The 72,089-nt window shown below is 42.4% G+C and overlaps 2 protein-coding genes across 3 annotated transcripts; one reads left to right on the plus strand and one right to left on the minus strand.

Annotated features, from left to right (window-relative positions):
* Positions 1 to 11,944: 11,944 nt before the first annotated feature.
* Positions 11,945 to 54,633, plus strand: LOC147423963 (uncharacterized). 2 transcript variants are annotated; one of them, XM_086501128.1, is made up of 3 exons: positions 11,945 to 13,398; positions 13,469 to 14,002; positions 54,193 to 54,632. In XM_086501128.1, the coding sequence occupies exons 1-3, from the start codon at positions 12,421 to 12,423 to the stop codon at positions 54,313 to 54,315; spliced, it is 1,635 nt and encodes a 544-aa protein (XP_086357254.1). In that variant the 5' UTR covers positions 11,945 to 12,420; the 3' UTR covers positions 54,316 to 54,632. The 2 variants fall into 2 exon arrangements, with proteins under 2 accessions (XP_086357254.1, XP_086357255.1); XM_086501129.1 differs by lacking the exons at positions 11,945 to 13,398; positions 13,469 to 14,002 and adding exons at positions 45,214 to 46,163; positions 46,237 to 46,779 and having other exon boundaries at positions 54,193 to 54,633.
* An 8,267-nt stretch (positions 54,634 to 62,900) lies between these two features.
* Positions 62,901 to 63,374, minus strand: LOC147423964 (uncharacterized). The gene has a single exon (XM_086501533.1). It carries the CDS (start codon positions 63,372 to 63,374, stop codon positions 62,901 to 62,903), a length of 474 nt encoding a protein of 157 aa, XP_086357659.1.
* Positions 63,375 to 72,089: the final 8,715 nt, after the last annotated feature.

Here is a 72,089-nt window from a genome sequence, read left to right on the forward strand (position 1 = left end):
ACAATGAAGTTAGTAAAGCCACAAAGAAGGATATGACAAAAGCCTTTGGGCCATCTCAAGGTGATAGGCACTACTGCCAGCTATCAGGCGACATGAAAAATCAGGTCAGACAGCAACAGGTCAGATGGCTTATTGAAAGGGTGTTTTTGTTGGTCAAATTAGAATACATAAGTAGGGAAAACTATGGAATACTGCTGGCAACTGAAGGTGGCAGACAAATTGGATGGGCCAATATGCTCTTTGACATAATCAAATTTGAGATTTACATCAAGCAAAGAAGAAAAGACAAAACAACCAAAGTGGGTCCATATTTGGCAGCAATTTTTTAATATGTGAACAACAAAAGCATCTTGCAGGGGAAGAGCTTTCTAGCACTAGGAAAAATGATTGAAGACTTAGAAAATACAAAAACTGCAACATAAACGGAAGCCCTTGCAGATGACAAAGGATGTGGATACACTAATGGTTGCAGTATTATTCAACAAAAGAATCTTTAGATCAAGAATTTGGGGATTGTTTCTTGAGTCTACAGTTCAAGAGCGTTGTGCAGACCTGCAGTCCCTGTGTCAGTGAAAACAGGTATCAAACTCAAAAAATTGCAGGGGAAACTTACGGGGGAAGTGTCTGTACTTGCAGTTGGGGAATCTACAGCTCAAAAGACTGACATGTCTAAAGAAAGTTTTCCAAATGTATCTTTAAATGAGGTGCAAACTGCATTGGGTGTAGTCAAGGAGTATGTTGAACAACAAATAATGGATCTTACCTTGTTGAGCACGGAGAATGAGGGATTGCACAATGAGTTGAAGCAGATCAAAGAGGGTGCACTAAAGGAAAAGAAGACTCAGTCTGAAGTGGGAATTTTATAGAAGCAGGTCAAGGAGTTGACTGATAGCCAAGACTCATGAAATAGGGATTAGCCTCTTATAAGCAGTTAGCAGTTTACAGAGAAAAGAGTTCAGAAAGAATTGCTTGGTGGAAAGATGAGTGGCTAGGTGTGTTGCAGGGGCAATTAACTGGAATGACAACTTTGAATGCTACACTTGAAAGGAGTAACAGGTTTTATTGAACATAGTTACAACATGTAGAAGAGTGGAAGAAAAGATAAGGCAAATGGCAGAAGAAGAGCTAGTTGTAGAGGGCTGGTATTTGTCTTCAGCTGATGTGGACAAAATGAATGAGGTAATGGAGTACATGAAAGGAGTGTGGGAGCATATCGAACTCAGAATGTGTGATGTGGTTAGTAAACCATATCAGATTTTTGCAGAAGAAGAAGCCAAAGAAGACAATTTGTTTGTGCAGAGGCAGTTTGATGAACTGAAGAAGAAGTATGAGGAATTGCAAAAGCAGTTGGAGCAATAGAAAAGTCATCAACCTGAACAACTGCATACTCATAGTGATACTCTAATGTCGGAGCAAACTAAAACTGAAGTTCTGGAATAGTTAACCAAAGGTGCAGTCATAGTTCCAATTGCAGTTGCAGATGAAGAAGCAGGTGTTGCAGATGGACAACAATAGTTTAAAGATCTAGTATTTTCTATTGTGGATGAGATACTTAGTGGAGAGGATGCTGAGGTTCCAATGAAAGCACATGAAGATGAGGTGGATGTAGGAATTACTGGAGAGGACAATACAAATATTGACCAACATGAAGATGTAAAGGAGCAGCACGTTGAGCCTGAAGATCAGGTTGATTTTAATCAAGGAATTGTGGGTCCTCACAATTTTTAGGAAACATTGCCCACCAAGAGTGCCAGGTATTAGTGCCTCATGTGTCAAGGCACTTACTTTTTGATTGTAACTAAAGTCTTAGCTTTAAGCCTTAGGGGTTTTTTTACACAAGGACTTTATGCCTAGGTAGTTTTTAAAACATTTGCATGGTCATATGGTGTGTGGCCGTTTCTCGATGTAACCGACATGCAATTTTTGCAGTTTCCTGTAGTCGTACTGCTGTTTTGCTCTGTAGTTCGATGGTGATGATGAATACACAGTGAATGCAATACTTTCTTATCTTAATTATGGTGTTTCTTATTCATCTACTATGCAATTCTGTGGCTAAATGGGATGTTAGGTGAAGAATGTCCAAGGTGCACATCTTTTGCTTGGGGATGTAGTGTTCAAAGTGCTTAACGAGTTGCTCCAAACAGCTCGTCAAACGGAGCCATGGTGTGAGAGATATTGATAGATGAAGGTTTGATGGGGGCCGATTTTGAGCCGATTTACCTGCTTTGGAACTTGGTTCCATCATGTGGTTTTGAAGCTCAATGAGGTTTTCAGGGGTGGTATGCACTATGTGAAGCTAGTAGGAAGTGATTGCTTGTCAGGTGGATGCTTGGTCAGTGAGATATGGCTTGTTGAAGTTGGTGCCAGATGACTGCGATGCACTGTCGGGTGTTTTTTTTAAAAAAATTAGTGTGTGTTGTTTGAGGCCTTTGGATAGTCAAAGGGCAAAAGGAACCTAAGAGGTTGAAGCCCAATATGCTAGGTTTGAGTAGGATTTGATGGTTTGACAAAGGGAGCCAAATGGTAGAGTGTCAAAGTTGAAGCAGAAAAAAGGATTTTTTATGAGTTTTTTGGTGGGGCTTTTGGAGCCTAGGAGCATGGATCAACCTGGAAATGCCACATGGCGGGGGGGGGGGGGGGGGGGGGGGGGGTAATCCCACATGCACGAATAGAAACAAGGATTTAGGGTATATATCTAAAAGCGTGAGCTCTACATGGGAATCATAAGGGAGTGAGGCTCCCCTTGGAGCTCCACGAGCTCAAAGATATGGCAAACTCGTTGGGTGACACCTCTAGTGCTGCTCGTGGGCACAAGGTGGCTGATTTTGAAGGCTTGGTGGTGCAATGGGTTGTCTGTAGCGACCATGGCTGCTGGTGGTGACTTGCAACATGCTGACGCGAGGCGGGCGGGCTTGGAGGGGCGCTCACACATGGGCCAACCCTTTTATTGAGGATAAGCCTGTCTCCGTTGGGGTTGTCATGGCACCGTGACAACCAAAATGGTGCGCTTGAGGTGCTTCACATGTAGTTGAGTTGGAAAGATGTCAAGGTGTCACCACCCTATCAAGTATGCTAAAAATGCAAGGCCAATTTGGATGTGATGCGTGTATAATATTAAAATGAGCTCCTTGCGAGCTGCACGAGCAAGGAGAAATCCCTTTTTTAGTTTTTGAAATGTAGCTCCCTAGAAGGGTCATTTTGAAAAAAGGCAAGAGGGCTTTAGGAAGTCGGGGCTTTCGGAATTCGTCGTTTTGGAAGCCAAGGCTTGAGGAGCCTTTTGAAGGTGAAGAAGGAGAAGTGCAAGAAGAATGTCCCCTACTCAGCACGATGGTGCTATTGTAAACAGATTTTTGAAGTGAAGCTTGCCATTGCCTCCCTTTTTGTGTGTGCTTCCACACTCCTCTTTCTTGTTTCTGTTGTTCTTTGCTGAGTGTTGCCGATGTCGGTGTGTTGGGTGAAACCCGGAACCGAGGTCCATGTGCACACACACACACACACACACACACACACACACACACACACACACACACACACACACACACACACACACACACACACACACACACACACACACAGAGAGAGAGAGACAGAGAGAGAGAGAGATTGTGTGTGCTTGTGGTGTGGAACAAAGGTTGTGTGTGTGTGGAATAGGCTCGAGCTTTCCGAGAATCATGAGTGCATGTTGGTGTGTCAAAACAGGAGTGTGCGGGTGTTTTTGTGAAGATTTTGAGGCGAATCTTCGTGGATTGGGGTGATGTGTGTATCTTGGGCTATAGAGAGACGCTTGTGTGTATTTTGGGTGTGTTTTCCTTTCCCCCTTTCCATCTTCAGGTGACCCTAGGGAGGAGCACGCTGATTACCCCATGGGTGAGCTGATTGCTACATGGTGATGAGTTCGTGATTCAAGATGTGGCATAGTTCGGGTCCGATTCTCAACGGTGATGAAGATGCAAACAAATGGCTCGCAGATGTTTTTGCTTATGCTCACATTGCAAATGTGGAGTGATGAAGAGAAGGTGCAAACGGTGCCGTTGGTGCTACGAGGTAAAGCGAAGGCCTGGTTTGATGGTTTGGAAGTTGCAAATAAGCAGAATTGGGCTAGTTTTTTAGGGCGGTTTCTACATAGGTTTCGCAAGGTAGTGTCGGCTGCCAAAGTGGATGCAAAGTTCCTAGCTTGCATGCATCCGTGAGTTTGAGAGAAGGTAATTATGAAGAGACAAGGAGCTATGCCGAGACCGTCATAGTTGCCAGGTTGAAGAGCAGTAAAGTGAAAAGAAAGCTAACGTTAGACTTGTTAAAGAGTAAAAGTTATGTGCCTGTTGTGGCATCAGGGGGTTCTATGGACCAATCAAGGATGGTGCCAAATGTACAAAGTATGGAGCCTACCATGGTAAGGCCTATGATTAGTTTGTTCCTTGGGAGGTGCCTGTTTGTGAGACGTCTATACCCATTGTGGAGGAGCTCGTCAACGAAGATTGTTAAAGAGAGTCCGTATGTGGAGGAAGTAGTCAATGCCAAGTGCCTAGTGCAACTTGAAGAGGTGGAGCTTGTTCTTGTGGAGAGTTTGTATGAAAAGATAACAGATTGTGGCAAGGTTATTGGCGTCAAGAGCTTGGAGTGCAGAGCCTAGAGGATGGTCCAGCCCTTATGGAGCAAATGGAAGATAAGGATGCAGGGATTGAGTCCACCTATGGGGAAGATAAGGATGCAGGGATTGAGTCCACCTATGGGGAAGATAAGGATGCAGGGATTGAGTCCACCTATGGGGAAGATCATGAGAGTACAAGCTTGAGCCTTTGGGAAATGAGTAAAGAGGATAGCCTCAATGATGGGTCCACATTCGATGGCAAGGAGACAGATTCCAAAGAGCCGATGCTAGTAAGGGTAAAGTTACCTTGTTATGTGCATGAAGATGTAGTGGTTGCCACTACGAATGAAGAGCAAGTAGGAGTGTTGGAGCTTGGGAATGAAGATATGTGATTGAAGGTGCTATGTGGCACCATGTTGATGACGATGCTCATCAAGGTAGCTGCAGAATGTACTTTTGGTTGTACAATATATACAAAGGTTTCCCAAGAAGGAGAGATATTTTGTGTCTATGGAAGAAGAACAGGTTGAGGAAGATGGCGGGAAAGAGGTGTTTGGGTGTTGACAAAATGGAAGAGCAGTTGGAGTTTCTTATGGATTGCTCGAGTGATGCCTTGGGTACAGATTCTTTTGATCAAGTATGCATTGAAGACAAAGTTGATTGGGGGTTTGATGACCCAGTGGGTCAGACGGATGAAGAGACACAGGTGCTTGCTAGGAAATCTTTGAGCAGGGCACATGTGTCTCTTACTCTACAAGTGGAGGTTCCTTTGGGAGAGCAAAGGTCTGATGCTATGATTGTGCTGACAGAGGCAGAAGTGGAGGAGTATGTGTGTCAACCGCAGTGCCCTTCATAGGTCGCTTTACATGGTTGGGAAAGAGGTCCAGGTATGTTCAATATGAATGATGGTACGTCTGTTTTGAGTGGTAGTGTGTTTGGTGATGCTTTTGTGGAAGTGGGCAATTTGCCTATGGGTGCTTGGAACAATGAAAGTATGCCAAGTATGAGGGCCTAGCCATGCATCGAGAAGACCCGATTGATTGGAATCCAAGCAATAGTTTTGATTGACTATTAATTTTGGAGTTAATGTTTAAGGCTTTACTCAGATTTTCTGAACATCCATATATTTTGAAGATGCGTGAATTGATACAAGGATATATGCTTGAAGTCGAAGCTATGAAGATGAAAATGGCACTTGATTCCATATATGACCGGTGTTGTGCTTTCCAAGGACATGATCTAGAGGGTTTCCTTGCATGCTACGAAGCGGAGATGAATAGTCGAGAGGTTCCAGAAGATTAGATGGTTCCAGTTTTTGAAGAATTTGTAAGTTATGGGTTTAGAGATCAAGTTCAGGAACTACTAGAAACATATTCGGAATAATTGGACTATTCTGCATATGGTTTCACTTATGGACGCTCAAGAATTATGGACTTGAAAATGAAGCAGATGGTTGAGAAGAGCCAAATTACTTTTAGTAAAGGTGATGGGGATCAATTATAGGTACTTAGCTATGATGAATTTTGGGAACAAATTTGTGTAAGAGGTAGTAGGTGCAACAGAAATAGAAGATGCAATATTGGAAGTAGTAGATTTCACACTAGAGGGTCATGTTTTGGGAAATTAAAAAAAAAGGATAATTCATTTAAAGTTGAAACTGAAATTGATGGAAATTTTTCAAAGATTTCTTGCGTGCAATTATCTCCATTTGTGGTTCAAGTGAAGATTTAGATGAATTTCGCAAAGCTTCTGCTACAATATTTCACAAGCTTGTGCTCTCTGCATGGATTCTTCTCAAGGGATGCAAGAAGAGCCTTTACGAGGTATTGATGGATCTTTCAGTGCCATGGGAGTACATGAGGCCAAAAAGCATTACACATTTGATGAAGAGGATTGCATAGTTAAAGCCATTTAAACGATAACCGATGATGCTTAGAGAAAATGGAGAACACAGGGTGTCCATGAGGATGTAAATAAATCTATGTTTGTTGTTGACGGAATGTTTATAGGTGCCAATGTCACAGAGCAAGATGAGGATTCCATTATTGATGGTTTCTTCGCAAGATCTGATGGAGATGCACGTAACTATCTGGAAGGGCTATCCGATGTATGTACCTATGCAGAGGGGTGCAAGAAGAACATTCATAGTCTATCAATAGTTTTTGGGTAATACAGAATTATATAAAGCAAAAGAAGATGAAGAAGTATATGAAGATTGGATGGATAAAGTTTCTTGTGTGCCTGAAATTTTTGAAACGACTGAAGTGCAGGATATCTAGGGAGTTCTTCCTTGTATGCATTCTATGACCTGGAAGAGGAAGCAATTTATAGTTCGTTGACAGACGAAGATTTACATGTTGAATCTATTTTTCATGATCAAGCTAGAATCCCAAGTAAAGATGTCTTTGATACAGATATGGAATTTTCAAAGTTTTTGATGGCTATGACATCAATGGGCGTGATGATGCTAAATCACCCTAGGTATTGCAAGGGGTGCACGATTTCATTCATTTTCTTGGACAATGTACTAGCTATGGTTGGGTTTGAATGCTCATTCTATTCATATTTATGCCAGCAATGTTAGGGATGCCCTTAAAAGGGAGTCAGTGCTCTTTAATCCTTGCTAGTAACGAGCAAAAGTTTCCAAATGTTTATGGGATGAGGATGTTGCATTGGGACTCTGGGAAAGCTCTAGTTTATTGTGGGGTTCATTGATGCTATGTGATATCAATGGCATTTGATCTAGGAGATTCTAAGGATCTTGAAAACAAGGTTCAAAATGGATGGGTGAATTTGGGTGCACATTATGGTTGCTTGTGGATTGATTTAGGCATATCAGGCTTGCACCAAGGAGGTTTGATGTTGGTTGAGACAAGTAATGTATGGTCATGTGCATTTTATGAAGCTCCAATGTTTGGAAAATTTCTTCTTTTTCCATTTGATCCAAGTGGGTATGATGATACTTATAAATTATGGTAGGTTATCTCCGTGTGCTCTAAAGCAAAGGATTCATTGGGTGGAGGGTGCGAATGCTTGGTTGACTACAGCATGTTGATATTCTCGTATGATCGTGGAGGACTCATAAAGCCCAAGACTATTCCAATCCAGTTGGCACTTGCCTAAGGGTGTGTAGGGTTAGAGGGGGTGGATGTCATGGTGCTCTAATATGCAAGTGCAAATGTAATGTATCCCAAAATATCATAGTAGGTGTGCAAGCCCAAGTGCAAGGATTTGATGCTTACAAAAAAATGGTTGTATGGGAAAAGCCTCTTAAAACATGCAAGGTGTTAGGGCCTAATGTGCCAGGGTACTTATCTTTTTGGACTTTTAATTAAGGTCTTAGCTTTAAAACCTTAAGGGCATGTCTACACGAGTACCTTTCTTAGGTAGTTTAAAATACCCGAAATGTCTTATGGCGTGGAGCAGTTTTTGGATGTAACCAACCGACAGTTTGCAGTTTGCAATCTCCCTGCAGTTGTACTGATGTTTTGGGCTTGTAGTTTGATGTTGATGATGAATACATGGTAGCGCAATACTTTATCTTGCTTAGCCATGGTCTCTTGTATTCACACAGTTTGCAGTTTTCATGGTGTAATGTGCACTCACCTGTAGTCAATTCCCCATATTCTATATGTGGTTTGCATTGAATATCTATTAGGGCTATAAACCCCTAACACTTTGGCAACCCTGCAACTGGTTCGAATTCAGCCTGAACCATATGGCACTCGGGAATGCAGCAGGGAACTGATATGTTGGTTGACATAGACCACCTGCAGGAATTTTCAAATTGGGTAACCCCACAGGAAGAGTCTGAGGTATATGCAACAAAGTTCTTGGAGGAGTTCTTCCCGAATCTGCCAAGGGAAATCAAAATTGTAGTTGCTGACGAGGTAGTTACTTCATTTTTACCTTTTGGGACATGCAATTTACCTTCATGTTACAATCTGTATGAAAGGAAAGTGTTGGTACAATATGAAGACAGAAAAGAAGAAACAATGTATGAGTGGGTCAAGGCAAGGGTCCAATTTACCACAACACTCATATGGCACAAGGTTTAGACTGAGGAGATAGTTTGCTGCAAGGGGAAGACAGGAAGAAGAGTCGGGTAGTGATGACCAAGAAGAACCTGTAAGGGGGCTTACTGTAGCAAAGAATTTTTATCAAAAAGCATTTTAAAAAAACTATATGCACTTAACAATCAAATAATAAGAGCCTATTCAGAAATAAGAGTATATGTCCTTTTTTTCTAAATCTGTCAACTAAAAGTTCGTCAACCAGAAGTTTCTTTTATACCAAACTCACAAAAGTGAGTGGAGGAATTAAATTAAAACCAACATAGACTATACAAACTCCTCACAAACCCGTCCAAGAGTTGCAAAAAGAACTACAAGATATTTCGGGCTAACAGGGGAGCCACCCCACCATTAACAGCATCACCAGTCACCACAAAGATAAACCAAGTACATCGGTTGATCTGGGAGCCACCCATCCATAACCGATTGAGAACATGCATTCGAAGAAAGGGGGGGAGCATGGGAGCTCCATCACCTGCAAGATCGACCACACCACCATGGATGCCACGGATCAATTCAAGATGCCACCAAGAATCGATTCTTCAAAGGCACGAGCCAGTAGACGTTGCCAATAAAAAAGGAACCTTAATCACCATGACCCTAGCCTAATAAAACCGAAGTTTGACGACATAACTGAGATGCAGCTGGGATGCCACCATAGTCGAGGTTCTGCCACACCAATGGACTATGTCCATAGGAGCTCTCACAGAGTGAGCTTGCCCAAATGCCAAACTTCGCATCCAGACCAGCAAGTAAACCACCACCCAATCCCCATCATCAACTAGGAGTGTACACCAACACCACCACGTAAGCCAAGATGAAGAACCCAACTCAGATCCAAACACAAAGACCCATGCCCTGTCTCACCATCAAGTCCAAGATGACCACCATGTGGCTTTTCCGCCTCGAACCTTCTGCAGAATCTGACAGGCCTCACCGACGAAAGAAAACTCATGGCAAAGGAGGAAAGGCCAGCCACATCCTACCCTGCTACTGTGTGGAAGATGCCTGCGCCATTGTTGAGGTCCCCACCCTCCCATTGATGCTGTCCAGCATCGCAAGATAACCCCCTGCTAGAAGCTATTGTCAGATTTCCTCTCGAAGAGAGGGGGTTGCCAAGCCATTTGCATGCCAAAAATATGGGCCACCGACAGGTAGACGGGGGGGATACCCCCTGTAGCGAGTGCCTTTTCGTGTCCCACCCCTACCCCCATCCTGCGCGGTGAGGTAACCCTAGTGTAAAATTAGTTTGTCAACTAAAAGTTAACTCTAGGTACAAAGAAATGCTCATAATCAGTATGTGGTATAATATGTTTAAACACTACACAAAAATAGAGACAAATTATGATGGAAAATCATAATCTATCTCTATTTTTGTGTAGGCTTTAATATAAGCCCACATATATTGAACATCTCTTTTCATTTTTTGAATATGTAGGCCCATTCTAAACACTACACAAAAATAGAGGTAGATTATGATGAAACTTTCATCATAATATCATAATGTATATTTAAAAATAGAAAGAATAAAAGCTCTTTTCTGTTCTTTAAACATGTAAACTTACTTGATACTTTCAAGGCACCAAAAGTAATAACTTTTTCTCAAAAAATCAAAACGAGTTTTTGTTATTTTTTCTCTACCTTGCAAATCTTGGGGCTACCCTTGTAGTTTGTGTGAAAGCAAATTGTATTTCGGAGGCAAAAACTTCTACTTTTATAGTATTTTTATATCGATTGATAAGGGATCAATCAATGTGTATATCAATCGATAAATATATCGATAGATATGTAAGAAGCTATACAAAGAATTTAAAAAAGTTGATGTGTCATCAAATGATACGGTCAAATAATATGGAAAAACGTATTATACATCCATTATTTGCATATAAACGTTTTGCGAATACAATGTAGATGACGTTGACTAGAGAGCCTAGGGCCCAAGGGTATTCAATGTTTTAGTGGGTAGATAGTAGAGGAGCTATAGCCTAGAGCCCATGATGAGTGGGAAGGTTGGGCTTGTTTGCTGGCTAGTGAGGTTGACAATAATACACATGAGTGGGAACGATGCTTCAGCATGTCGTATCCCAATTTCGCACTACACAATTAGCGGATAGGCCGTTAAGGCTGGTTGGCTAACATACATGGACAAAAAATGACAACCATGAGCAAATGTCCTTAGCCGCCACCTACATGCCTGCATTCTCAAAAAATAGGTTGTTTGAGAAGAACAATCCTTGGGGAAATACCTTCGCATGTGCACATATATCAAGGGTGACACCCGAATAGAAGACCAAGAGCTATTCAATGAGCTTCTTATCCATAGTATAATCGCATGGAATCACTCATTGCTAGATATTCCATCCATGGGCTGCCCATAACGCTCTCGACTACTTTGCTATGTTCTTTCCCTCTCTCATGGGAGCAACACTCCAACTCTGCCTTGCTCGACACAGTTCAACCTCTTTCTCTTTGCACCATGGCCTTGCTCTTCTTCCTCTAACTGCATTGTGGCACTAAGGACTCTCGCCTTTGTGTCTCTTCCTTCCCCACCACCATTGCCTATTTACTATTGTTAAGCATGGAGCTTCTCCTCTTTGTCATGGTCTCTTTGTGCAGTTAATGGCAACCAGGGCTTGCAGGCAACGGGACGGTCACAAATTGCACCTTCCGGTACGTATGCTAACCGACCCACATTAGAGAGAGAGAGAGAGAGAGAGAGAGAGAGAGAGAGAGAGAGAGAGAGAGAGAGAGAAGCAAGTTACAACCTGGAACTCTAGTCACTACTCGTCAACTTTGCAACTGTAGCTCGCCATAGAGAGAGAGAGATCGTCAACTGTAGCTCTTCGGACGTTGCCACTGCAACTTATTGCTGTAATTGTTGCTTTGTCTCTCTCTCTCTCTCTCTCTCTCTTTCTCAAGACTCATTAGATAGATCTTTGAGGTCTCTCGGGATTGTTCTTACAATGTTAAAAACTTCTCTTCTCTCTCATGGTTGATTGACTCTCTCGGGCTTGCTCATTCACTTCTTGTCCTCGTGCTTGTTTGCCTCCCAGCATCCCCCTCCAGCCTCCCACGCCCTGGATGGCGTTCAAACGCACCATCTCTTATTGTGCCACATGGCACCGCTCGAAAAGGCTTCTCCATAATACAGTAAGAAGATTTGGAACATTCTTGTCCTTTATTGTTTCAGACTTTACATGTAGGCACCCCACTATGATACACGATTCAACATTTTGAAAGGGGTGAGCGGCGCCTATGTACCTATATGTTTTGTTTTGGAAAGCAAAATTGGTGAGACTGTAGACAGACCCAAAAGGAGGAAAGGCGATAGGGGCACCCAAAAAATGCAAAGCAACGATAGTGGGTACGATGGTATCATGTCGTGGAGAAAACAGGTCAACGTCTCTGGCATATAGGAATGGGAATCATTCTGCTTGAGCTACTGAGCTCTCTCTCTCTCTCTCTCCCCCCACCCACACACACACACATCAGAGAGTGAATAGCTTGGTAGTGCACATACATACATATCAACACAGTGCTTAGCCAAAAGCTTTGAGAACTCTTGACAAATTTTTCTACCAGAAAAGCATCTCATTCCGGAGAGGAAACCGCAAAATCAAATCTGCTTCGGCGAAAGTTTGGTGTACTTGCCGCGCAGACGTAATTCAAAACAGAGCTCCCTGATCAATCCACAAACACAAGCACACATGCCCAAGGACACACAAACACACATGCCCAAAGAAGAGGAGGTAGAAGGAAATGTCACTTCTAGATCCTGAATGTGTCGCCATCCAGCTCGGGCCGACGAATGAAAACCAAACAAAAATCCCACAGAGCCAGGGCTCAGAGCCGAACCCACCGTCCTTGCACAAAGTACACCCACCGCAGGCATGGCATTCAAAACTTCCCAGACGAGGCGCAGCTTTCGTGTGCATCGCCCTCGCCATCTACACGCTCTTCATGTATCTCCCTACCATCAGCATTGTGGTCTCTCCATGCTGGGCCATAACATCTTGCCTCACCACAACAAAATCAAGTTCTGTTCTTGAATCAAACATAAAATCAATGCTGCTTGCCACCAATGCAAAACTCAATCGACTTGAGACCTACCAGCAAACGGATTTGCGACACATAGTCTTCGGCATTGCATCGACGGTGAGCAACTGGGAAAACAGGCAGGAATATGTAAAGCTATGGTGGCAGCCACCAGCAGGAGGCACACCTCGCAGAGGATTTGTCTGGCTGGAAGAACCACTATTGCAGGCAACAAATGTCTCCGCAGACAATTTGGTGTTACCCGATGTTCGCATCTCTGGCAATACAGATAGGTTTCTTTACACATGGAAGGGTGGCAGCCCATCAGCAATTCGGGTATCGCGGATTGTCTCCGAGACATTTCGACTCAGCTTGCCAGATGTTCGATGGTTTGTGCTGGGCGACGATGACACAATCTTCTTTCCAGAAAATCTTGCCATGGTTCTCCAGAAATACGACCACACAAAATTGTACTACTTAGGGCAATCCTCAGAGAGCCATAAGCAGAGCGCACGGCACTCGTTTGGGATGGCATACGGGGGTGGGGGCATTGCCATAAGCTACGCCTTAGCAGAGTCGTTGGAGAAGATGCAAGATGGTTGCCTAACGAGGTATCCGCATGTCTATGGAAGCGATAGTCGGATCGAGGCATGTGCTGCAGAGCTTGGAATACCGCTCACAAGGGAGCCCGGATTCCATCAGGTGCGTTTGATTTTACAGATTTAATGTGTGAAGGAAGCCAGCAAAGAGCTCACCTCATTGTTTTGAACAGATTGACATGCACGGGGACATATTTGGTCTACTCGCTGCGCATCCGGTAAAACCTGTCGTCTCTCTGCATCATGTGGACAGCATAGAGCCGATTTTCCCCAACATGACGCGGCTGCAAGCTCTGCAACATCTTGTCATCGATGGAGCGGTGTCCGATCCGGTAGGCACATTGCAACAAAGCATATGCTATGACACACACCAAAATGTAACATTGTCTGTATCTTGGGGTTATGCGGTGCAAATCTTCGAAGGTACTTGGACTCCATTGGAGGTGCAAAAGCCATCAATGACATTCCTTGATTGGAGAACAGGGCAAGCCGATGAAGAGCTCTTCACATTCGATGTGCGGCGACTTCCTGAAGACGAGTGCACGAGGCCGGTCGTCTTCTTCATGGAGAGCGTGAGGGACGTTGGGGATGGCACGACGTCTATTGGTGTTTACAAGCGCTGGGCGCCATCGGAGAACTGTAGAAGCTTCATCGGCCACAACACTGTTGAGGTTCACAAGCAACGGCAAGGCCAGTCTTGGCTGACGGTAAGCGCTTCGCTACATCACTACATATAGAGAGAGACTGTGTGTGTGTATAAGCAAAAGAGAGAGAGAGAGAGAGAGAGAGAGAGAGAGAAAAGATAGAAAATTTGTGCGTGTGCGTGAGAGAGAGAAAGAGAGAGAGAGAGAGAGAGAGAGAGAGAGAGAGAAAAGAAGAAGAGTAGGAAACTATCCCAAGAGACCTTAACGGTCTATCCGATGAGGAGCGTTGAACTCAAGACCTGTTATCGAGAGGGAAATGGCATAACCAATCTACCACACTGTTGATAAAAAGGTTATACCATTTTCCTCTTTTTATTAGCACACACTCACACTCACACCCACACACACACACACACACACACACACTGACACCGGAGAAGAAGAGTATTTTAACGTCGTAGGAAACTATCTCAAGAGACCTTAAAGGTCTATATATATATATATAGAGAGAGAGAGAGAGAGAGAGAGAGAGTAATAAGAGCGCAAGATATCCCATTAGTCTTGAAATTCAAGGAGAGTGAACTTGGAATAATCGATCTCCCACGCTTCGAGAGCAAAGAGAGAGGGAAATATTTTCAAACGTATCAGGAATTCGAGAGAGGTGGAGAAGAAACGAATGATTAGAGCTTATATAGGACAATTAGGTAGACTTTAGCGTATGGATTAAAGGACTCGCTTCGACGGTACTTTCACAATTGTATCGATAGGGAAAGCTATTATTTGTATGTAGTACTTTTGGTGGAATAGGATGTTAAAACTAATGTCGTTAAGTACTACTACAACAATTTTCAGGCAGTTTTCTACATAGTCTATTGGAAAGTTTTCATGTATTCTCAATCAGAACACATGGTATGCTAATTGAGCAATGCAAAACTTCAGAGTTATACTCTAATAGAGACAATTAAGTTTGATAGACTAGTTCTACACATGAGGTGAACTATCTTGATTTCCTTTATAACCCAAGTTCTGTATTGGGGTAAAAAAAGTATTGAGCATAAGCAAGGCTTGACAATACTTTGGTAATGCTTAGGTTAGTCAATAATCCTCAAGAGTAGTGATTCCTTTAGCGTGTTGAGCATGATGATTGTACAAAGAAAATATTACTGCTTCACACATACGGGGTCTACTTTCACTTTTCATTACATAAAATCTTTTCAAGATGCTTTAGCATCTCCAATTACCATCTCCATTCCACTCACTATTTAAAACCATTCCTAATGGGTAGGATTTGACCTCATCACATAGAGAGAATAAGGCTCAAGCTTAATCACTACGCTACACGCCTATGGTATCTTTTGGGGTGTGTTTAACCATTAAAAAAAAAAAGAATACTCCCCCCTACCTACCACCCTCCCCCCCCCCCCCCCTTTCCTTTTTCCTTTCCCTTCTCCCTTTTCCTTTCTTTGCCTCTCACAACTAATTAATGGGCTCACTAAAAGAGAACGTTTTGGCCACGTGTTGGTCTACAATTCAAAAGTGCATTAATTTCTTCATGAGATTCTCCAATGCTAAGGTTACAGGCCTCCCAAAAATGCCACGCCCATACACCTGGCAATGGCCATGGCGATGGAAACTTGCATGCATACACTCACAATCAACACAGCCCATGGCACCTCTCTCTCTCTCTCTCTCTCTCTCTCTCTCTCTCTCTCTCTCTCTCTCTCATCCCCCCTCCTATCTAGACCTTGCACTCTAGCGAGCCCTTCTTTCGCCTGCGAGGTCCACTTCAAAGTTTGTTGATCACTTCCATCGCATGCACTCGCAACACTATTTGGAACATGTGTTCCCTGGCTAGAACCAGACCTATCTCATGCACCCTTTGCCATCTACCGTCTGCAAGCATTTCATAGGAGCCAATGCATGCTAGACAACAGGCAACGTAGTCCCCCCACCCAACCCCCTCTTGCCATTTGTTGCTCCGCATTCAAAGCAACCACAGACATGCCTATCCTATTCTTGTGCTCCACAGAGAGAGAGAGAGAGAGAGAGAGAGAGAGAGAGAGAGAGAGAGAGAGAGAGAGAGAGAGAGAGAGAGCCCATGCATTGTGCTCTTTCTCTCTATTAAAGTTTGTCACTGATCGCAACCCAACCCTCCTTGCGCTCTCTGTGTAGATCCGTCATGCTCCACACAGGTCCACTCGTCATGGCTTCCCCTACTCCACACATGCAAGGAAGAAGCTAAGCACGATGCGCTCCACCGTATTCAGACATGGCAGAGACACAGAACATCGACATTAAAAAATATCAAAAATCTCCCTCCCCCCCTTCGCTTTCGCACTGACACAATAGCGTCACGTTTTTTCCCTCATTGGTCCAGGTCTATATCCATGCCTAGGCTCTACAACCCTTCTACCCTCCATTCATCAGTGTTGTCATCGTTGCTCCCGTTTCCTCTGTTTGCAAGTTGTCGACCCACGCGTGCATGCATGTAGATAGCTCCTTTGCGATGCCAAGGCTGCAAACCCCCACCATAGAGGCACCGAGCTTGTTACCATCCATGGCTTGGAGCTTGGAGCTGGGCCTCACCCACCAAGACGTCGGGATGGTCTCTGTGCAAAAAAAAAATCTGTCTCATTTGCTTTGCCGCAAACAGAAAATCTCTTGCTTTACCTCTCTCTATCTCCTTCACGTACACCCTTCCCCTCTCTTTCTTTTGACTAACCCTCTTTGCACGCTATCCCATACACATGGCATTTTGCCTTTTTCTCTCCCCTCGACTTGTCTCCTCCCCCCTTTTTCACTTCAAAGCTATGAAAGGCATCTCCCAAGATACCCCTTAATCAACCTCAAACCAAAATTGGCAGGGCCTACTTGGTTAGATAGAAAAGCACTCTTTGTATAGGAAGACTCGTTAAGCATCACGTCAAGACCAACATGAGGATGGTGAGTGAACCTAGAAATTCACCTCTAAGAAACTATCCATACAATGTGAGTTCAAAGGGTATTAAAAAGACCTCTCTACTTACATTTTATGACGTACTAAAATAATCCCATTTTCTTGAAAAACTTACAATTTGTTTCCAAAATTGTAATAAAAAATCCATTTTGTAGATATAATTCAATAATTTTTTTTAACTACATACCCCTCCTTTCGAACTTTCACGGTATACTTACATTTTATAGGCGACCCTCTCAAGGATGAATCCTAAACTTAAAGTGTAGAGTCAAGATAAATGAAGGACCCTTCTGGCTATAAAGCTAGTGTTTTAAGATAGTCTATACACAGGGTCTTGTCATGCTCTTGTTAAGCCATGACATCATCCAGGGACCATACTTACATCGGCTATCAGGGCAGCCACCCCTACCAACCTGCCCCCTCATCCTTGATACACAAGGTCCATAATCTTGTCATTCTGAGATCTTTTATTTATCGATGGCCCAGATTTGCCCCCATCCTAGGCATTCCATCTGCTGAGAACAAGGCACAAGTAGTCCTAGACCAATCCTTCGAGTGTTGCTTGCACCCAAGTGTCCATATTAACACTTTGCTTTCTTGTATAATTTTTGCGAAGCTTGCCACCTCAAAACCTCCTTCAAACACACGGCGGTTCCTTGTCTGCCATACATTATGTAAGAAGAAGTATCTGATGATCTGAGTGCTGACAAGGAGTGCAGGACTACCTGAATTCTTACCTCCAAGGAATAGGTCAGTCTTGGAAAAACTAATTTTCCATGTTCTTTGGACCCACTTGCATATTATCCCTGCTAGGCCTTTGATAGTTGGGCAGTCCATGAATAGGTGGGCCAGATCTTCACTAGCCAACCTGCACCCGAAGCATCGATCTGACCAAATCCCTCTCTCCTGAATCTTCATCCCTGTCGGTAGAGCACCCCACACAACCTTCCATAAGAAAACCTTGATGTGCTGCGGAACCTTTGGCTTCCACATGTTCTCCATTACATGCTCCCACCTTGCCTCCGGCCATTGCTTTTTCCATAGCTTGTTAGGAGGGCTAGACCAATTCTTCTTTTGCATCATTGTCTGATAAATGCTTTTAGTATGGGGTTTCCATAAGAGACTGCTTCCGGGCCATTTCCAAGCATTCTAGTCCAACTTCAAATCACAGATTGGCATCACTAAATTGTCAAGCTCTTTCATCACTTTGTGGACAAGCAAGACCTCCAAGCTATTAAGTTGGTATTGGGTAACCATAAGGTCAATGGTTTTCCAACTCTTGTTGCCACTGTCCCAGAAGTGCCCAAGTCGCTTCAGACCCTTATTATTCAGCTTCCTGACCGTCTCAATCCAATAGGGAGTTTGTGGCGGATCCATAACTTTGGAAAGCCAGGGGGACCAATGTAGAATGGAGTTCTTGAAGTATCTGGCTTCTTCCCCCCACTTTAAAACTCCTGCTGCTCTATTGCATTTTCTTACCAATTCTCATGAGCTGCCCCCCAGTCTTAAGGTAGACCACACTGGGGCTAGCAGTTTGTCATGAACTTCCACCCCTCTCCACTTTCCACCTTCGAGCCAATTTTAGATGCTTCTATCATATCTCTGATCATGACAGCCCAAAATTGATCCTGTTTAGCCAAGGAAACAACAAATTTGGTGCAACAAGCTTCTGCATGGGCCACAGGGTTGAGAATTCTGGGGCCTCCTTGATTCCCCAGCCGAGCAATTGATTCTCAACGGGCCCATTGCCATGGCTTGGAAGATTTCATGTTATTTTTCCATAAAAACCTTTTTACTGGTTTTAAGGACTCTTTCCACTGACACTTATTCAAGCACCCACTCAAATCTTTGCTTGTGAGCTACGTCCACCTCCAAGGGGGCTCCTAGATGTCTAAAGATGTTCCCTTTTGTGACAATCTCCCCCGACTAGACAGAAGGGTCAAATGAGTCATTTTCTGATAGAGAGATCAGCCTTGACTTCTCTATATTACATTGGGACCTCGAAGCTACTGAGAATATTTGTACAATCTCCAGAGCTTTTCTGATGACCTGGGGGCACGCCTTCAAGAAGAGGAGAGAATCGTCTGCAAATAGTTTTGCTAGGAGTTGGCTATTCCCTGGTAAGGCAAGGCCTTGCAACTCCCCTCGTTCCGCACTAGCTTCGAGCGTCGTGATTATAGACCTTTAGACCTCAAAAGAGCCCACAATTCTATCGTTGAATAGGAGCTTTGACTAGCTTCTAACACCCATTACACATACCAGCCGACATAGGCGAGGACCAAAGCCCAGAGCTTCCATGACGGCTTCTATATATGTCCATGTTATTTTGTCATAAGCCTTGTCCAGGTCCAACTGCAGCAAAATGCACTCCTGCTTTGTGACAGTTGCGTATTCAATGCCCACCATTGCTGCCAAGATGTTATCGTAAATGGACCTTCCTTTGATGAACCCATGTTGATGGGGTGAGAAGATCTTGGTTAGTAAGGGGGCTAGTCTGAGGACTACTAATTTAGCTATAATTAATAGGCCACCGACATCATCGTTATAGGGCGCCAATGCTTCGGTTGAGTTTGAAATGGGTTTGATAAGCCCTCTCTTAACACTTATCTCCAACGACCCTTCAACCATGGCTTTGTTGGCCAATCTTGTGATTGGGGCCTTGAGATCATCCCAAAATTCTCTATAGAATTCCACGGTCATCCCGTCCCAACCAGGGGACTTTTCCTTGCCAAGGGCTTGCAATGATAGTGAGCATTCGTCTTCGGAGAATGCCCGTTGCAAGCTATTAGGTTCTGAATGGGGAATTTCCTTCTTGACACTCTGAAGTAAGGTCCCTCTGGCTTCTTGCACTTCTTGGGACTGGGTCTCTGGCCGTCCAATGATTTGACTAAGATAGCTCAACATCAAACCAGCCATTTCATCCTGGTTATGGACTGCTATCCCTTTCTCATCATCGAGCGAGCGGACGTGGCCCCGACTCTTCTTGATTTTTAAAGCCCTAAAGAAATGAGCTTGATTGGAGGCTTCAGGTTGAAGAAAAGTCTCCCTGGAGAGAAGCCTTGCCTTTCTGATATCTTCTAACTGCTCATTAGCAAGGTTAGATTTGGCTTCGAATCGCCGTTGTCCTGTCATAAATTTGGGGGTAGCAGCGGGAGTAATGATCCTATTATTATTGCCTGCACCTTCAGAAGTTCGTTGTATGGGAATCGATTCTTCCACAATCTTTTCTTGCAGCTTAATATCCATTTTCTCACATACCATATCTCCTTTATCCTTCCTTGCATTTGTCCCTTCGTTACTGCCTCCTTGCTTCTCGAGCCCTTCCATCGGGGATTCCATTTTATTGGGGGCTTGTGCTGCTGGAGCTGCAGTATCATTAGACTTCAAGGGGCAATCCTTGGCGAAGTTCCCAAAGTTGTTGCATTTAAAACATGCCCCAAAGTATGTTACAAAGTTTAGCAGAATAGTAACAAGCCCAACTCCGACATTGACAACCATGCTCTTAGGTGGCATTTTAGACGCATCCCATCCTATACAAACTCTGTTTGAGGTTCTGCCAAACCCTCTCTTGCTAGGTTAAATAAGGGAGTGCCCAGTTGGCTAGAAAGCATCCTAAGATTTTCCCACAGCCAGTTAAGCAGTCCCACAAACTCAACCCAGACTGGATGGAACTCTTGTAGAGATTCAACTGAGTCGAACACTCGCTCCCAAGGCACCACACAAACCGTAGTCCTATTAAATACTACGGGCCCTTTGCCAAGGATCTTTTCCACATCGGAGGTTTCTTTGAATCTCACTGAACAAAAACCTTTGGGCTGTTCAATATAATTCACTCACAATTGTGAGTTTTGCTATTAAAAAAAAAAGATAGTCTATATACATTTTCACACTTTGGAAAGATGAGTGGAATGGATCCAAGCGCATCAAAAAATATAGGGACATACTACACATGTGGGGAGTATGAGAGTTTCCTAGGACTAGACACATGACGCCATAATTTTTTGTGTCAGATGATCTAAAGTGTTGGTCATTCTCTGTAAAGAGACCTTTACAAGAACATTGATAAAGTTGAGTTTGTAAAGACCGCCAAGTAAGGTACTTGTTGAAAGCATGTGCACCTTTAGACGGTGGGTTTGACTCCGTATGAGATCCACTCAAAGGGAGAGAATCATTCACTACGGACTTTGGCTTGTTGAAGCAACAATGGTGTCACTCTGCACACTTAGTTCTTTAACCCTCATTAGTGTTATAAAAAATCGGGATCCATTGTACTATAACTGGTTATAATTGTCAAATCACGGCTAGATTTTGAGCTCGCCTTTAAAAAAACGGAGAAATTTACACAAGTTTTGGTGTAATCAACGGCAACAACTTCAAATTTTGACCTAAAAATGGGGAGAATTTTAAGTTTGCCCTTATTTTCACTGGTTAGGGAAAAGCTCCTACGACAATCATTATATTCTTAGGAGCTATATTTTAGAAGGAATACTCACTCAATCACTGCTATGTTACATTCAAGTGAATGCACATCTCAATACACATACTAGACTCATAGAGTTTGTTCCTATTGGCCTAAATAAGCTTTAGGCCAATGGTATTCTAAACAACCTTCATGTTTGGTTGCTTCAAAGAAGTCAACACTTTTACTTTTCTCTATGTTAATATACAACTACAAGTGATAATAAGGTATGACCCATTTATGATAATCTCCACATACTTTGTCATGTCAAACTCGTGGAAGCCCAATGGACATTGGATTTATTGTAAAAAGATGTTGGCACAAGCAAAGCATCATTTACCACGAACACAAAACCTGACAAAGGGTGCAAATATACATGTTCTCTAGGTGAGTTTTTTCACTCTGGTTATTTAGGAGGAATAATCTTCTTTAAGGAGAGAGTAATGTCACGACAAGGGTCTCACCCCTAGGGGCACTTATAGTTCAACGATTTTATATAGGATGAGCATATATATAGGTCAATCCAGTGGTTATATGTCTGTCTCTAGCTTGGATGAGGGCTTAAGGGCATTGCTTAGAGGCCATACCTATGGAGATGCTTGGCAGGTGGTCTCACAATTTTTTTCATTTATGGTGATGATGTAATTATTGTCTTACTGTAGAAGAGCTAGACCATTGCCAAGCCACAAGCATTGATAAGATCTCTCTTTAAACACACTACACTGTCACTCATATCATGCGAAAAGAAACCTTGACAACCTCAAGGGAGCTGGCTTCCATACATGGCAAGCCAATGTAAAGGGATATCAAATGAGAAAGAACTTATGGGGCATTGTCAAAGAATCTACAAGAGCAAGACATTGTTGCCACAAGAGCAACAACCACAAAATTTCAAGCCAAGAATGGGCAAGCTTTGGAGAATCTCTCAGGTGCAAAGGCTAATTATGGTTTCCCTAAAGGTGCAATTGTGATGTCTCAACATGAAGGAAGGTGAAGAGCTCTTTAATGTTAGCAATAAACTCAAGAGCATTTGCTCAGAATTAGTTGACATTGAAGTTCAAGTGGATGAAGATGATAAGGTGGTTATTCTTTTCAAAGTGTTGTCTAAGGAGTACAATCAATTTGTCACTCTCTTTAAGGAGAAGGTGCCAATCCCCAACCTCAAAGATGTTATCAACTCTCTCCGAGAGGAGGAGAAGAAGATCAAAGGACCACCAAAGGAGAAAGATAGTGGAGGTGATTATGCAACAACTTCAAAGAAAAGATCAACCTTTCCCAACATAGGACCCATCAGAGGTCAAAGTTTTGTCACTTTGGTTTCAAACCCTTTCTTCCTTGTCTTGACTTCGAGTTATTTGTCCCATCTTGGATTGCTATGAATGAGAAGGGCCTTTGAACGAGTTGATGTGTTTCTAATGTTTTTTGTTTTGAGCATTTAAGAGAGGAAGGGGAGTTTTTTTTCACAAACCTAAAAAATTGGTTACTCATTCTATGGCTAGTGTCATAGCCAAAAAAGGTGTCTTCCTATCCCTAAGCTCTAGTGTGAGCTGAATGTTGAGTTTGAATGCCCTTTGGTCGTGTAGATTTGTACGATTTACCAATTAGGGAGAAAGGAGAGAGAAGTATGAGTTCTATATGACAAACATAGCTTATTTTTATTTGTTTCATCGCCTTCAAATGTGAGGTAGCCATAGGTGAGGGTAGAGGGTGGGAAAAGATACATAACATAAGAAGGTCACGGGCCCTTGATCTCTATTTGACACAGGCATGGTGGGAGAGGATCAAGGGTCGACGCCATTTTTGGGGCTATGAGCGAAATCAAAGCTGTAGATTTGGCACCTTGAATTTTAGAAATGCTACCTCAAATTTACTAAAATTTCCAAATTTACATTGGTCCACATTTACGAGATCAAGCCTACTCGCATTTATATCAAAAGCGTGTACATATGAAGAGGTTAGGGCAATGTGCTTCCAAGGGCGACGTCTACTAGGTTAAAGTCTGGGAGGATCAAGGACGTAGGTTTTGTTGGAATTTGTAATGTGTCCCAAATTTACACAAGCGTATTGACTGCCCGCGTGCTCCCAATTGTTGACCCCTTGTGACAGGAGGGTTGCGAACCTATTTAGGTCTTGGAATATTTGTTAGAAATATTAGATGGTAGGAAATATGTAAAGGATCGAATCACTCTCTCCAAGCTTCAATGGTGAGCTAGCAAGCTATGGGGGGTGAAGCCTCAAGCTCACCATGGTATTAGAGTTAGGGTTAGAGCAATAAAGATTAGAATTAACACCAATAGAGTAGCACATAATTAGAGTGTAGACAATATAATAAGGTTCAAAGTGCAAAGATTCATTAGAAAAGAGACTCTCAAATAGGCTTGGTGCATTACAATCATTGGCTAATGCTATTGCACCCTCTTGCTATTCGACCATGCCATTATTTCATCCTTCCTAGGTAGCTTTCCCATAGGAGCCACAAGTTGAGCTTATCCTAACAATCACCCCCTTAAGACAAATTTGGGGGCCCTCGATCAGAATAGAGGGTGTCCATAGTACATTTAGAGACATTTTCAACCATAGCCAAAAATTGCTTGAAGCACATCAACACGTCGGACTTCTCCTTAAGCGGATACACCCATGCATGCCTGAAGTGAAACTCATGAAGTAAAGGTAATTGCCCAAGGACAAAGTTTTCATGGGCCCACAAACATCACTATGCACAAGTTGCAACCTGCATGTAACCCTAATTGAACCATCCTTTGGATTTTGAACGCTTCATCTTACCCAAAATACAACCTTCACAAACATGCTTAACAGGTGCTTCAAGAGGCAGCAAAGAAGCAACCATATTAGATTTTTGCATAAACAGCAAAGTGAAAAAATTCAGATGCCCAAAACGTGCACGCCAAAGTTTTGCATCTGAAACAACCTTAGAATCCACAATTGCATTTGTGAAATTCTACCCACGCTTGTCATACAAAGTGAGCTTATACATCCCATGACATAAAATACCTGATGCAACAATCTCATCAGCAAAACTGAGATCATGAACAATACACCTATCATCCACAAATTTCACAACTAGACCAAGTCTAGGAAGTGCAGATACAAACAAAAGGTTGTACTTGATCCCAGGTACATAAGGTGCATCAACAAGTGTGAAAGAACTGCCATTCGCAGCAGTCATGTCATTAAATATCTAATCTCTAACCAACCCAAATGATTTTGTCATATTAAACTGATCATTTAATATGGAATAGTAAATGGGAACAAGGGTTAGAATATAGACATGTGCTTACAGATCTATCTCAACACGGGGCCAATGGTAAAGGGGCCCAAATGAGAGATGGTCTGTCAAAGAGCAAGGTTAACTAATGAAGCTTAAAAGACCTTAGGGTTAGCTTCATTAAAGACCTCCAATGGTTAGTGTTAAAATTCCTTTGGCCTTAAGCAAGCTAGGGCTGAGCTTGAGGTGGGAACCCGACCTAAACTTAAGCAAGCTAGCGTTGTGCTTGAGGTGGGAATCTTAAGCAAGCTATGGTTGTGTTTGAGGCGGGAACCCGACCTAAACTTAAGTAAGCTAGGGTTGTGCTTGAGGTGGGAACCCGACCTAAACTTAAACAAGCTAGGGTTGTGCTTGAGGTGGGAACTCCACCTAAGGTGCTTGTTATGCTTGATGACTAAGGTACTTGAGGTACTTGTCACATTTAATGAGGAAGTTGCTTGAGAAGCTTCCTATGCATGGGGGGTAAGATGCTTGAGTCAAAAAGAGAACCTACACACTTAATGAGAAAGTTGCTTAAGAAACTTCCTATGCATAAAAATCTCAAAGTTAGGGGAATTCTAAAAGAGCACATGGGACACATGTCAGACTCTCACTAAGGTGAACCACATGGTGTGCTTGAATGCTATTGGTTGGGCTAAAGAGGGGTCCAATGAGCTTCTACTTCCATCTAACAAATATCTAGATATTTTCAAGCTCTCTCTCTCTAAGAGGTAAGGAGGACACTTATCAAAAGACTACCCATGTGCTTGACTGCATGCTGCATGTGATTGGCTAAGGGGAGAGGGGTCCAATGAGCTTGCAGCATGTAGAAATTTCTCCCAAAGCAAGGAAGGGGGGTGCTAGGGGGATATACTCCACACACACACACACTCATTTGCAAGGCCATTCTCACTTGGTGAAAGTTGAGGAACACCTCCTCCTTCTCCAAGCTTGTGAGAGTGAAAGCCTACACCAACACTCTTGGCTATGGAATACAAATCCAACCAAGAGTCAGGCTTCAATCCTTAAGCTTGCCATCTTCCCCATCTCCATTACTATGCTATTATGTATGCTAGGAAGAAGAGTAATGATAAGTGAGGAACTATTTCTTTCTCCTATGGAATGTTTCTTCTTCCTCTTCCCTATCTTAATTCCCCGCTAGCTCTCTCCACCTTCGAAGGTGTTTGAGGCCTTGGGACGGAGGCTTCGGACAGTTAATTCTTTCTACAAGTTTATGTTATGCTTGTGATGCATGAAGCTTTCCATCTTCATTGCATCACGTAGGTCACGAGGAACACAAAGATTGTATTGTACCAAGTCTCTCTTGATGCGAGAAACTTTAATTCAAATTCATATTGGAGGGGAAACCGGCTCCATATGAATCCGGTCCTCAACTATTGTCATGTTCTCTAAACTATCTCTCTCAGTGCAAGTATTGTTCATGCCAAGTTAACTAAGTACCATGTTTATGTTGCTACCATCAATTAAATTTACCCGCTATGCTCACGAAGTAATCTCTCAAAAGTGCTTCACCTAATTTCCTAATTCCGCTACTCTCAGAGTTTATAGGCCATTTCCATTACATTGGTATCAGAGCATTTGGTTTCTCTTTTCTTGCTTAAGAAGAGAGGTCCTTAAGTAGCCTATTAATGGTTGTTGTTATTAATTATATTAGGGTAAGTGGGTCTGGGATCTATTATCGGTTTTGTTGAGTCCACTATGTGGGATATGGTGCACACCTCGGGATCTTTGGTCTTAATAATGGAGTCTTTTTAGACTTGCCTACGGCTTTACTATTATTGAGCCATAAGAAGTCCGAAAGGAGCTATCCCTTGGCAACTTCGCTATGTTAGACTCACTCCACTAGTCTCTATAATTAACCAATTCGAGCTGTGGGTCTAGATACTTAAGTCCCTATTTTCAAAGGCTAAGAGGAGTAGCATTTAAGGTTTTGAATTGCCAAAGCATACACTAAGTAAACACATAAGTTCAATTAACATGGCTGACAATAACCAAGAGAGTAGAATGAACATTGACAACTTTGATTTTGCACATGAAGGTGCTAATGATGATGCCCCCATGTTTGTTAATTATCTTGTTACTAGGTTGCAACAAGATATGGGCAACCCCTCTTTGCAAGCCGAAGTTAACAACTTCGTGCTTATGGGATTTCCTTTCCTCTCAAAGAGGAGAGAGAGATTAGGAGGCCTCTTGGTGAGACCCCCGAAAGAAGACTCTCTCCCATACGAGAGGAGGAATCCAAAGAACGAGAAAGTAATGACTCCCTAGGTTCCTCAAAAGATGTGGCTCCATGAAGATGGCGGTCTAGACGATCGCCAACTCCTCCCAAGAGGAAACGGTTAACCCATAGTCCTTCTCCTCGTCACTCCAAAAGGGAAGAGAGGAAACAAAGGAAGTAAAGGTCAAGAAAGAGGTCACCCTCTTCTCCTTCTTCTTCACCTTCCTCCTCTAATAATGAAAGCTATGGATATTCTCCTAGAGAATACAAGAGGGGAGGACATCACAAATCCTACCCTGCATGGCGAAGGTCACAAAAGTTAAAGAAATTCAAAGAGGGAGGAAAGAGTATCTCTTTTCTCACCTATGATGGCACCTTTGGTGCTACCAACAAAGTATTGGCCTTCATCCAACAAATTGATGCGGCCTTTGGAGACGAGGGCTTCACGGAGTCCTCCAAGATACACCATGTAGCTATGCACTGCCAAAAATTGGCTCATCAATGGTGGGCTAGCCTTCGTGGCAACGACGAAGCCCCAAAGACATGGAAAACTCTACGAGTTTCCATCATGAAGCAATTCCTTGCAAGTGATGCAAAGGACAAAGTGCTTACCAAATGGTGAATTTTAAAGCTTCTCTCTCATGAGTCTATCCACAAATATGTGGACAAGTTTTGGGATTTACATCTCAAGACTACTATCCTTCAAAAGATAGACTTTGCCGTGCAAAAGAAACAATTCTGTGCGGGATTACCCAAAGAGATGGCCGAGTATGTCAACTCTCAATGGCCTGGTTCTATCACCAAGGTAAGCCACCACACCATGTTTGCTTCGCGCATCAATTTCTAACAAGGGTCTATATGGAATGTCAAACCCATGGAAAATAAAGACAAAAGTGATACCAAGGGGAAATCCAATGCCCAAAATTCTTCCTAAGGCCATTCCAACAACAACAAAACAATCGGTCCAAGAAGGAGAAGGGAGTTTACAAAGGTAAATATAAACTCTCTCCTAAAGAGCTAGAAGCTTTTTGTAAGGACCACAAATGTTTTAAGTGTGGGGAGCAAGGCCATGGTTATCGTCCTTACCCCAAGAGAATTGCCCGCAATGAGACGCCTAGAGCCTCTATGTTTGAAGCTCCAAAAAGAGGATGCTCATTGCCAAGGATTTCTCCTTTCCTATGCTTGGGGAAAGATGCAAGAGTATGATTCCTTTATTTTGTTTGACCCTGGTTCAACTCACAACTTCATATCCACGGAGTTGACCACTAAGCTAGGCATACAAGCCCACAAGATGGGAGATACATTGAAAGCCAATGGAGCTAGATCAAGGGACAAGACGTCTCAGTTACTTCCTTAATTGAAAAATTAAAGCTTCATGTCCAAAGCTATGTGGAGAGAAAAGGATTTCTTCATCTTCCCACTCAAACATGAGAATGTTATCGTTGGGGCACCATGGTTTAACCGCATGGCTTCCAACATGAAGTTCCTTGAAAGGAGAATCTACTTCACCTACTACAGGGAAAAGAGCATGTACATAGATGCTAATGAGTTGGGGAACACCATATCCCAGCAATAAAGGGAATCAAGAGGAATTAGAGTTGTCTAATTTTCTAAATGGATTCCAAGATGTTTTCATTGATGACATCCCTAGTGAGCTATCTCTAAAATGAGGGATGATGACCAGCTCCTATCAAGAAGCTCACCGCCTAACAAGCCTCCTTATCGAGTTTCACAAGCTCAACAAGAAGAGATCATGAGGCAAGTGCATGAATTCGTTAAAAAAAAAAGGGAATGGTGAGGTCTAGCTCCTCTCCATTTTGTTCACCATTGCATTTAGTGCAAAAGAAAGACGACACATATCACATGTGTGTCAACTATAGATTACTAAATATAGATCACTATCAAAAATAGATTTCCTGTGCCACGGGCAGAAAATCTATTTGATATTTTACAAGTTTTGGCCTGACAAATGCTCCAGACGCATTCAAACTCATGATGGACAAAAATCTTCAGGCCATCCAAATTCTCTTGAAGAGTACAAGCGACACCTCTAGGTAACCTTTCAAGTTGTGAGAGAGAATAAGCTTTTCATTAATCAAAGAAAAGTGAATTTTTTCTACAAGAGATTCAATACTTAGGTCACATTATCTCTAAAGATGACACCTGTATGGATGCAACAAAGTTAGATAATAAAAAGATGGCCTAATCCAAGGAATCTACAAGAGGAACGAAGCTTTGTAGGTATGTGTGCCCATTACATGACTTAACAAAAAAGAACGTTATGTATTCATGGACTGCAAAAGTGCAAGAAGCCTTTGAAGAAGCTTAAGGAGAATCTTATCTCTCAATGTGTGATCACACTGTTAGATCCATCAAAGCAATTTGAGGTCCAATGTAATGCTTGTGGTAATTGCCTTGGAGCTATTTTGCTTTAAGAAGGGCATGCCATAGCATACGAGAGTGAAAGACTCAACTTCGACAAGTGAGTATTGGGCAAATACGAAAAAGGGCTACTAGCTATTCTATATGCCCTAAACACGTAGAAACACTGTCTATTGGGGACTCCATTCATCCTATGAATGGATCACAAAGCCTCAAGAACTTCATGACGCAAACCAAGCTCTTCGACAAACAAATAAGGTGGGAAATTTTTCTTTTTCAATTTAAATTTCATATCGCTCACATTGTTGGCAAGCACAATCAAGTGGTCGATGCACTTTCACAACGACCAAGGGTAAATGTGGTGTCTATAGCAACTCACAATGATCTATCTTTTATGATAGATGAGTATGCTACTGACCAAGACATTAAGTATGTAATTACAGCCTTTGCAATAGGGAAGAAACAAGAACCATTCACCTTGAAGGTTGGTTACCTTCCAAACGGCAATAGGCTATGTGTTAATCACCCATACAATACGAAAGTCATGTATGAACCCCATACTTCTCCTTATGCGGGGCAAAGAGGGATTCCATAGTCTACTCTTCGAGGACTAGAAATGTATTTTTGTTGGTCTACCATGAAAAGTAAACATACAAGAGTATGTTTCAAAATGCGTGGTATACCAAAAGTTGAAAATTGATCGATGGAAGTAACTGGGATTGTTTTAGTCAACAGGCTTAACAAGAAAACACACTCTATCCTTGTCAAAAATACTATTAAGGCACATCAAATGGCAACCCTCTTCAAATCTCAAATTTTCAAGCATCATGGATTTCCAACATCCATAGTGTCGGAGAAAGGTCCTAGAATGACCAATAAGTTCTAGAAAGGTCCTAGAATGACCAATAAGTTCTAGAAGGGTGGTCTCTTTGAGAAACTAGGAAGTAGATTAAATTTCTCTTTCGGCCTATCATCCACAAACGGATGACCAAAGGTCCTAGAATGACCAATAAGTTCTAGAAGGGTCTCTTTGAGAAACTAGGAAGTAGATTAAATTTCTCTTTCGGCATATCATCCACAAACGGATGACCAAAGCGAAATAACTAATCTAACGATTCTTGATATACTAAAAGCCTATGTCATGGAAGTAGATCAATGTTCTCAATGATAGAAGTACCTACCTCTTATAGAGTATGCATACAATGATATCATACATACTTCTATGGGGAAAGCACCTTTTGAGGTTAAAGAAGGAAGATCCAAAAGTCCCTTACTACTTAAAGTACATGGGAAGATCTTCGCTCTGCTGATGAATATAGCCGAGACCTACAAGAATCTTTTTCCAAAGATTAAAGGGGCTATATCCATCTCACTAAAAAGGCAAAAAGAGTTGCTACTAATAAGCACAGAAGAGTCTTAGCCTTTAAGGAAAATGATTGGGTCTTGCTAAAGTTCCTCAAGGATCATCTGAGGCATACTACGAGCAAGAGTCATACGGACCATCAAGAGTATGATGCTAAACTAGCAAAAAGATACTATGGTCCTTAAAATTCTTAAGCAAGTCAATGAGATGGCTTATCAATTGATTTTTTCCAACCATTGGCTCATGCACAATGTTTTCCAGAGAATCTACATAAGCCTTACAAAGGAGCACCATCAAAAGAAGCAATAGTTGCAGACCCTCCAAAAATTGAAGATCAAGAAGAATGTCAGGAAAACGGCAAGGCCGGACTAGACAAGTGTGGAAAGGGAGTCCAACTAGGGCAAAGGGCTAGGAGCCATGCTATATAGTGGGTGGTTGGGAGGTGGACTCCTAGGTTCTAGTTCCCCTTGTTTAACATTGGTATCAAGAGCAAGATTACTATTTTTGGGAAGGCACAGCCGTAGGAGGAGGAGAGCCACACAATCCTTGCATGCTTTGGCATGTCGGGGTCACTAAGGCCGTGGAACTCACCCCCTGTGAGGAGGACATGGAAGACAAAGGCGTGGGCAACACCTCTTGCGAGGGGAAGCGGCTGACAGGCGACCTGCACGGAATTTCTCCCTCTTGGGCTTGACGACATCGCGCCGGTGTGAGGACCATTTCACGTGCCTGTAGTAGCAGGCACCCTCGACCATCATACAAGGCGGGGTGAGCAAAGCTCCCCCCCTCTCGCTGTCTGTGGGCTGCCATAGCCGGTGAGTAGGGTTTTTTTTCACACCCGACGGGCGCCCAACCCAATTGGGTTAGTGGCCACAATTTTTTTTTCACAAGCTAAGGGACGGTACCCACAGTGGGGTACCCCCCCTCCCTCTTGTGAAGCTTCGGGCGAAGCTAGGAAATCCGCTAGAGCCAAGCAAGGGCAAGGTTGGGAAAAATAAAGGCAAGCTGCTATTTTCTGCTACGTACCCTGCATATTTTTGTTTCATACCTTCCTTCAAGTCATTGGCAAGGTATCCAACATACACCAACCAAGTGCAGTACGGGTGCTCAAGGCAAACACACCTACACTATTGCATTGTTTCCTTGAACGCCGGAGCAAGATTACATCCTCAGCGGCAATTGGAGCACGAACGAAATTAGCAAGGCTAATTACCGGTATCAAGGGATTCTTTATTGCTATTTATCAGTTGCGGTACATGGTATTTTTCTTGCTATTCGTTGCACTGCACTGTGTTGCCATGGATTCAGATATCAATATGACTTTTGATTTCAAGAAAAATACGTCGGATCCTGCCAATGATAGCTCGCGGCCGGATGCTCTCACGGAGAGTGCCCGCGACGCTACGGCAGGTGACGACACCTATGAATTGCTCGACATTCAAGGATTTCGTGCACTTCAGACACGCATATTAGTTATGGAAGGAAATTTTAAATCTTTAAATAAAAACGTCACTAAATTATCCACGTTAGTGATCCAATTAATGCAACAACAGTCCAAGGGTCCCGCTGACATACACATGCATGAGCACATTGCTACACACGGGCAAGGCCCTTCTAATCAAGGACAAGGTCCAACTGCTGATACTTTGCACACTCTCACTGCAAAAGAGGTGGATGAGTTGTTAAAAACACCGAATTTTAAGGGAGAAGACCAAGACCGCAATAAGGATGCAATGAATATCTTTCTCAGCAAGTAGGATGGAATTCATGCCTTACGACGTACTCCAGATGCAGTCAGAGCACTGCAAACGAGTTTAACTCTGGAAGGCAAGGCCAACAAATGGTGGATGTCTCTCAAGGAAAAGAATATCATACCACAGGTTGGGTAGCTTTTGAAGCTATCTTTCGCAAAGAATTTTTGCCTACAAATGAGGCAGATCGGAATTAGACGGCTTGGGACATGTGTTCCATGCGCCAATACCCATCATTACTTGAATATATATATCACTATCTGGATGTTATACTCAAGTTGGAAGGCTTAGATAACTTTCAGCAACAAGTACGGGGATTTATACGTGGTCTGACACCATAGCCTAAGAAGCACGTCAAGACCCAAGACCCTAAAACACTTGAGGAAGCCATAGTGAAAGCACATATTCACGATGATCCAGATGAAAAGAAAGCACATAATACTCACGTGCCTGCTAATGCACATGGTAATACACGCACACAGTATGGGCACAATGAAAGGAAATTTATAGTAGCCAATTCAGAAGCATCTAAAAAACCCAAGGGGTCTAGAGGTCCTCTCTCTCCTGAGGACTTTGATAAAGCTAAGAAAGAGAAATTATGTTTTCAATGTTTAGGAAGCGATCATGGCAAAAAGGATTGTCCCAAGGGGAAATCTGCTGCTCATGGCAAGGAGAAAGCAGTACACACGGTGCAACTGCTGCCTCTTGAGTCTTCCTCACGATTCTCTACAGTGGAAGTAACACACACCGAGGTGGTGCATGAATGCTGTCTCACAGCTTCCATGTGGCAACAGACCTTCGGACCACATGAGTTAGTATGTATGCACGGATCTCTGCAAGGGTACAAGGTGCACATCTTGGTAGATGACGGTGCTACTCACAATTTCATCAATTACGGATTGGTGAAAAAACTCAAATTGCCTCAAACTCTGAGTACCCACCACTACAAGGTAGCAAGGATGAATGGACATGATACCGAAATCTGTGATACTCAAGTCCGAGCTGTTCCGTTGGAAGTACAAGGTTACTCCATATCCTTGGATTTTCAGGTTATGAACATGGAGAGGGCAGATGTGGTCCTTGGTAGGGAATGGTTGCATAGCCTAGGACCATCATTGAAGCATAGCTATGAGCACAACATCTTGATGTGTTCTTGTTAGGAGAGAAGGATGTACCTTCTTCACCATTGATATGTACAACTGAGCTTATGCATCTCGTTTTTGATAATGAAATAGATCAAGTTTTTTTGTGTTACTCATTGTCTCATTTTCTCTCTAACATTGAATCTATTGAACATTCCTCAACGCCGCATGCTTCTCTCTCATCTATTCCACTAATGGCTACTTCCAAACAAGAAAATATTGCTAGTGAGTTACAAAAATTATTAAAGGAATTTCAAGATGTTTTTCCTAATGATTTGCCACCAGGATTACCGCCGACATGATCGGTGCAACATAGCATCGATGTGGTTGCAGATTGTAAACCTATCAATAAACCGCCCTACTGTATGAGTTACTCTGAAGCTGCTGAGGTGGAACGTCAGCTTGCTGACTACCTTAGCAGAGGGTTTATACAACCTAGTTCTTCACCATGGGATTCGCCTATCCTATCAGTGAAGAAAAAAGATGGCGGTATGCGTATGTGCGTAGACTACCGTGGCTTAAATGCGATTACGATTAAGAACAAGTACCCATTGCCATGAGTGGATGAGTTGTTTGACAAACTCACTCATGCTCACATTTTTACAAAAATAGACTTGCGGTCAGGTTATCACCAAATCCGTATTCGACTTCCTGATATACCCAAAACTGCCTTCCGAACAAGGTTTGGACACTACGAGTTCTTGGTGATGCCCTTTGGGTTAACCAATGCTCCCGCAACATTCATGACACTTATGGATAGTGTCTTGAAACCGTACTCGGGCAAATTTGTCATCGTTTTTCTCGATGATATTCTAGTCTACAGTGCTTCTGAAGAACAACACTTACAACATCTCAGGCAAGTGTTTGAATTGTTACAAACAAATAAATTATATGCCAAGGAATCTAAGTATGATTTTCTGAAAGAAGAAATTCACTATCTGGGGCATGTTATTTCAGCTAATGGGTTATATATGGATCAATCCAAAGTGGATACAATCTGGCAATGGCCTTCTCCTAAAAATCTGGAAGAGTTATAGTTTTTTAAGGATTTGCAAGTTTTTACCGAAGGTTCGTTAAAAACTATGCTAATATTGTTGTTCCCATGACGGATCAACTGAAAGGCAAAGGCAAAGCTTTGTAGTGGGGACCCGCTCAACAACACAGTTTCGACACGCTCAAGGATGCATTAGCTACAGCTCCCATACTAGCTATTGTCGATCCTTTGAAACCATTCGTCTTGGAAACGGATGCCAGTGACCGTGCTATTGGAGCAGTCCTGCTACAAGATGGACGGCCAATTGCATTTGAAAGCAAGAAGCTTGATGTAGCTCAGCAGAACTACTCTGCTTATGAGCACGAACTCTATGCAATAGTGTCTGCCTTAAAAACATGGCGGCATTATTTGTATGGTGCTCAATTTGAGATTGTGTTTGACCATGAAAGCATCAAATGGTTTACACAACAAACGGATTTGAAGGGTCGAAAAGCCAGGTGGGCCGAGATTCTTCAGAAATATGATGCCAAGCTCCGGTATCGTAAAGGTTGATACAATGTGGTGGCTGACGCTCTAAGTCGTATGCCGGAGATGAATTCTCTCTTGTTCACGAAACTTCGTAGTGAATTTTTGGATTCTCTCAAAGGCAAATATGAGCATGATGAAGCACATTCCAAAGTGTGGAGCCATGTACAAATGAGGGATCCTTCTCACTCCAATGATGGTAGTGTAACGTTAACCTCCACACCTAGTTCTCCTCTATTGAGTGATGAACTACAACGATGGAAGCATTTCGCCATCTACAATGGGTACCTACTCCATAATGGGAGCGTTTGTGTACCGACGGACAAAGACATTCGGCGCGAAATTCTTTATGAATGTCATGATAGTCGAAGTGCAGGGCACCCGGGTATTAGAAAAACTTATGCTCTCGTACGATGACAATTTTACTGGCCAGGTATACATGGATTTGTTCAAGCTTATATCTTTGCATTGCCAAAAATGTCAAGTTAATAAGCAAAGCACGTGAAAGCAGGAGGACTCTTACATCCTTCGGAGATTCCCAATGGAAAATGAAAAAGTATCTCTATGGACTTTATTGTGGGTTTACCAACCACTGTACGAGGTCATGACTCGGTATGGGTGGTCGTAGACCGGTTGACTAAACTATGTAAGTTTATTTCAACCAAATCAACGGTTAAGAAACCAAAACTAGCCAGGTTATTTGTGGACAATCTATACAAGTTGTATGGTTTGCCAAGTGACATTGTCAATGATCGTGATCCTAAGTTTAACAATCATTTTTGGAGGGCTGTGTTCAAATGATTGGATACACAACTAAACCTCAGTACAACCGATCATCCAAAAATAGATGGTCAGACTGAACGAGTTAACAAAGTGCTAGAGGATATGCTAAGAGCATGTCAGCAAAAAACAGTTAGACTGGGAAGAATACTTACCTATTCTCGAGTTTGCCTACAATAGTGCTAAGCATGTCACAGATTTAGTCCTTTCATGCTCATGTATGGGTTTCAACCTAGGTCACCTGTTACGGTGGGGTTGGCAACCAAAAAGCTCCAATAGGTTAAGGATTTTCTCCAAGACCACATGGATATGCTGAAACTCGCTCGTCAGAATGTCCGACAAGCGCAGGATCAGCATAAGAAGTATGCTGATGAGAAACGTCGGCAAGTTACCTTTGAGGAAGGGGAGGAAGTATTTTTACGTGTGCCAGAACATTTTGAAAGTCTGAAAACTGGGCCAACACCTAAATTATCTCCCCGATATTGTGGGCCTTTCAAAATACTCAAGTGAGTAGGTGATTGTGCCTACAAATTATTGCTACCTAGACATTCTCGTATTCATCCGGTGTTTCATGTAAGCCGTTTACGTAAGCGGTTACATGAGGACGACAATGTCATTGACCAACAGATTTTGGTTGACTTCGTTGAACCTCCTACCTTACCGCATGAACCTGAACGTGTTCTCGAATATCATGAATTACGTACGCGTCATCATGTACGTCAACAACCCTTAATCAAGTGGAAAGATCGACCTGAGGAAGGTTTCACTTGGGAAAACATTAGTGTTCTTAAGAAGAAGTTCCCCACTTTTGTTTTCGAGGATGAAAACTCTTCTTTAAAGGGGGAGTAATGTCAGGACAACGGCAAGGCCGGACTAGACAAGTGTGTAAAGGGAGTCCAACTAGGGCAAAGGGCTAGGAGCCATGCTATATAGTGGGTTGTTGGGAGGTGGACTCCTAGGTTCTAGTTCCCCTTGTCTAACAAAGAAGTACTTCAATATAAGTCCATCCTATGACATGAAGACAAGGTATTAAGAAACGGTAAGATTATCTGACGATATCTTATTAAGTTAAAGAATTATCCTTTTTAAGATGCTAAATGGATGCAAGGAACCTAGCTTAAGGATAATATGAACCTTGTGAATGCTTACAATGCTGCACTAGAGTAAGCATATGAAATTGCATTTAAAATGAAAATTGTTTCTATCTTATAAGACTAGTTCTCTTTTTATTGTGCACAAATTTAAGAAGTATGCATGCTTAAAATCATGTTTGGGATGACGATGTTTCTCAAACACCATGTAGAATTTGTCACTCTACTTGGGAGGATGAAATGGACTAAAGAGCAGACATGCTTGTGGTAGCTATGTCTCCCAAGCACCAAATGGATTAGTCATCCATCTTGGAATGATGTCGTAGGGTAAAAAGGGATCCTCTACCCGCTAAGACAAATTGACTAATGACTATGAATTTATCTCTTTTACCTCATAGTCGAGGACGACCATGATTTCAAGAGAGAGATAATGTCATTAAATATCTAATATCTAATCAACCCAAATGATTTTCTCATATTAAACTGGTCATTTAATATGGGATAATAAACGGGAACAAGGGTTAGAATATAGACATGTGCTTACAGATCTATCTCAACATGGGGCTAATGGTAAAGAGGCCCAAATGAGAGATGGTATGTCAAAGAGCAAGGTTAACTAATGAAGCTTAAAATACCTTAGGGTTAGCTTCATTAAAGACCTCCAATGGTTAGTGTTAAAAGTCCTTTGACCTTAAGAAAGCTAGGGTTGTGCTTGAGGTGGGAACCTTAAGTAAGCTAGGGCTGTGTTTGAGGTGGGAACCCGACCTAAACTTAAGCAAGCTAGGGCTGTGCTTGAGGTGGGAACCTTAAGTAAGCTAGGGCTGTGTTTGAGGTGGGAACCCGACCTAAACTTAAGCAAGCTAGGGCTGTGCTTGAGGTGGGAACCCGACCTAAAATTAAACAAGCTAGGGTTGTGCTTGAGGTGGGAACTCCACCTAAGGTGCTTGTCATGCTTGATGACTAAGGTACTTGAGGTACTTGTCACATTTAATGAGGAAGTTGCTTGAGAAGCTTCCTATGCATGGGGGGTAAGATGCTTGAGTCAAAAAGAGAACCTACACACTTAATGAGGAAGTTGCTTGAGAAACTTCTTATGCATAAAAATCTCAAAGTTAGGGGAATTCTAAAAGAGCACATGGGACACATGTCAGACTCTCACTAAGCTTAACCACATGGTGTGCTTGAATACTATTGGTTGGGCTAAAGAGGGGTCCAATGAGCTTCTACTTCCATCTAACAAATATCTAGATATTTTCAAGCTCTCTCTCTCTCTCTCTAAGGGGTTAGGAGGACATTTGTCAAAAGACTACCCATGTGCTTGACTGCATGCTGCATGTGATTGGCTAAGGGGAGAGGGGTCCAATGAGCTTGCAACATGTAGAAATTTCGCCCAAAGCAAGGAAGGGGGGTGCTAGGGGGATATACTCCACACACACACACACACTCATTTGCAAGGCCATTCTCACTTGGTGAAAGTTGAGGAACACCACCTCCTTCTCCAAGCTTGTGAGAGTGAAAGACTACACCAACACTCTTGGCTATGGAATGCAAATCCAACAAAGAGTCATGCTTCAATGCTTAAGCTTTCCATCTTCTCCATCTTTTTTACTATGCTATTATGTATGCTAGGAAGAAGAGTAATGATAAGTGAGGAAGTATTTCTTTCTCCTATGGAATGTTTCTTCTTCCTCTTCCCTATCCTCATTCCCCGCTAGCTCTCTCCACCTTCGAAGGTGTTTGAGGGCTTGGGATTGAGACTTGGGATAGTTAATTCTTTCTACAAGTTTATGTTATGCTTGTGATGCATGAAGCTTTCCATCTTCATTGCAGCACGTAGGTCACAAGGAACACAAAGATTGTATTGTACCAAGTCTCTCTTGATGGGGAAGAAACTATAATACAAATGCCTATTGGAGGGGGGCCAGCTCCACATGAATCCGGTCCTCAACTATTTTCATGTTCTCTAAACTCTCTCTCCTGCAAAAGTATTGTTCATGCCAAGTTAACTAAGTACCATGTTTATGTTGCTACCATCAATTAAGTTCACCCGCTATGCTCACAAAGTAATCTCTCCAAAGTGCTTCACCTAATTTCCTAATTCCGCTACTCTCAAAGTTCATAGGCCATTTCCATTACAAGTCATCACAATCTTTCCAACTCCTTTGACTGCATCAGAGGCAGTGTTGGCACAAGTGACTGAATTCTTATGAGGGACATCCTTAAGAGAGGTAAACAAGTCACGATGAGAGGTAATTTGCTTTGTAGTACCACTGTCAAAGTACCACATAAGGGCATCTACAACAAATGACATGCATGCATGACTGGACAGAAGGATCATAATTGCACTCTGCACTAAAAGCCCTTTCTGCATCAACGTCAACATCAACATCACAATGTCCTTGCATAGAGACTCAACAATAGTTGCATTTGTAGTGGAACCAGCCTCTTTCTTCTTGGCCTCTTTTGACTTCAACTTAGAACACTGCTTGATCTAGTGATCATTAGCTTTACAATAATGGCAATGCATCTTCTTTTTGCCCTTTTCACCAGAATTCCTAGAAAAATTGATGCCAGCAGAAGCATACGGAACAAGTGATTTACCATTTACAGAAGAACCATGAGGAGTGGCTACATTGCTGTTACCATCCTTTCTTTGAGCAGCAATAAAGGCCTATTCAACTGCACGTTGTTTAGCCCTCTTTTTTCTAGAAAGTGACTATTGCAACAACAATGTGCATAATGCATCCTTGGGTCATAAGTCTTCAAGTACTAGCAAAAGTCTGTTAAGAATATGACAAAGCATCAAGAAAAATCTGCATAAGGGAACTGTCAGAAATGACTTTGCCCGCAGAAATAAGTTGCTCAATAATATCCTCATACCAACAAGGAAAGTGTTGATCTCATCTTCCTCATGCATAATCTTCAACTCTAGATCTTTACGTGGCAATGCAATTTTAGCCTCATTGCGACTTGCGTAAAGACCAATCAGAATATCCCAAGCTTGTTTTGTAGACTTTGCTTAATGAATGTGAGGAGTAATAGTGCATTTCGCATACAAAACAATCAATGCATGAGCCTGCAAATCTCTTACATCCCAACGAGCTTCCTCAGCCATAGGCAGAATAGCTCTGGCAGTAGCAATCATGCCACCAAAACCTGCAACATCCTCAACATTGCCTACATCCTCAGAACAAGGACGTACATCAATGCCCTCCACAATATTCCAAACGTCCTTTGACTTATTGAAAGCTTGCTTATGTACAAGAGGTATGGTACTACCCAACTCCTTAGCATCTATGTACATATCTTTTTCCCTGAACCTAAAGTAGATTTGCCTTTCAGGGAATTTAACATTGTCAGCCATGCGATCAAACCATGGTGCACCTAGGATTACATCCTCGTGCCTCAGAGGAGAGATAAAGAAATCATCCTTGTCCATATAGCTTTGGACATGGAGCCTCAATTCCCCAATTAAGGGAGTGACTGAGGCTTCTTGCCCCTTGAAAGCACCATCGGCAGGTATGACATCTCCCATCCCATAGGCTTGGATGCCTAGCTTGGTGGCCAACTCTGTGGATATGACATTGTGAGTAGAAACAGGGTCAAAGAGAATAAAAGCATCATGCTCTCTTACCTTTCCCCAAGCATGGCATAGAGGAGATCCTTTGTGATGAGCATCCTCTTCTTGAATTTCGACCACGGTAGCTCTAGGAGGCTCATTACATGTATTCTTCTGGGGGCAAGCCCGACAGGCATGCCCTTGCTCCCCGCACTTGAAACAACAGTTATCTTTCCGATGCCTTTATAAACTCCCTTCTCCTTAGCTTTGTTGTTGTTGGCGTTGCCTTTGGGAGACTATTGGACATTGTCCTTCCCCATAGGCTCGTTACGATCCTTGTTTTCCATGGGCTTAAGATTACTCTTAGTCCCTTGTTGGAAATTGATTCGTGAAGCCACCATGGTATGGTGTATGACCGCAGATATGGTGCATAGTCTTTGGGAGTTAACATACTCCGCCATATCCTCAGTTAAGCCCGCACAAAATTGTTTTTTTTGCTCTCCAAAATCCATCTTTTTGAAGACAATGGCTTTGAGATGTAAATCCCAAAACTTGTCTACATATTTTTGGATAGATTAGTAGGGAGAGAGCTTCAAGCTTCGCCATTCCGTGAATGCTTTGTCTTTGGCATCGGTGGCCAAAAACTGATTCAGAATGGAAGCTCTTAAAGCTTTCTATGTTTGTGGAGCTTCATCGTTTGCTCGTAGGGTAGACCACCATTTCCTGGCGGATTTTAAAAAATGCATAGCTAGATGGCTAGCTTAGAGGACTCCATGAAGCCCTCATCTCCAAACGCCGCATCAAATTGTTGGATAAAGGCCAAGACTTTGTCCGTAGCACCAAAAGTGCCATCACAGGTAAGGAAAGAGATGTTCTTTCCTCCCTCTTTCAACTTTTTGAGCTTGGACAACTTCTTCCAAGCTGCATAGGATATCCAATGGCCTATCCTTTTAGGTGGTTCACGAGTTGCACCATCACTTTCTTCAAAAGAGGAAGAGTATGAGGAGGATGGAGAAGAGGGTGACCTCTTTCTCGCCTTTTTCTTCCCTTCTTCCTCCTTGTCTGCACCATCACTTTCTTCAGAAGAGGAAGAGGATGAAGTAGATGGAGAAGAGGGTGACCTCTTTTTCTTCTCTTGTTTTCTCTCGTCCCTCTTTGAATTATGGTGTAGAGAAGTATGTGATGGTCTTCTCCATTTAGAGAGTGTTGGAAAGCGTTTGCCCGCCATCTTCGTGGAGCCATCTCCGTCGAGGTGGCAAGAGACTCACTTCTTTCTCGTTCCTTTAGTGGGGGCTCTACCTTGAAACTTGGGCTCTCCTTTTGGGAAGGAGATGCGTCATCAAGTAGTAGATTTTTGAGCCCTTTGTACGGATCCTCTTCTTCTTCCCTCGGAGAGAGTCCTCTTTTGGAAGTCTCACTAGGACCCTTCCTAGGTACTCTCTCTTCTTGGTGGGGAGTTTGGAGAATACCATGGGTGCACAATTGTTGTAGCACTTCACCTTGGAGGGATGGGTTGCTAGGGATTGTTGTAGCCTAGAAACAAGATAGTTTACAAGCATAGGGGCATCATTAGTTGCTCTTTCATTAGCAAAATCAAAGCTATCAACATTAATTTCACTCTCTTTACTATTGCCAACCATTCTAACAAATTTTAGGTGTAAAATCTTTAAGTGTACTTTGGCACTTCAAGCCCTAGTTGCTAATCCTTTTAACCCTCTAGAAAAGCACTCCATCATTAAGACGATAGCTCTCGACGGTGTTGCCCCGTTATCTACATCAAGTAGGTGCACTGCAAGACTGAAAAATCCCTATTCTACTTACTCAACTACAATTAATAATACCAACCATTTATAGTTAGCTTGAGGACCTCTCTTGTTGAGCAAGAAAAGAGAAACCTTGTGCTCTGATACCAATGTAATATTTAATGGGGTAGTAACTTATGTGTAGCGGAAATTAACATAGACATAGTGAGCATTTTATTAAGAATAGATTCCTAATGAACATAGCAAGAGTGCTTGGTTGGAGAGAGAGCAACAAAAGCAGAACACCTCGTTAGAATTAGGCATGAACAATACTTCAAAAAGAGAGTCAAATTAAGCTATTGACAACAGTTGAGGACCGGATGTACATGGAGCCGGTCCCTCCTCGAAAAGGCTTTATATTATAGGTTTCCCCCATCAAGGGAGACATTTTACAATACAACACTTTGTGTTCCTTCAATAACTTGCTGGTGCAATGAAGATGGAAGCTTCAAGCACCAAGCTTACAGTTGAAAAACACAACATCAATTCCCTCACGGTCTCAGACCCAAGATCTCACACACCTTCGAAGATGGTGAGAGCTAGCAGGGTATGAGAGTAGATCTAGAGAAAGAAGAAATATTCTTACGAGAAAGAAGTATTTCTTCTCACATAATCACTCTTAATAGCTTAGCATAGCTTAGTAATTAGCATGCTAGACGAGATGGGCATGCATTGCAGCTTGGCTCTTGGTTGGATTTGTATCACAAAGCCAAGAGTTGTTGGTGTAGGCCTCCCTTCTCACAAGCTTGGAGTAGATGATGAACTTTCCATTAAAGCTTGGGAAGGAGATAGTCTTCTTTACTTCACACATGAGTTTGTGTGAGTGTGTGTGCCATAATGCCTTGCAAAATTAACCCCCTCTGGGTCGACCCCTCTTGGTATTTCCTCCCCCTGGCCCCTCATTGGCTCATGTCAAGCTTAGCCAATAGGAAATTAGAGGTCAAATGGAGAGCCTTGTGACAAGTGTCCCTCGTTCCCCTTTAGTGAGAGTTTATGTAATTCAATTATTGTAGTCAAATCCCCATTAGACCTTTTTGCCCTCTGACCAATAGGAATTAAGCAAGCCATTGGGCTGCTTAATTCTCATTGGATCCCTTGGCAGGTTGTCCAATAATCTTCCAATAGACTTGATTTTCATTGGTTCTTTTATCAAGTGTTTTTAAATTAATTAGACTAAATTTACTCTAGCGTAATTCTCATTGGTCCACCTTTATGGCCATCCAATAGGATTTGAATGGGAATTGGGGACAACTGGACACATGTGTCTAATATGCCCTTTGTGTAAAGGGAAGCTTTGACTGTGTGTGTGTGTGTTCTCTTACCTCTTCTCTCTCTTCCCCTACCTTTAGGGCTCGCCCCCTCCCATCTAGGGATGTGGGAAGACTTTGTGGTCTTCCCAAAGCATCCAATTTTCCTAAGGATTGACCATTGAACATTTCATTTGAATTTTGGAACCTAAGCTTTTTGGAAGTCTTAATGGGATGTACCTTAAGGTCTTTGAAGCCCATTGATGCACATTGCTCTTTTTGCAGATGGTCCCTCTTTGGATCCCTATTTTCCCTCCTTTGGATCCCTACTGTGATCACTTTGCTAGCCTTACCAATATTCTAACCTTTTCTCACCTGGTACTTTCCCATATTAAATGATCAGTTTAACATGAGAAATCATTTAGGGGAATTAGATATTAGTTATTATGACAACCTTCATTGCATGCGGCCATTGGGGGCACCATATGTTCCTCATGACCGTCTCCCATCTTGACACTAGCAAAGTTTGTCCCACTGCTTATTAAGCGGGGAGAACCAATCCTGTGATTCCATGAGGGCGAGATACACATTTTTAGTTCGGGGTTTTAAAAAATGTATGTTCACAAGCCAGTGCCAAGCTTTCCTCTCGAGCTTGGACTCACAGTCAGGTAGATACCACGTATTGAGCCGTTCAAGGGCTCTACTGGTCCATAATCTTTCTGACCCACTGCTCGACTAAATTTGAAAGCCAATTGATATGTTCCTTTTCAACCGTCTGTGTTGTAGTCCCACAATTGACCTAGGATATGCCTAATACCTTTGTTTTGACCTTTCTAGTCACTTCCCCCCAAAAAGGGGTGAGAAGGAAAACTCCACCCTATTACGCTCTCTTTAAGCCATTATATCCAAAGAAAATAAATTCAATTTTTTTTGGTTAAGCACGGCATCACTAAAGACATAAGTTCTAACCCTTTGGGCCTGCCAATAGAGAGAGAGAGAGAGAGAGAGAGAGAGAGTGTTCAAAGAGAGTTGCAAGCAATCATATAAAGTGAAGCCACTTTTTAAAACCTTTTTCATCATTCGCCCTTTAAGCCATTATATCCTCTTACTTTAAGTGATCACTCCATTTTGTCTATCATTCAATCACAAAAAAAGGTTAATTTTTGTCTTCAAAAATAGTTTTAGCCAACAAAAAAGGGAACTCAACTCTATCCTTTGGGGCATGAAAAAAAGAGGTGGCATAACTAAGGCCTATGTCACATTGAGACGGGCATGAACTAACCAAAATTATGTGGCGGCGATTTATTGGCTACGGACAAAAAATTGCAGATGGGCTCGTGCGTTGTCAAAGGGGCGGCCTAGACTACCTGGCCAAGTTTGCAAAGTCGCGGCCAACTGCAAAAGCATGCGCGTGAACCCAAACTTGAGCTCTGACAAGCAACGTGGAAGGCCAACACTCTACCATTGGGCTTAAACCCATTTTCTGATTATCGTCGACAGCTATGTGACGTGACGTGATGCAGACGCCCACACTGCCAAGCAGGAGGCGGACGCCCGCCCCAGTGTGACATAGGCCTAAGGCCCTCACCACTTTGGGGCAGGCCAAAAACATTTTGTGGCTGAACCGACTATTTTTAATAGGGGAAATGGGGCTCTTATTGGACAACGACAGTGTGAAGTGGGCGACCACGACGGGGAGTGTGGAAGAGGAAAGCCAAATAGCAGAGGAATCGGCGGCAGCGCGGCGGCTGTAAACAGAGATTTCTCCTCTCTCTCTCTCTTTATCTCTCTCTCTCTCTCTCTCTCTCACGCGCACACAGACTCGCACGCCAATGAACGGCAGACGACTACAGTGGCACTCTACCAGTGCTCGGAGCTCGGCCCAGCGCACGCCTTGCGCCATCAAGTGCTCCCCCGCCCGCAGCGTCGCTTTCGCGTGCGTCGCCCTCGCTATCTACACTCTCTTCATGTACCTTCCTGCGTTGGCAGTCATCTGGTCATCACGGCGCTTCTCATCCACAACATCGCCCATTCTGAAGCTCCAAACCGACATTCCAACCGACGTTCGACACATCGTCTTCGGCATCGCGTCCACAGCGAGCAATTGGAGAGAAAGGCAGGAAAATATCAAGCTATGGTGGCAGCCGTCGGCGGGAGCAGCACCTCGCCGAGGGTTTGTCTGGCTAGACGAACCATTATCCGATCCCTCTGAAAACAATTCATTGTTACCAGATGTGCATATCTCCGGCAATACAGAGAGGTTTCCTTACACATTCACCGATGGCAACCCATCAGCGATTCGCGTCTCCCGGATCGTCCTCGAGACATTTCGACTAGGATTGCAAGACGTGCGATGGTTTGTGATGGGCGACGACGACACCGTCTTTTTCCCAGAGAATCTTGCCCCAATTCTCCGGAAATATGACCACACAAAAATGTACTACATAGGGCAACAATCAGAAAGCCATTACCAAAATACACAACATTCCTTTGGGATGGCATATGGAGGCGGGGGCATCGCTATAAGCTATGCCTTGGCGGAGGCTCTCGAGAAAATGCAAGATGATTGCCTAATGCGGTATGCACATACCTATGGAAGCGATAGTCGAATTGAGGCGTGTGCTGCGGAGCTTGGGGTACCGCTCACAAGGGAACCCGGTTTTCATCAGGTTTGTTCCCATTTCATAGATCTTGTGTCTGTAGCAAGCAAGCAAAGAGCTCATCCCTCATTGTTTTGAACAGATTGACATGCGTGGCAACATACTTGGCCTTCTTGCCGCACATCCAGTGAAACCTCTCATCTCTCTGCACCATGTAGACGAGATCGAGCCGATTTTCCCCAACATGACACGATTGCAAGCTCTACAACATCTTGTCAATGGATCGGTGTTGGATCCAATAGGCACATTGCAACAAAGCATATGCTACGGTAGACACGCCGGGAATGTAACAGTGTCGGTATCATGGGGTTATGCAGTGCAAATCTTTGAAGGTTTTCATACTCCATTAGATGTGCAAATGCCATCAATGACATTTATTGATTGGGGAACTGGGCTAGCAGAGGAAGATCTCTTTACATTCAATGTTCGACGACCTGTTGAGGATGCATGCGCGAGACCTGTGGTTTACTTCATGGAGAGTGTGAGGGAAACTCGGGATGACAAGATTTCTATTGGTGTTTATAGGCGTTGGACACCATTGGAGAACAACGGAAGTTGCCATCGCTTCATAGAGCACGACACTGTTGAGGTTTACAAGCAACTTCAAAATGAGTCTTGGCTCTCGGTAAGGGCTTGTGTGTGTGTGTGTGTGTGGAAGAGGAAGAGGAAGAGGAAGAGAGAGAGAGAGAGAGAGAGAGAGAGAGAGAGAGAGAGAGAGAGAGAGAGAGAGAGAGAGAGGGCACAAGAAGTTTTGAACAAATTCTCACAATATTTCTTACATTGTGACTTACCTCAACATCATGAGCTTCTATGAGGGAGGCGTCGCATACCTAGCTAGGTACGATTGGGGACAGGGGACTGTCGGCCCGGTGGTTCCCTGCCCCCAATCGCACCTAGCTAGGTATGCGGTGCCTCTCGAGCAGAAGCTCATGATGTTATGTATTGTATGAAAAACATTGAGACAGACTCCGTTTTCTACATGAGAAAGTTTCTAAATCTTCTTTTGGGGGGGAAGGGGGGGGCAGGGAACCAGGTGCTTTGAGAGAGAGAGAGAGAGAGAGAGAGAGAGAGAGAGAGAGAGCTTATTTTCTCTACTTAATCACACACACATGTGAGGATATTTTTTTTTCTTTTTTTAATAGCAAAACTCACAGTTGTGAGTGAATTATATTGAACAGCCCAAAAAATTACATGGTCTTGTCATGCTCTTGTTGAGCCATGACATCATCCAGGGACTATAATTACATCGACTATCAGGGCAGCCACCCCTACCAACCCGCCCCCTCCTCCTTGACACACAAGGTCCATAATCTTGTCCTTCTGATATCTTTTATTTACCGATGGCCAAGATCTTCCCCCGTCCTAGAAACAATCCCAAGAGACTTCAAAGATCTAAGGCAACGGGGCCAATAAAGGTACACCCCGCAAAAAGTTGATTGACTTTTTACCGAACAAAAAGATGTTTGGAATATGTTTCTCCACACCAGTGTTCCGAAAGCTCGTTCGGTTCACCAACATTTAGAAAGAAAGAAGCGAAGGAAGCCCGGCCAAATTTTTGCAAATCTCCCATTTTCTATGATATATCTTTGAGGTTCTTCGCGATGCCAGCACGAAAAACCTCAAAGTTATCGAGGGGATGGGAATGGACCAACGGATGAGGGCAATAAGAAGAGGGTTCGGAAGACAAGTCTCTAAACGTGGAGGAGTTCGTACCCTCTCTTAGTAATGGACGAGTTTGTTCTTCATTCTTGGAATGTGAAAGGGCTCAAAACTCAGAAGAAGAGTTCCCTCTTTTGGGAGGAAGTCAAAAAAGGCAAGGGCACTAACTATTGGGCTATCCAAGAGCATCACTTGGATGCGACAAGTAAAAGACGACAAGCTGTGGGGAAAAAGTAAGTCTTCTACAGGGAAGGTGATGACGGGTACATTGGTGTACTCTCCGTTGTGGAGAGGGATCTCAAGCCTAAGGTGGTGTTAAATCATTACACTGAAAGAGATCTAGCAATTCGGATAAAGTGGGCCGATCAACATATCACCATCATAAACATATATGGGCCTTGCTCGGCGAAGGAAAGAGCAAAGTTATGGGACCACTTGAAAGGCTTCCAGGTCAAAGGGGAATGGCTACTGGTGAGAGACTTCAATATGGTAGAGAAAAGAAAGGATAGAATTGGTATATCCAACATGCTAGTTGGGTCCGAAAGATCCAAATGGCTTAGCCCATGTAAGAGATGTGCATTAATAGACCTATGGGAGGTGGGCCCTTGGAGTAGCACACTTGGGTTCACATACACCAGCCTGCAGTACACCGGCACACGCCTTCTCAGTTAGTCCAATGCTACTACTCCCACCAAGCTGACTAGCTGCCCTCACTGCTTGAAATGAAGGTGATTACATCACAATGTCTTTTAGATCCCACCAAGCTGACTAGCTGCCCTCACTGCTTGAAATGAAGGTGATTACATCACAATGTCTTTTAGATCCCACCAAGCTGCCTAGCTGCCCTCTGCTTGAAATGAAGGTGATTACATCACAATGTCTTTTAGATCACATGCCGGTAAGCATGAAATTTATAAAAACCAAAGGAGAAGATCATTGCCCCCAAGGGTCGAAGAAGTTACTCGTGTGACAGGGGCTCACCTCTTCAAAGATCCTCTCTTCAAAAGCCTTGTCTTGAAAGCTCTAAGCAAGCTTCGCAAATATGTGGATTTGGCAAGCCCTAGGCTTGGGATATTTTTGTCAAGAATATTTAAATGTCTATCAAAACTGTAGGTCCTAGAAGGAAGAAATACCCAAAGGAGCTCTTGAAGTGGCTCGCTGGCAAAGTAGGTCCATTGTTCTCCAAAAACAAGAAGACTCTGCCTCTAAAGCCGAGCATAAAAGGTGGCTCAAATCCAAAGGGGATTTGACCAATCTCCAGCTTGAGGAGGTGAGGAAGGCCAAAATTTTATCCAGAAAAACTTTCCTCCAGCTAGAGAAGACCAATCATACACACTTCTTTAGGGAAAATAAATCGGGGCCTTGTCCTCTCACTCAGTGACGAGGAAGGAAATGATGCAAAGGAGCCAGATAAAATGGCTCAATTGATGCTTGACCACCTGTAGCAGATTATAGGCCAGCCTGTGACTCGCTCCCTAGAAGGGGAGAAGCCAGATCTACTCTTCTGGGGAGCGTAAAAAGAACAATTCCCACTCTGAAGCCAACCTTCTGGAGAAGGCGTTTACTGAGGAGGAATTCTTCCTCATACTACAAGCCTTAGGCAAAGAGAGATCCTTTGGGTGGGACCGATTGACTATTGAGGTTTTCAAAGAATATTGGGATGAGCTGAAGTCCCCTATCATGTGAATGGCTAACCAAGCCCTGGTCGATGGAGTCCTTTTAAGAATCAAAAGTGGCCTCATTAAACCTATCCCAAAACAAGTTTGTTGCTCCCAATTGAAAGATTGACACCCCATAACCTAGATGTCACTAGCGTATAAAATTATTGCCAAAAATGTAGCCTCAGGTTCTCTCCCCTCTTGGACAAAGTTATTACTCCCCACCAACCTGGATTTATCAAGGGAAGGTCAATATATGATAACATTCTGGCAGCAATGGTTGACATAGTATATTGCCTTCACTAAGCAAGAATGTATCTTGGTCCACTTGGATTTGGACAAAAGCTTGTGGATCACATGTTCATTCATTGAAGATGTCATGATATCACTAGGCTTTGGGCCTCACATGTGTCGGCTAGTGAGCACCCTTGGTGCTGGTAGCCAATCGGACCTCCTGTTCAATGAGAGAATTGTGGGTGCGTTCGAGGTCAAGTGATCAATCAAACATAGGTGTCTCTTGCCTCTCTGATTTTTCCATCGGATTCCATCCTTTGGTAACACCACTCGAGGTGCTGCAAGAGGGAACTTTGAAGGGTTGTCTCTGCCTAACAACGACCGAGTTCTAGCAGAGCTTTTTGCAGACGATTCTATGCTCTTCCTCAAAGCTTGCCCTCAGGTTATTAGAAAGGCTTGGAAATTGTGCAAACGTATGCCATAGCATTAGGGTTGAAGTGCAATATCAAAAAATCTAGATTGATCAATCTTTTTTATCAAATGAGTTGTTCTCTTTTAGAACGACTCATTTGATCCATCAATGTGGTCCGAGGAGATAGTGTCAAAAGGGAAGGTATTTCGACACATTGGGATCCCTTTAGGGATAGAAGTAACCCATAAGCAAATATTCTCTTGGGTCATGGAGAAGATAAGGAGCAAGATGCGTAGATGGGAATATGTGCTTCTCTCCTTCTCGAGCATAGTGAAATGATCAACTCATTTATAACCCCTTATATAGCTTTTAATGCAACTGAAAAGAGTTTCTTAAACCAGTGAAAAGATTCTTATGGAAGTACAACACCAAAGACTCAACGTCCTAACGGTGGGCTAGTTGGGAGACAGTTGCAAGAGCTATCGAGCAAGGCGGTCTCCCACGCAGAGGCCTAGTGCACTAAGTTTGCTGTGAGTCTAAGCTCGAGTGGGAAGCATGGCAATGGCCTAAGAATAGATATTTCTTGAAGCATCAAACCAAAGAAGTATACCACATCCTTATGGCTTCAATGGATTCGTTCTCTCCATTGAACAAACATTGGGGCAGGAATTGATCAAAATTAAGATGGGAGGTGGTTGCCAAGAACATGTGGTGCCCACAATGGCCGCATGATATGAAGGTCTTTCTATGGAAGGTACTGTGGGGAGCCTTACCAACTGGGGTGAAGGCTCTGGCTAGGGGCATTGGCCCGGATAGATGCTCGCAATGTAGAACGGCTAGCAAAGACCTCTCTCACCTTTTTAAGGAGTGCCCAGTGATCTATAGCCTAGTGGGAAAGATTTGCAAATGGGTTCAAAGGACCTAGAAGATAGGGCTCTTTAAGAATGATCTTTTTCTGGAAAGGAAGGTTTTCAAGAGCCATACGCTACTTATTGCAACATACATTGTTAGATAATGTTACTTCAAACAGGTTTGGAACACTAGGAATTGTTGTGTATTCGACAACACCATGGCAACAACCATATTCACATAAATTAACAAGAAATCAGGGGGGCAATTGTTGAGTATGCAAGCCCAATTGTGGTCCAATATGTAGTGTCGAGCCTGTGGGGAACGCCTCTTAAAGTTTCTTAAACTTGTAGTTTGCATGGCAAGGAAAATCTATATATTGTAAAGGTTTAAATCGAACCAATACAACGTAAGTTTTTTTCTCCTGCTGTATCGACTCTCTCCTCTCTCGCTTTCGTTCTTCTGCTCTTCTCTTAGCCATGGCACCCCACCGGCTACACCCCCCATAGCTCCGCTCCGCTCCCATCATTGATTATTGCCATTAAGAAACGGAAGAATTTTGATGAATGGAATAGGGACATTAACGATGCCTTGACTGAAGTACATGGATGTGAGGGCCCTCCCTTTGTTGCAGGGTGGCTCCCCTATCAACCAATGTATCTATGGTCTCTTAGAGATGCCATGGCTCGACACGAGCATGGCAAGCATTTGTAAGTTTTTGATGTTGTCAATATGATCTACTCACCATTGTGAGTTTTGCAAAGAATAAATAAATTTATATATATATATATATATAAATATATATATATATATATAAATAGAGAGAGATCCTTTAGCATCCTTGAGGTCACATATGACCCATGGGACAAAAAAATATATCTAATCGATGTCTCCCCTCTTAGAAGGGACAGGGAGAATGCTTTATAATACAACAGGGCGGGCCGGAGGGCCTACAAGATTGAGTGGCACATGGGGGCTTGATGAAGCAACCTTAGGGAAATAAAAAGAGGGAGGGTGGGTGGGTCGGTGGGAGCTCTTCACAATCTGTACCTTGGCATCCTTGACGAGATGGAAAAGTTGAAGCAAATGAAGGCAATCTTCACTATTCTTGAAATGAAGAACAACATGGCCATTTGCAATTGACACCCTGTTGGCGTTGAGTTGTATTTGTGGAAGAGTATGTTTGATGATCATAATAGGCTTGTAGAAGTTGTCACTCGTGTTGAGTGTTGAGGGGAGCCATTTAAATGCAGACCTTGAGTGGGTTTTCTTATCAAATGTGTTGCTCTTGGAGCTCCAATGATACACACTTCTTCACTGTCGGTGAGATGCATGCAATCACATCCTTGGCTTGTTTGTTGATCTTCATCCCAACCTCCTTGGCTTTTTTGATGGGAGAATTTGCCATTGTCTCAATTTTCCTCGAGCGACTTGTTGAGAGCGGCTTGAAGCTTCTGGAATCGCTCATGTTTGCTTGGGGCTGTGAGAACAAAAGCATGATTTACAAAGGGGGAAGAGGTTTGGAGAGATTTCTCTTTCATTGTTGTTTTCTTGAAGGGTTAGGAGGAGGAAATCTGTGTGTTCTGTAGAATAAAAAGAGGAGGGGAGGGTGTGACCTACCCTTAATGAGCTTAATAGGATTTTTTCATGAGGCTGGATGTTTGCTTCATGGTGCTGACTAGAAACACTTGAACTAATGTACTATGCCCTAAGGTAGAAGTGACTAGGGCTTTAAGACCTTTTTAGATAGAGTCGAGCTCCTTGTCGTCGAGCTCTAAAAAAATGCAGGATCTCTTTGTAACTTGGTATGAGCAGGTGTGGAGGGTGAAGCTGAGCCTTCGTCTTGGGGATGCCCCTCACACTTGGGGGAGGCAGACAAAGATGAGAGAGAGGGAGAAGACCTATGGTTGCTGCTTGTTGGGAGAGAGAGAGAGAGAGAGAGAGAGAGAGAGAGAGAGATTGTGATGTAATTTTTGAAAATAAAAATAAGAGGAGAATCAACAAAGATTTTCCTCATGCAGTCTGCATAAAAAGGACTCAGTTTTGGAACTCTAGCTGGATAGTCACATTGAGTAGTGGATGGTGATGCATGCGCAAGGATTGTTGAAAATTGCTGTTAGCACTTCAGTTGGAAAACTATCATCAACACTTAACTAGTACATACGTAAGGGACTAGTGTGGGAGGATGTGGACCAGGGTGTGGGAATGGGAGGCCGTAGACAAGGGGGGAGCAAGTAGCGAGATTTACAAATAAAATCAAATAAAGCTTAAGTGGCAAGAGAGGGACAAAGTGTTTGTGAGGCTCACTGGTGTAGGTCTTTGGTGTGAAAATCAACCTCTAGAGGGAGTGGGTTTTGATCTTTTTTTTTTTTGTGTGGAAAAACTCACAATGTTGAGTAGATTAGATAGATCCAAAACAATTACAAATTCCTGTCATGCTCGTGACGAGCCATGACATCTTCAACGTATCATACATACATCAGCTCAAGGGGGAGCCACCCCACGATAGTGGGTGAGCCTACACTTTCACCTATTGGAAGTCCGTCATTGCACCGCCCATGGTCATGTTCCATTCCTCAGAGTTCCTTTGTTTTCCAATGACGATGATCATTTCCCTGTTTCATTGGACTATCTCTGTGAACTTAGCAACTTCCATGGATTTTTCAAAGATCCGAGTGTTCCTTGTTTTCTAGATGTGTTTGAAGTAGTAATACCTCACAATTTGTGTTGCGACAAGCAGTGCTTGGCTCTTGAATACCTTCCCTCCCAAGAAGAGATCATTCTTGAAGGCCCGACCACTTATTTTCTCCTCAACCTTAGTAAGGTTGAGGAGAAGAAGCTACAGCAAAAAAGAGATTGCTCCACTTCCTTTAAGAGGCTTTACAACTCCTCACTAAAGAGAGACTGCATTAAGGTTTTCCACGTCCCTTTAAAGGCTGCACATTATCTTGTTTCACACCTCGGGCGCCCAAGTTGGGCTCACTCCAATAGACCCCTAGCAGGTTTCCTTGTGTGCAGATTTTAAAATTGAGCTTAAATTTATTTTAATCTATTGTATACTTAGGAAGATTTGCTATGGGGGTTGCTCAACATGCTTTTCTTCGTGCAAAATTTGAGTATTTTTGTTTGTTGTATTTTTTTTGTTTGCAAGTTTGAGAAATACTTGGTTGTATTACATTTTTCTGTATGTGGCTACCTTAATATGTTTTTATTTCCATGTTTGTAGGCTCCACGAAGACAAGGTTGTGAAGTGGTGCCTCAAAAGTTGCCCTCCGTGAGTGGTTTACGGCCACTTATTATTCATGTGAGAGATTTTAAGGATAATGAGATAATTGCTCCATACGAATAAAAAAAAAAAATCCTTTATATGAAATTCTAGTGTTTGAAAAAGGTCTAGCACTACAAACCTATTTGTAATCAAAAAACAAACATGAGCCCACAAAGTAAAATAGTGATTTCATAATATTTGATGGCTCTTCCATTTTTTTAATTTATATTTTAGCAAAACTCACAATTGTGAGTGAATTATATTTGAACATCCCAAAAAATTACAAGGTCTTGTCATGCTCTTGTTGAGCCATGACATCATCCAGGGACTATAATTACATCGGCTATCAGGGCAGCCACCCCCACCAACACGACGTCTCCGCCTCGATACACAAGGTCCAAAAACTTGTCTTTATAAAATCTTTTATTTACCGATGGCCAAGATTTTCCCCGTCCTACGCATTCCATCTGCTGACAGCAAGTCACAAGTAGTCCTAGATCATAATATTTGATGGTTCTTCCATTTTTTTAATCATTTGGTGCTCTTCGTGCATAGATGGATAATTTTGTGGCGAATCATATGAACATTCTTCCTTGATTCTCACTAAAGCAATGCTTTCAAAATTGACCCAACATAGCGGATTTACAAAATATGCAATCCAAAGCACATCGGCAATGGGACACAATGAAACCTAAGAGTACAAGATTCTATGGTTTTGCACCCTATCAAAGAGCATGTCATCCTTTTATAAACTCATTGAAACATCCAAGGCTCACAATGGATACACGTGCATGTTTTCGTGCATTTTTATAGTTATAGGGATCCCCCACGGGCCCTCCAAAGACGCTTATGGAGGGCCCTCCAAACATCGAGCTACCGCTCCATACCAAAAACCATGGAAAAGTTCCACCACTGAAAAGAATTTAGATGCTGCCTTGGGTTTTTGTTACGGGATGCTTGAACTACCCCCCACAATAGCACTTACGCCAATTGGCGGCCTACAACTAGTGACCTCTCCACGATCTATAGGCTATAGCCACAATCTCAAAAATATCGATAATCGTCGATTCCAAGGGTTCACAGGCAGGTTTGATTGGGTTGTATTGGGTGCTGCAAGCAGTGTTTGTGAAAAATTGTTTTTCCAAACATACAAAATTCCTTTTCTTGATTTTGTCAAGAGGAAATTTTAGAAAATTAGGTCATTTTAAAGGTTTTTACACTATTTTTCTCTATTTTGGGCCAGAATTTCTCCTTTTCCCCTTGCTCTCAACAGGCATTTTTGAAATTGAAAAGGGCACGATATTAAGTTGAGACACATTTTTCCTGAACACTGGCTGCAAGGCATCGTAGCTCTTTAAACTTAAGAGGGTTCTCCAAGCCTTTCACTTTTGGGCAAGCCTATGTTCGTGCATAGATGGATAATAGTGGAGCAATAGTGGACCCACGTCCAATACAAGGACAACATTGAATCAAATGGCAAAAAATATTCAAGATATATGATAATTATGATGGATATGGCATATGGAGTGAGGAGAGTTTGCTATGGGGTATATTTTCACATCCCTTCAAAAGGAGAGTTTGCTATGGGGTATATTTTCACATCCCTTCAAAAGGAGAGTTTGCTATGGGGTATATTTTCACATCCCTTCAAAACAGTCAATCCTAGCATATGGGATCTGCATTGCTTTTTCAAAGCTTTGCTAGTACACTTTGTTTGGTTATCTTCGAGGGTATATATCTTCCCTTGCAAGAAGAGCATTCAAGCTGCAATGGAACCCTAGCTGTGATGCTCTGTTTTTAGCTCTGTGCGGATTGCGTGAGCCGGGAGGTGCTCAGGGCGGCCCTTGTAGGGGAGAGCTCGGTATCGCGCGCTGGGGGGGTGCTCAGCATGGCAAACCTGACGCACCGATGCAGGGACCTACTACCGCAGGAGAGTGGGGGTGTGTCCCGGGGCGTGGGTTGGTTGCCACTTACTGCCCTGCTTCTTTGGCGTCTCCATCGCCCTCTCTAATTTTCTACACAAGATGTGGCGGCCATCTCTCCCTTATTTAAGGGTAAACTCAACTCGCCCTGCCTTGGTGGAGTTTGTTGTGGTTCGTGAGGAGGCAAGCAGGATCTTGGTGACAGTGTTCTCGGTCGGCTGTAACTCTTTATGCATGGTCTTGGTCTATCTTGGGCTCTTCATGCCTCTGTGCTAGTGGTGTTGCTTTCGGGTATGCAGCATGCTTGGGATGGTGTTGCGGATTCGATTATTTTCGTGGAGGTTCTGCTCGGTTTGTGTTTCGTTCCACGTCGGTTTGGCTCTGGCTTGCTTGGGGCATCTGGGTGGTGGTGGTGACAGAGTTATCCTCATGGTGGCACTTGAGGCGGCCCATTCGACATTGCGTAGGATACTATGGTATGGTTTCTTCTTTCTAGCTCTAGGGATATACTGATGGTATGCATGGTCGGAGTCCTATGGTGGTTTACTATGAAGGCTTCTTGTTGTGGAGGCTTGGCTCCTGTTTCAAGTGTATTTGGCAATTCACATTGGGCACAACTTGATCGTTGTGAGCGGTCATGCTGTGGTGGCACCTTGCATGTCTATTGCTCGGCATTATGGTTGTCTGTTGTATAGGTTTATGCTTCCTTGTAAAAAGTCATGTTTTGAGTTGATTGGTTGCGATGTGTACTTGTTAGGTTTGGTGGTTGCATGTGTGGCTCAATATGAGCACATAGTGGATGCACTTTTTTTACTTTTTTGGACTACATAAGGAGTCCTTAGTAATGCGTTGGATTTTTGGTGCAATTGTGGACCGTTGGATAAAGCTTGCAGATTAGTGGCCCATGGCAAAAAGATTTGTTTTAAAATATTTTTTCTAGGTCTTTGTGAGGTGTTGACCTTTGTGTACCTCTGTCTTTAAAGAGGTCCATTGAATATTGATTTAGACATTATTTTTTATGCTTTTGGAATATATTGTAATCTAAATAAAACATTGTTATACTTGTTTCCAAAAAGTGTGATACTCTATTGTGATAAAAAAGTAATTTAAATGATAGTGTTGCTTTCTCTTTTTTTTTTCTCTCACAAAAAACCCTTTATTTATTAAATTCCTCTCAATAGCGTTATGTACTAGGCTAGAGTGAACTTTCACCTTGTAATGATTTTTTTTTTGTGTGTACAAAACTCACAATTGTGAGTGGATTGTATTAACACAACCAAGAAAATTACAATTTCTTGCCATGCTCGAGATGAGCCATGGCAACTATACCGGGACATAGTTGCATTGATTGACAAGGGAAGCCATCCCAAGGAAAGGAAGAAGTCCGCCTCGTCACCCAAGCATGTTAGTCAAGGTTTTCTTCCATTCATAAAAACTCATTTGCTTCTCAGTTGCAATGATCGTTGGAATGAGAGCTGGTCTCTTCAGACAGCTATTTTAGTGTTAGAGTTTAGAGCTACTGATTATCTAGGTGGTTCAGTTAGTGAGGATTGGAAATAAGTACTGGACTGAAACAAAGAGTTGAACTGGAATAATGTACTGAAATGGAAGACACAAACTGGAAGACTTGGAACAGAGAGTTGAACTGGAATAATGTACTGAAATGGAAGTCACAAACTGGAAGACTTGGAATGGTATTATAGATACAGATCAGTAGTACAAAGATAGTCAGTACAATGTACAACAGGCTTAAGCTCAGATGAAGTCTGAGGATTGATTACAGGAGTAAGTGATTGTAGAGTTGAAAGCCAAAAGCTTATGAAGCTAGCAGTCGAGAAGCAAAAGCTCGTAAGCCAAAAGTACAAAAAGCCCCAAAAAGAAGCCTCGATACAATGTAGCGGCTCCTATTTATAGGCTTACAGAGTTACTGCAGTAACTACTGTAATGACTACCAAGTAATTACTGCCAGTGTAGTTGTTCTTGTTGGTCGGCTTTCTAAGGAGTAGTTCCTACCTGCTGGGACTGTCTTCGTCTTCTTCATTCTTTCCTCCTTTCTTGAATTTTGATATAAACCAAAATTTCCTTCTAATTGGAAAAAATCCACAGCCTGATTTTGATTTGTTGTTGAGAAAACCAGTCTAGTTTTCTGAGTTGGCCGATGTTTCTCATGAAAGCTCTTTCGGTATTGTCAGCTTTATGCCATACTTCATGCTTGTTGAGTGCTTGACACCCATATAGTTGTAATTCCAAGGGTACCCATCCAAGGAGATTCCAATGTCTATTGGATAGCTGGGAAAATCCATCGTCTGATTTTGAAATGGAACTACCCAATATCCTTCCACTGAACCCGCTTCCTCTTGCCCTTCTTTTGCTTTGGTGCCTCAGAAGTCCCAGTGTCAGCATTGTCCTTCTCAATAAGTCTGTAAATGGCCTCCTGCTCAAGTTGATCCCGTCTTTTTTAGGTTATCTCAAATTCATAAGGCATGAGGGTGTTGTAATTTTTGGTGTCGGGATCATATAAACTGTGTTTGCCCTTAGTCAGACGGATTCTGGCCAGTTTATGACAATGCGAGGCTGTGTGAATCCATCCTTGCGGGAGTGGCTGATTTGTCTTCAGTTTAGCTTCGAAGAGAATCTCCGCCATTTCTCTGTATTGTGGTCCTAGTCTTGGTTTGGCAGTGATATCCTTTTTCAGGAATCTTGGAGGACTACACAGTTAGTTGAAGTAAATGATTTGTGATCTTTGTTAATCCACGGAGCTGGACCTTCCATTGACCCATACTAAGGTTGAACCTTTGTATTTCTCTTTGTAGATCCATGATTGTGTCCATTTTGAGGGCATCATTGACAAGTGATTGCGAGGCTTGCCATTCCATAGTGGCTCGCTCATACCAATCACGAAGTTCATCAATAATGCTGAAATGAGTGAGTTGATCTACTGGTTTCGAATGCTAAAGATACAAGGATGGGAAGAATCTTGGCAGTTCTGCCTCCTTTGCAGGTGAAGCATACAAGAGTACTTAAAAATCAAGTACAAACTCCAAAAAATTGAGGATAGTTTGGTTTTGTTGCTACATCATTTTCCTAGTAATTCTGACCAGCTGAAAATGTTCTCAAAGAGCAGTTGTCTGCTCTCCTACTGACATTTGGGTTTGGGGTCCTTTACTAATGGTAGGCTGATCTTCAATGATGGCTTGCACCCTCTAATCCAAGACACATCTGGCAATTTGCATATGAAGCAAGAGTTCTTTTAATTGAATCCTGACCTCCTTCATATAGCTATATGTAGGTCTGTTTCCTAGTAGCATATCCAGTTCAATAGCTATGGAGTGGCGATCTATAGTAGACTGTCTCTGCCAATGTGAATTGACTATCATATCCTCAAAAGTCAATGTCCACTTAAGCACCCTTTCCAATAGAGCTGAATACTGTTGGGATGAACAGGTAGTTGACACATCTCTTGATCATGAAAAGCAGCCAACTTCCAGTTTTGAACCATCTCCCTTCCAGTTTTGAACCATCTCCCTGGCTCCTACATACAGCCTTTGGAAGCGTTCCAAATCAGAGATAAGAGTGTCATCCTCAAAATACTGTCTAGTAATATGAGCTTGTTGATGCATTAATCTCTTATTTAGTGTGATGACCTGTAAAGAGTGTTGTTCATCAGCGTCAAAAGATTCAATCACAACTTTGACTTTCCCTGTATTGTCGGGAATGTGTTGTGACTGGTGTACTGGAGGTTCTCTAGTGTTGCCCTTAGTGTGTTGGTCACTGCCTTGGTGCCGTTGATCATCTGACTGTTGGTTTGGATGGTCCCGATCAGTACCAGGATTGCCTTTGTTGGGTCAAATACCCCAGTTGTAGATGATCCTCCAGCTCCAAAGCTTGAGGATGGGGAAGGAGGAGAATCATCATCATCAGGCTTGTCATCCCCTTCCTCCTCATGTTCTTCCTGCTCAAACTCCTCTTCATTATCATCTTGCTCACGGATTTGATCCATAATGGCCTCATTTACCAAGGTTGTATTATATTCAATGATCTTATCGTGCAGATCACTCTGAATAGTCTCCATGAGTGCCTTCAAATTATCCATATTGAGGGTTACTTTTCCTTGTGGATTCAGAATATCAGCAAGGTTATTGTATATGTACCTCTTTGCAAGGGAATCCTTTAACACAGTGTGGGTGGCTAGCAGTTCTTTGAAAATTGCACGCTTCATACGTAACAGAGTTTGAAATCTGTCAGCATCTCTCAAAGCAGCTTCCTTCTCTTCATTCAGTTGTCAATTTTTCGTTTCTAGCTTCATCATCTTTGTCTGCAGTTCCTTAATTGTTCGAGTTGAATGATTCTTAGCAATAGCATGCCTGAGAGACTATTCAACCAATTTTTGTATGAAGTTCCTAAATCTGATGTTGGCTGCTTTCCAATTCTTCTTTCAACCTAGCCACTTCTTCATTGGAAACTGATGCATCCATCATATATCCTAAAGAATGGACAATAGTGTTCCATGATGCTTGGATGATCGCCAAGCAACCATCAACTACTGTAGCTTAATCAGATTCTGTTGGCTTATAAATGATGACTGGAGCCATTTATGGTAATGTTGCTAAGTCTGGTTTTTGAAGTACCAATATGCCTTTGAGAGGGTTATTATGCAATTGTTGCAACCGATCCTTCTTAGCCACTGATAAAGCCAGTTCACTGAAAGGAGACTTGGTAACTGGGTTGGCAAGTGCTTTGCCCTTTCCTTTGTCAGTATCAGTTGCCACCTGTTCAATTGTTGCTTCTTGCTGCCTTTTTCCAGTGTTGTCTACTGTTTTAGTCTGTTCTTTAGGCATTGCTGAAGTCTGGCCTTCAGAAGATTTTTGAGTGGGCAGGGGCTGGGCCTAACTCTCAAGTTTCTTTAATAGAGTAGTACTCTTTTCTAACAGAATCCTTGGTTTCTTTGAGCTATTGGCCTCAGCCAGTGCGGCCTTCCTCTTTTCTTCAGTGATAGCCAGTTGATTACCTGGGTCATCTTCATTTGAAGATTACTCCTCATTTGTCAGTTAATGGAATAGGCTTAGAACTCCAAGCCAGCTTTACCTGGGGAAAGGCTTCTAGAGTAGTAGCCCAATATAAAAACGGTCAGACATACCAAGCTTTAAATCCACTCTGTGACTTCAGCTTAGCAGTCTGCTGTAAGATGTCGTGAGATAAAATTTGGCATAGATTGATTTTGGATTTATCATCCAGTCTTTTTGCTAGCAGCATTGCAAACAGTTTCTCGGACACATATGTCGGATTGTTTTTTTGACTGACAGCTTCTGCAATAAACCTATAGGTTGAGGGAATATCCAGTGCAGCTACAGGAATCCCTTGCCCGCTAGTCTTCCTTTTCTTTTCTAGCTACTTTATCTTCCATTAGAGCCAGACTAATATGGTTTGCAGATGCTGTGTTGGGCTTTTTCTCGTTGAAAAATTTGAAGGCATAAGCAATGTCTTCATGTGTCACTGTTATTTTGATTTTGTTATAGTGGCATTGCCTTCATCAGCATCAAAAGAATTGAGGACATATTTAATAATGGCTGTATCAAATTCAAACTTCGTAGCCTGTACTACCACATGCAGACCCCATATTTGCAGCAATGATTCTGCCTACTCATTAAACACATATCTGTGTATCTTTCTGTAAGAATGCATGGTAGGGAGGCCTGAATAGAAGAATTGACTACTGTAGTCTCATCCACTGTGTCTTACATCTTCTCTGACATTTTCTTGGGACCCATACATTGTGATGACTGCAAACCTGTAGAGGAAGAAGACTTACTTGTGTATGCTAACCCGCAGCGAGGTGTATCAGGTACTGTCAGATAGGGACAAGCAGAATCTATTGACGAGGAGGTTTCAGGTTGGAGTGAAGAGTTCTCAAAGCTTGGCAATGGCGAGTTCATTATAGCAGGTAGTCATCGCGCAAGAGACTTGTGAAAAAGAGTGTCCACAGGCCTCACTATTATACGTGTACGTGCCATAAAAGCTTCACTACTTACCGTTCCTAGAGTTATGCACGCCGATGGCGATGTGGCACACATGCATTGGCAATTTTGTTCCATAATCTCTTTAATGATTAACACATTTGTTCTAGTTGGCCCTTTTTCCCATAAGAACTGGTATTGATTCTAAGATTTCGCTGACTCTGTCCACTGGCACTGGTTTGTCAAACTGAAACTTTACTGGTTCTGATACTGGGTTGACATGGAAAAGATTTAGAATAGCCATGTCTAACAATTCCTGGTCATCAATACTTGAAATACTAGTATCATCACCTCTGGAGGTCTCCTTGTCATTAGAATAATATAACTATCTTGGCCCCATTATATACACCTGGAAGTAGTAATCTAGATAAGTCTTTCAGCCTCACTATGCCATTTGAAAATACCCAATCAACTTTAAATGGACCAACCCAAGTTATCTTCAAATTCAATTTCTTAGGGCCCAGTTTGGATTGATATAGAAAAACTAAGCCACCCTTCTGAAACTCCCTAACCTTTATCCTTCTATCATACCAATGCTTTCTGTGTTGCTGAACAATCTCCTGTTCCAACATGGCTCTTTGTTGTAGCTCATCCAAATGCAATAGTTCCTCCAATCTTTGTTTGAGATTATGATTATTATCTAATCCATATTCAATGGCCATTCTGAGACTGGAAATTACAAATTCAATAGGCACTACAACTTCAGTACCATACACCATTCTGAAAGGTGTCATTCGAGTGGTGACTTTATAAGCTGTTCTGTAGGGCCATAGAGCAGTCTGGGCTTGATATCCCACTGGTGTGGCTCCTTTTGAAAAATCTTGGTCAAAATATTCTTGATCGTTTTATTACTACTCTCTGCTTGCCCATTGCACTTGGGATAATACGAAGTCAATTTCCTGTGCTTAACTGAGAGCATTTCCATCAGAATTTCCATTGTGTCATTAACGAAATGTGTCCCTTGATCAGATACAATTTCAATGGTACATCCATAGCGGTAGATAATGTTTTCAAAAAGAAAAACAACAGTGGAATTGGAAGTATTATCTGGAAGAGCCTTGGCCTCTACCCATTTAGTGACATAATAGGTAGCCATCAAGATGTACCGGTCCTTCCTTGGAGTGACTTTCTTGAATGGGCCCATGAAGTCCAGACCCCATTTCATGAATACTCCCTGTGGCTGTACTGGAGTGAGTGGAGTCATATCGGCTGTTGTTGGTTTGTCCATTCTCTGACATACATCACAACTCTTGCAGAAACTTCAGACATCTACTATCAAGGTTTGCCACCATAATCGGGCTTGTAGAATCTTCTTAGAAGTGATATCAACAGAGAAGTGTCCTCTAGAATCCCCATCGTGTGCTTCAAAGATGACTTGCATCCTCCCTTCCATTGGCACACACCTTTGAAGAACACCATCTATGCCCAATCTATAGAAAAATCCTCCTATTATAGCGTCCTTCAGACTCTTAATGATCAGAGATTTCTTCTGATTCTGAGTCCAATCGTCTAAGAATCCTCCTCTTGAAAGGAAGTGATATACATCATACCATTCAGGGTCTGAATTCTCCTCAGCTATCACCTGAAACAACTCTGTATCTACTGGCTCATCCCTGAAGGATATTCCAGAGTAGCCTTCAATACTTTTGTGAAAGAAAATTAGCACCACATTGAGATTTACCGAGCTTGTGGAATATATGGAACTCAAACTCCATGAGGGACATCATCTATCTGTTTAATCTTCCTTGGATAATAACTTTGTTGATAAAAAATAGTAGTGCCTGATGATCCACATAAAAATGAAATAATTTTCTCCGTAAGTAATGCTGAAACTTGGTGGCACTGAAAACCATACCCAGTGCTTCTCTCTCCGTGGTAGTATATCCCTATTCAGCTAGACTGAATCTTTGACTGACAAAATAAATTAGATAATCCTTCCTTCCATCTGGTTGAGCTAGTATTGCCCCCATTGCCAGCCTCGAAGCATCGACATGCACATGGAATATAACATTCCAATCTGGTTGTCGGAGTACTGGCTTATTGATAATGGCATTTTTAAGACATTAAAAACTTTCTTCACATTCAGAAGTCCAGATGAACTTAGTGGTTTTCTTGGTAAGCTCATATAGAGGTAATGCATTTGTAGCAAACATGTGAACAAATCTTCTGTAAAAGTTTATATACCTGAAGAATGAACTCAATTTAGACGCTTTGCAAGGTGCCTTGGCTTGTTGGACGCACTGGACTTTATCATTGGCTATCTCTATGCCATTTCTGGACACTATATGCCCCAGTAATTGTCCCTTTTAGACCAGAAAGATAGACTTGAATGGATTCAAGTAGATCTCTTCTCCTTATATCATTGAAAATCCATTTTCAAAAACAGTAGATGCTTCTCCTCGGTTGAGAATATAGTGAAGTCATCCATAAATATAGCTAAAAATCTATGCAAAAATTCACTAAATATCTCCATCATGCAACACTGGAATGTTGCTAGAGCATTGCAGAGACCAAATGGCATGACTAAATATGTGAATGCACCCCATTCAGCAATAAAAGTGGTTTTTCTCCTATTTTCGGGAGCAATCTTTAATTGGTTGTAACCACTATAGCCATCCATAAAACTATACATATCATGGCCTGCAATCTCATCAAGAAGCATATCGGTGAAGGGTAATGGAAACAAATCTTTGATAGTTTGAGCATTCTTTTTTGGTAGTCCACACAGACTCTGAGTTTCCCATTCTTCTTCAGTATGACCACTATAGGGAATAACCAATCATTGCTGGTGACTTCTGTGAATGAATCCGGATTTCAGAAAGTTGTCAACTTCCTCTTTGACCTTATTACCATAGTTCGGATTCATTCTGTACCTCTACAAACGTACTAGTCTGGCATTTGGATTCAGAGGTATTCTACGTTGGCAAACCTCTAGATCTACGCCTTTCAAATCAGTATGTTCCCATGCAAATACATCTTTGTATTTTTGGAACATAAGTCTGGCTTTTTCCTTCATTTCTGGGTTCAGATGCTTATTCACCTTGATTAATCGAGGACTTTCCTCAGAACCCAAATTTCACTCTTCAATCTCTTGATCATTTGGGTCACCTCCCTTCCTTTTGGTTGACTCCGCACCATAATCCCTGGTTGGATCTATTAGATCTGGATTCTCAATTTGAACTCCAGTGACCTCTTCAGTGTGCACTGGTGCTGGCCGACTAGTCAACTGAACTAGTTTCTCCCCAAAATTCAGTTCAATAAACTGATCTAGAAACTGCTTTCTCTGTTTCTTAGCTTGAGCCTTGTCAAATAACATTGCATTCAAGTCGATTTCAGCTAACGGAAAAATGTTCATGGTTGCAAGCATCCGTTCAATCTTCATAACCCCGTATTTTTGTAAAGTTCCTCACGTCAAAGTGCTTTCTTCTAGCTTCTTGTGTTATTTGTCTGGATCTGGATTCTCTTATTGGTTCCTTGAATAGTTATGGTCTGATTTGCATAACAGCCTGCGTCATCCAAAGCCACGGTCATCCTAGTAGCATACCATATGCTCCTTGGACATCCAGTACCAGAAAGCTGATTTTGAATTTCTCTTTATCCACCCTAATTTGCATATTCTCGACCACACCAATTGCCTGAACAACTCTATGATCAGCCATTCTAACCTTAAAGGGTGCTGGCTTTAAATTAGCTATATCCAACCTTTGCTAAAGATGTGCCCCCACCTGGATTACTGGCACCTCATCATCATTGACAGCCGACAAATTAACTACTCTGGCATCAGCTTCATCTTTTCTCTGCTGTTTGATAAATTTTGTTGCTTCAGGAAAAGTCTTCGTGATATCTTTTAATTCGACTGTCAATGTCTGAATTCGTTCATAGACTTTGACGTAGGTCTCTTCTCTCTCTTGGTCAGAATTATCATTAGAACTCAATGAATCATAACTATCTTCACATTGCCAATCCTCTGTTTTGGTGTCTGTATAGAGCCTTGACTGACATTGAGAAACACAATGTGCTTTCCCTAGTTCAATGTTTTCTATTGCAGTCAAATCTGATTTGACCTACCCTAGATCATCTACCAGTCCTTGCACTGCAGCAAGCATGGTCTTAGAGATTCCAGATCCTGACTGATCTGGCTGCCTTTTCTCAGAAGATGGGATTAATATCTTCTGAATAACACGAGCATCAAAACTCTCTGGCTGTTCTGGTAGCTTATTAGCTAGATCCTTTGTGATCTTAGCTGCCAGTTCTTGCTGCTCTTGCCATTCATAGACTACCTTCTCCTTGCCCTTAGCCTTCTAGACTTCTCTCTGTTGAGTCCATTTACTGGTTTCAAGAATGACTGGTTTCATAGGCTCGTCTGGAGGTTCTTTGATAATCACCCCTTTACTGCGAGTGACTACCTGTATTGAAACTAGTTCTAGCGCTTTGGCCTCAGTAGCCTCAGTAGGTGCCTCTGGAAACTGAGCTGCAAAGTGCCCATATTATGCACAACTATAGCAGTTAAGACGTCGCTTCTGGAAATTGTCATGACCTCTCCCTCGGCCAGTACCCCCGTGGTATCTGCTGCGCCCAGTACCAATCCCACTAGTACCTGAATTTTCCTCTCTAGGTCCAGTAGTCGTCTCTACCTTAGCTGATTTGACATTTGTAAATGCAATTAGAGACAGATCCTTACCTTTCTTGAAATGATGGATTTGAATGCCACGATTATTCCACATATGTCCATACGCTTTGCAGTACGTGCACTGTGGGAATTCGTTGGAAACATGATCTCTGGATTTGCATTTGGAGCACCAGGTTTCCATCTTCCTGACTAGTGGTCTGGTTTGGCTGATTTCACCAATCTGCCTGGCCATTTTGTCAAATTTTCAGGACCAAGACCCTTTCTTAGCCTTGTCCTTGCTCTTTTCGTTTGAACTACTATCATAACTGTTGGAAGTCTCAATGGAGTTGGAATTCTTTGTAGAAGAGCTACTACTGCTAGACCTCCGCTTCTTATGACTTCGCTCCTTCTTGGCTTGCTGCTCGTGCTTTAGTGCTTTCTACACCAAGTCATTAAACTTCTTTGTAGGTGCAGGTACCTCTTGCTCTCTCAGCTTCTTGTTGCAAAATCCATTCAAAAACCATGCACGCAATCTTTTTTCTGAAGACGGTTCTTGCAACTGCTTAGTCAACTCTTTGATCTTTTTCACATAGCTTCTTACAGACAATTTGCCTTCCCTGATCTTGTTCAGCTCACAAAGAATGTCTTCATCGCCTTTGTTGTCGGAGTACTCAAGCCTGAAAGCCCTGATCAGTTTATTGTACGACCTGAGCTGGCAAGCTGGATAGTGGTAATACCATTTCCTTGCCTCATCCTTAAGTGTTTGAGAAAAATACTCTCCCCAATCATCTTTATCAATATTCTTTAATTCAGCATATTGCTCAAAGGATTGAATGTGGACATTGGGATCGTCTTTTTTTTTGCCTTTGAAAATCGGAAAAGAGATCTTTAAAGAAGCAGTGTAATCATGCCTATCTATATCATCTCTAGTTTATCTGGCCTTGGTAGCATGACTGCGTCTGGATGACTTCTTATAATGATCAGTGTCGGCATGCCAGTAACCTTCCTTTTTAGTTTCAGTCTCGGTCTCTACCTTGGCCTTCCTGCTTGTACTATGATGACTGCCTTTCCTACCCTTGGCCTTAGTTGTCTTGTGTGTGGATCGAGAACCTTGAGTCCTAGTTTTGCGTTCCTCATGCTCAACCCTCCTCCTTCTTGAGTGACTGGAATGCTGAGAGTCTTTGGACTTTTCAACATTACTCTGCTCCTCCTAAGCCTCAGTCTCACTCTCAGGGTCCCTCTTAGTATTAGACTCTCTTGCTGACACTTCTGGAATGGGGTCGACTTGTGTGGAATCAATGCAAAACCGGGTTGAAGGTTTTCGACCACGACCGACTCTGGGTGGCATGTTTGTAGCAAAGAATTCTAACTGGGAGACATAGCTCGCTTGTCTAAGAGCAATCAGCTCTAGCCACCATGATCATCAAAATGGAATGAGAGCTGGTCTCTTCAGAGATCTATTCCAGTGTTAGAGTTCAAAGCTACTGATCATCTAGGCGGTTCAGTTAGTGAGGACTGGAAATAAGTACTAAACTAAAACAAAGAATTGAACTGGAATAATGTACTGAAATGGAAGACACAAATTGGAAGATTGGGAATGGTATTATAGATTCAAATTAGTACTACAAAGATAATCAGGTCAGTGTACAACATGCTTAAGCTCAGATGAAGTCTGAGGATTGATTACAGGAGTAAGTAATTACAAAGTTGAAAGCCAAAACCTTATGAAGCTAACAGTCTAGAAGCAAAAGCTTGTAAGCCAAAAGTACAAAAAGCCCAAAAAAAAGCCCCGATACAATGTAGCGGCTCTTATTTATGGGCTTACAGAGTTACTACAACATTTAATGCCAGTGTAGCTGTTCTTGTTGATCGGCATTCTAAGGAGCAGTTTTTGCCTGCTGGGACTATCCTCGCCTTCTATAGTCGCCCCCTGCTTTCTTGGATTATCTCTGCAAATTTAGCTGTTATAATGGTGTGCTCAAAGATGCGGCAGTTTCTTGCTTTCCATACATGTTTAAAGTAGCAAAATCTCACTACTTGTGTTATGATAAGAAGCGCTTGAGCTTTATATACTTTCCCTCCCAAGAAGAGGTAATTCTTGTAGAAACCATCTTGCTTCCTATAGCCATGCACCTCTTTGTGTATATCAACAATATAGGCAAGCATTTAGCCTTTTGTAGTGCCAGAGTATGCAATTTTTGATCCCATAAATCTAGGACAAAACCAGAATACTCTAATGGCTTGTTCAACAAGTATTATTTTTTCAACTTGTAGGTGTAGTGGATGTGAGCTAACCACCTTTGACAGAGCCATTATTGCAAGCTTGAGTAGATTAGGTGCACAAGGGAAATTTCTATGATAGACAACAATTTTCTCGTCCTTTAGTTTCCCATGTAATGTCTAAGACTCTGGTCCCTCTTGAGATCCAAAGGTGTGTGGCCCAAAGGCTTTATGGCTCCACCAACAATCAATGATCTTTCATACTCCTACAAAGAATGTTGAGGTGCATAATTACTATGCCAATGAGACAGACTCTTAAGTTGAGATATTAGCTTGGCTTGTGTGCTGACCTAAGAGCATATCTATTCACCAAGGCATTGCCTCATGATTGAGAAGTTCAAAGATTTTTGAAAACCTTTGGGCTTGTTTGTTTCCTTTTGTGGACCTATCATGTCCATAGGACATGGCACTTCCCTATACTCTATGTGCCAACTCTTGTTCACTACATCACTTGCAAGGGGGATTGGCTACCATGTATATGGTAGTGATGCGTGTGAACAAATTTAGGACATTTGGGGCATCTTTTTTCCTTCCTGTGCTGCGTATATATGCCCATCACTCTAGAGCTAACTTATCTTGTATTCACACACTTATATTCTCTATTTTTTTTTGCCTTGAGCGTCTTCTCCATATTCAAGCTATGTGTGCATTCTTGCAACCCTAACTCCGAAAATTTTCACCATTTGCTCCCAACTACATCTTGGTCATTATTGCCTACCTATTCTACAAAAGTCTTATGGAATCCCATTTCAAGGGAAAGCCATTCTAAGCTGCTTAAAGAGACTACCAAGTTCTCTCACCTCTCTTGAGTAAGAAAAACCTAATGACTTATTGTTTCCAATTATTCTTTTCCAATGTTTCCTTCTTACACGAAAATAGCTTCATTGAAACACTATCTGACTACTCTACTATTTCACACATCAAAACCTTCATCCATTTCTACTTTCCCAAAGTGTCCTCCTTGAGCCAAAATAGCTTGGTCTGAAGGCTATCCACTTAATCTATTTTTGCATGTAAGGAGACCTTCATTTTTAGCCGGGCTTTCTCCCTAGTTTCTTCTCTGTGCAAATATAGTCACAATGGAAGAGTATCTGATGACCCTCTTTTTTCACACAAGGTGAGAATATTCTCTTTTTATATCATGATTGGCTCTAGTTTCCCACGGTGCCCTCATTGTGCAAAAATAACTTGTTTGGAAGGTTATCTGCTTACTCTATTTTCAAACCATGAAAAAGCCTTCATATTGGTGGTGTTTTCTCCCTAGTTTCTTCCATGTGTGAATATAGATACAATAGGAGGCTTTCCACCAATGACTCTATTTTTTAAAAGGTGGAAACCTTCTCTTTTATTTTAATATGATCTGGCTCAAAATTTGGTGATTCTGACATTGCCATTGCGATCAAGTCCTTCAAAGCCCTAGGAAGGACTCCTCTCTTGCCTCCTTTGGCTACAATAAAGAAATGGCCATCATATGGTTTCAATAGTAGGGATTCTTTTTTTCATACTCCATCAAATTTTCACATACAAAAGGGTGTTGAAAAAATGATCGTGATTTTTTTTTTACAAATTAGAAAAAGAGTCCCTTTTATTGGTGAAAAAGTAATAGCTAAGGGGTTTTATAAGTAGTCATTGAGTGCACATGATATATAGGTTTTATATATAGTAAACCCCCCCCCTCCCCCCCCCCTTTCCTTTGGGACACAAAAGAAGGCTGAGAAAGAGGAGGGTAAGGAGGCAAACCAAGAGATGAAGAAAGAGTTGAATTTTTTGATTCAAGCTTATTTTGGCCTCCATTTTGATTCTACAAGTACTGTGCAAGTAATTTTGTCATTTTGTGTAGAATTGCTTCCACTGCAAATTTTTACATAATAGCCGTTTCATAGTTTACTGTGGTTTTTTCTATGTAGCATGTACATTTTAATTTCAATTTCTACTCAATTTGGGCATTTTCTACATCAAATGGGTGGTTTAGAACCAACTTTGGCTCCAATTCCCTGTCTGCAATGCTGAGGACGCCACTGAAACCGTTACTTCCTTCTCCATAGAATATGGGTTTCTTTCCTAGAACCTACTTTCTCTTGCTATGAGCATTTAAGTGGTGTTGCTGGATGGCCCAGTAGTTGACTGTCTTCTCCTTTTTTATTTCCTCCTAGAATAGGGTACCTTTTTACGGGTTTTCAACTCCTTTACGTTCCAAGATTGGATAGTGAGAGACTCCATCATTAATGAGGGCTTCATTGGGATAGAGGAACGAATTCTTCAGCATCTGAATCATGCCCATACCCCCTCTCCTTGGTCTCAGGAGAATCTGGGGGTTCCACGTCAAGGGATTCCTTTTCTTGCAGTGCTGCAAATGGATTGTGTAGTGGGACAATGAAACTCCCTTCTTTCAAAGGGGTGGAGGATGGAGTAGATCCTTTCACCTCAAGCATTCTCACGACTTCAAGCACTTTGGAGTCTCTTGCCGCTCCCTTCACCCTTTTGGCTCTTTTGGCTTGAACAGCCGTCACCATTGTCACTGTCATACATTTCGGGGTAGCAGCGGGAGTAAGGATCATATTATTATTGCGTGAACCTTCAGAGATTCATTGAATGGGAATCAATTCCTCCACAATCTTTTCTTGCATCTTTATATCCATTTTGTCACATACCATATCTTCTTTATCCTTCCCTGCATTTGCCCCTTCATTACTGCCTCCTTGCTTCTCCAACCCTTCCATCGGGGTTTCCTTTCCACTGGGGACCTGTGCTGCCAAAGTTGCAGTACCATTAGTCTTCAAGGGGCAATCCCTGATGAAGTGTCCAAAGTTGTTGCATTCAAAACATGCTCCAAAGTATGTCCCAAAGTTTAGCAGAATAGTAACAAGCCCAGCTCCAACATTGATTACCATGCTCTTAGGTGGCATTTTAGACACATCCCAGCCGATACAAACCCTATTTGAGGTTCTGCCAAACCCTCTCTTGCTAGGTATAAATAAGGGAGTGTCCAATTGACTAGCAAGCATCTTGAGATTTTAGACACATCCCAGC

The sequence above is a fragment of the Adiantum capillus-veneris genome, chromosome 26 (genome assembly GCF_014529385.1).
Source record: "Adiantum capillus-veneris isolate H3 chromosome 26, ASM1452938v2, whole genome shotgun sequence".
Lineage (NCBI taxonomy): Eukaryota > Viridiplantae > Streptophyta > Polypodiopsida > Polypodiales > Pteridaceae > Adiantum > Adiantum capillus-veneris.

Bases quoted from the DNA above. Each gene is read 5' to 3' on its own strand.
- LOC147423963 (XM_086501128.1), top strand. From the start codon at position 12,421: ATGTCACTTCTAGATCCTGAATGTGTCGCCATCCAGCTCGGGCCGACG. The intron at 13,399-13,468 runs GTGCGTTTGATT...TGTTTTGAACAG, and splicing joins GGGAGCCCGGATTCCATCAG to ATTGACATGCACGGGGACAT. The intron at 14,003-54,192 runs GTAAGCGCTTCG...CCATGTTTGTAG, and splicing joins AAGGCCAGTCTTGGCTGACG to GCTCCACGAAGACAAGGTTG.
- LOC147423964 (XM_086501533.1), bottom strand. From the start codon at position 63,374: ATGACTCCACTCACTCCAGTACAGCCACAGGGAGTATTCATGAAATGG.